This window comes from Polyodon spathula, chromosome 6 (assembly GCF_017654505.1).
Source record: "Polyodon spathula isolate WHYD16114869_AA chromosome 6, ASM1765450v1, whole genome shotgun sequence".
Lineage (NCBI taxonomy): Eukaryota > Metazoa > Chordata > Actinopteri > Acipenseriformes > Polyodontidae > Polyodon > Polyodon spathula.
The window spans coordinates 54,166,519-54,238,607 of NC_054539.1; the positions used below are offsets into that span (position 1 = coordinate 54,166,519).

The 72,089-nt window shown below is 37.8% G+C and overlaps 1 protein-coding gene across 1 annotated transcript; it reads right to left on the bottom strand.

Moving 5' to 3' along the window:
* Positions 1-34,847: 34,847 nt before the first annotated feature.
* Positions 34,848-48,080, bottom strand: LOC121317339 (leucine-rich repeat and fibronectin type-III domain-containing protein 2-like). The gene is made up of 2 exons (XM_041253171.1): positions 46,691-48,080; positions 34,848-38,568 (listed from the first exon to the last, which is right to left on the bottom strand). The coding sequence occupies exons 1-2, from the start codon at positions 48,064-48,066 to the stop codon at positions 37,656-37,658; spliced, it is 2,289 nt and encodes a 762-aa protein (XP_041109105.1). The 5' UTR covers positions 48,067-48,080; the 3' UTR covers positions 34,848-37,655.
* Between the last annotated feature and the right edge of the window lie 24,009 nt (positions 48,081-72,089).

The window sequence follows — 72,089 nt, forward strand, 5'->3', positions numbered from 1 at the left end:
GTAAAAACACCAATACATCCATAGAATATGGTAGACAATTAATGGCTGAATACATACATTTAATTCAATACTGTCTTCAATCTTACTTCAGTCTTGTACTTTGGAAATTCCATTCTCATCTCACTCCTGAAACCCATAAAGCATCACACATTCAGCCACAAAGTTGTAATTCAGTAATAAGGGCATGGTTTGTGCTGGAAATTGTCACTTCTTGGTGCGTTGTTAGCCACGAGGCGCAGCCAAGTGCCTGCATTCAACAAAGTGCTTTTATTTATAAACATTTAAAAAACGAAATTAGAAATTTATATAATTTCTAAAGATTTATTAACATGTTGAGGTATAACCTTCCATAACAGGACTAAAAATAATATTAAAAGTATCTTAAAATTAAAAGTAACTAAAAAAGTAAAACTTTTTTTTTTGTTCCAGTAAATGCTTTTTTTTTTTGATAGACTTTGAATAACTATACAAACCTTGCTTTAGATGTGTTTCAGTTCATATTTCTGATTTTAAATAATTATCAAAAAACCTTGCTTAGTTGTATATCTGTGAGGTGCCTTCCTACCTGCATATTCTACGTAACGTTGTTGCTAGGCAATTCACTCCCATTGGCTCTAGCATATAGCAAAGAGCACAAAAGTTAAGGTGCTTTTTTTGATGAAGATTATAATTAAGTAATTAAAGTCAAATTGTATATTTTTTTTAGAAAAAGTAAGTTATTTAAATATTTAAAAGCCTAATTTGTTTGTTTTGTGTTCGTTTTCATTGAGACTTTATCTCGGACGATAGCGTTACATTTTTTGTAACTGTAAAGATAATGAGTGCACAGTAGAAAAGGAGGAGAGAGTGAAGAAAGGCAAGAGTCAGATGCTTAAGACATCGCATGCAGAAATGTAAATACTGTCAAAATATAAATATCCACAGTTAAATAATTAATGAAGAGTCCATTTCACAAAACGCCAGCTGATACCAACTAAAAGGAGGAAAATAAAATGTAATATCTGGTAACTGGATCCTACCAAAGTTACAGAAAATGACTGGTACCAAATGCCAAAACACCTCTTGTTTAAAATAGCAAACTCATTCGTAGTGCAAATAAATATAAACTGGAAGTTATAAAAAGACACCTTGATGTCTTCAGTATCTTCCATGACAGCAGGTATTTTGACAGGCATTTTCTTTGATTTTGCGTGGTGCTGTGATCCGTGGTTAAGCACAGGTACAGTGCTTTGCCTTGGTTCCTAAGTAGTTCCTAATTGTGACATTGTGCTGGATATTGTAACGGCTTGGAACACTTAAGGACCAATCACCGTGCAGCATTCTAATACTCCGTTTTATAAACTCTGATTATGTATTCTCTATCGAGATTGATATTTTATCAGATTATCCCATGGAAGACAGCATGCTATATTACCTTACTGTTCTCTTCAGCTTTTACAAAGCAATTCCATCCAAATAATTCAACTGTCAAATTTACTAACAAAAATGGGAAAAGATTTTCTTTTTTTGCCTTTAAAGCACTTTTCCTTTTTCTTTGCCATGTCATTATAAATTGACAACACATCTTTCACATGTCAGGTCTGGCAGCAAATGTTTGCAGACACCTACATTACAGGAGCAACTTCCTCAGGCATTAACTTGTAAATGTTATAATACCTAGTTACACCAGACAGCAGGACTAACCACATAACCGACATAGTAGTGACATCACAATTAAGGTTTGAACCAATACATATGATAATCCATTGCAGTCAGCTTGTCCTTCTGTTTCAGTCCCTGTTTATGCTGCTGTTTGATCAGTGAAATATGCTGACAATGTTACAGTGTCCCAATGCTTAATATCTTCTGAACTTTTTTTTGTATTAGTTGGTGCTACCTCGTTTCTCCCTAGAATCCCAAGCTTGGGCCACTTCTATAGAGGGCACATTCACTTTGTGTGTATGTGTGTTTGAGAGAGCCCATTCTTAATACAGTACAAATCTAAAAGATAAATAGATTAGTCTCTGCATTAAGAATTTTATAAATCTCTACTGGCCCTCTGGATAGTTTCTGAGGCATCTGTATATCCAAAAACCTACAGGTATTGGATCATCAAGAAACGTGTGGTTGCTTGCTTGTTAAAAATATTTTCAGTCTTTTACAAGAGATTTTATTCTGCTGGATTCCACTCAAAGTGACAGAATTTCCCAAATGACTCTTTATTGAGTCTTCTTGAAACCAGAATCAATATGAGTAAGGATGCTGGGGAACAACTATTGATTAACTGTCTCTTTCAATGAGTCCTGAACAAAGCGTGCGAGAGAGAGAGAGAGAGAGAGAGAGAAGGATCGAAGTTATTGCAACATCTTGCAGCTTTTGGGGGGGGGAGGCTGTTCAAAAGTATGTAATTGATAACTGCAGCTTTAATGAACAAATCGGTGTTTAGCATTTACTTAGGCATGTTCAAGCCGTCATTATGCCTATTTCGTTATTAAGTAATCATGCTAATTTATTTTTGAAATTGTTGGTTTACAAAATTAAGTTAATATATTTACAAGCGGTGCTTCTTGCGACTTTCTTTTGTTTGCGTGGGAATTTAAAAGGAAATCAGTGTTAATTGTCAATGTATCAGGAGTTAATTTGCACCTGGAAAATGAAGGTTTTACTTAACACAAGTATATAACTCATCTTGAAAAAGTATTTAAGTTCTTTGATGTTAAAAAAAATTAAAATAGAATAAACAAACTGCAGAATGGATTTGTTGGAAGTTGCCGTGGTAGCAGCACATTGAATTTTTAGAGCTTGAGTGCACACCTGAGAATTGCAAGTCCCCAGCTGCAACGCTGATGATACAGAGAGGGTGTATAGGACCAGTGTCAATTTCTTAGATTTACCAGATGACAATATAAAAACTTGACCTTGAATTGCCTACAAAAAGGGGTCATGGATGACTTAATGAAGAGGGTTAATGATTATATCAGTATCCCCTTAATCAGAAGCAGCTACAAAATATTAAAAGGGAGTTTTATGACTTTGTTGGATTTCCCAGAGTAATGGGAGCCTTCGATTTCACACACATTGCACTCAAATCACGACTGCACCATGTGCATGTGAACAAGAAGGGTTCCAACATTCATTAAACATTCAGGTGATTTGTAATGCGTTCTATAACATCGAGAATGTATGTACAAATTTCCCTGGCTCCTGTCATTGTGGCAAAAAAAAAAAAAAGGCTGGCGAATTTCATTCAGAGACCCAATACACCGGATAGCATGTTAGTAGGTCAGTATTGTAAGACTACCTAGATGATTTAATATTTGTAGTTATGAAAACATTTTAGCCTTTTCTATACGATTGAGATTTATTCACTTAACTATCTGTAACCTTACGGAATGCTTGTTATATTGCTAAAATGATATAGCGTTATTTGCACCAAGTGTAATGTTACTGCCAAAAAATTACACTATGTAACACAATTTTTGTTCCTGGGTAGTAAGTGTTATTTCCTAATTGCTTATGCCTCAAAAATATCAAAAATGGCTATTCCCCACAAACTTTGCTTTTGTGACCAGGACAGTGATATTTCAAAATTAGTATTCATTAGTATTCTATAACCAAATGTAAGCTGCAGACATTATGGCATCTAAATGGTAATCACATTTTATCACTTGAATAATAAGTTAACCAACAGTGTTTTTTTTTCCTCATATGGGTATATAGGTATATTTAATTGCTTGTAGAAACATTTGCATCATTTTTTAAACAAGAAGAAACCCTAATCCACATTTCTAGCAATTGTTTAATTCTGTATATATTGTAGTGTATCAGGTGTTTATCTAATTAAAGGAAGTAATGTAATTTTATTTGTAGAACCAAATATGCCACTTGTTTACAGTAACAGAACTCTTCTACTCTTACATTTTTTTAATGATTACACTATGCAACACAATTTTTGTTCCTGGGTAGTCGGTGTTATTTCTTAATTGCTTATGCCTCAAAAGTATAGAAAATGGCTATTATTCCCCACAAACTTTGCTTTTGTGACCAGGACAGTGATATTTCAAAATATCACTATTTCCAATGGGAAAACGGGCAAATGTGTGTCTTTTCATTCACATAAAGTCAGAAAAAAACAACATATGAAACCAAATTAACATGTATTTATACTAAAGTAATATAAAAATGACTACAAAAGATTTAGAAGTGAGTAGTTTTTCGAGATATACGATTATACTGTATTTACTCATTATATATTTTAAATCACTCGTGCTGACAGACCCATTTATATCCTGTGCACCAATATTTATACACCAACATTAACACTCAACATGCAACGTAAAATATACAAATACACACAGGAGCAGGGCACATTGCCACATTGTCAGTGGCTAAAGATCTGGAACACATGTTTATTTTGACTAATCAAGCCAATAATTGGTTCAATTAAGTAATTGAGAGCTTGGTTGAAATGAAAACCAAAAGACCCTGTAGCTCTCCAGGACCAGAGTTGGAGACCCCTGCGTTTGTGCAATAGCGAAAGATTGCCTTTCTCCCATCTAACCCATTCTCCCTGCTTAGCCCAGGACACTGCCTTGCTTTTACACTTAAGTAAATATCAACGTCTTCCTTTCAGCTGGAGCTGCTTTGTGCTGTCTCGGAGGAGCCAAACAAAGAAAAACTTTGTCTTCTCTGTTGTACTTGCTCAATGATATCACTGATACAAAGGACAACCTTTGCATCTTCCACTTCCTTTGCTAGCCACTTTTTTCTCATTTCTCACTGTGGGTGCTAACTCCCTCATACACTCATCATGCAATATTGTCAATGTCATGGCCAGCCAAACCTTAGCACACTTGAATTAATCAGTTAGAGCTGAGACTCGGCTGCATTTTCCCTTTACCGTAGATTTCTACTCTGCTGAGGCATCGTGGACCTAATGTATGAACTAATCAAGGCTTCCAATCTCTGACAAGGAAACCTCACCCAAAGTTAGCGGCCACAGCAACCTTGGAAGAAGACCGAACTGAAAGAACCAGACTTTAACCCTGTGCGGTCCTATGTCGGACCAGGTCTAACATTACAATTTTCCCTTTCCAGTCCAATCAAAAAGACGTAAAGCACAGGTCTCTATTCTTTTTTCTCCGTAAAAAGCGGAGAAAACCTCTCAATGGCCGAGTGAGACTGATAGGAGTCGAATGAAACCAAAAAGAAAAAAGGGCGTATCTCAGCGCAATGTGAAAATAAATTGGACCTGATGCACCTGATAAGCGCTGAATAAATGGACTGCAAAGGGTCAAGCTTGCCCGGTAAAGAGAACTTATGTTGATCGTCTTTCAGCACTTGCAATGCCTACTGTATCATCTCTCGTCATCCCTGGTGTACCACATCCCAAACTCTCTAAGGGGTTTTATGACACTGTTGGAATGGCCTTCACTTGGCGGGCTTGAGCAGCATACCTGCCCATATGATGTTATCTGCTAGTTTGCAAAATAACAGATTGGTGCCGCCTATGATTGTAGTCATGGTTGTCATGTAGTACATGTACTGTATGCTCCAATTGGTGGCAGGCACATGCTATTAGCCAGCTGATGTCCTCCCACTACCCATGTCAAGACCCTAATAAGAATACTATCAGAGCATAGTCTTGCAGTGGAAATGTAATCAACTCGTGTGCCAGACTAACCCGCAGGGATCTGTTACAGTCCGGAACATTACTGGAGTAGATGACTTTTAACAGAATAACTTGAAACAAACGTATTAAGACAAATGTACTTTTCTATTTAAGTTACTGTTTGCTTAAAGTCAATTCGTTGGTGGTGGGGGTGGTATTTAGAATATATTAACAAAAGGTCTACATTTAATAAAACTTCCCACTTTATGGATGGGAAAAAAGTAGAAGCAACTTAGTCTCAAGGATACAGTATTTTGACCATGCTTGGATTTCAATTTCAAAGACAAGCTATCTAACTAATGGATACTCCTTTACATTTTTTTTATGCCCTAGAATGTACAGTTGTAGTCAAAAGTTTGGTCATGCTGATAGTTGTTACATTTAGAAAAAGTCTGGTGAGGCGTACAAAGAAAAGAACACCATACCTACTGTCAAACATGGAGGTGGTAATATACTTCTATGGGGCTGTTTTTCCTCTACAGGAAACTTAGTTCCAGTGCATGGTAAAATGGATTCCATAGTATACCAAAAGATGTTGGCCAATCACCTAAAACCTTCTGCTATAACACTTTTTTTGGAATGGCCTAGTCAAAGGCACGATCTAAATCAGATTGAGAATCTTTTGGCATGAGTTGAAGAAGGCTGTGCACAAGAGAAGTCCTCTGAATTTGAATGAACTGGAACAATTTTGCATTGAAGGATGGTAAAAAATCACTAAAGAATCATGCCAAAAGCTCATTGACAAATATCTTAATTGTTTAAAAGATTTTATTATTGCTAAAGGTGCCTCAACTAGCTATTAATTTAATTTTCCTTGTCAGAGTATGAATACTTTTAAATTCACATTTTTTGAGTTTTGCTTAAAAAATGCTGTAATAAATAATTGTAGACATCAATTTCTTGTAACTTTTTTTTTCCTCATCCACAAAAGCAAAACATGAGCCAAAATATTTTTCCTATAATTTGTTTCTGAGAAATTTATGTAAATATTATAAATTTCCACTTGGGTATGTAAACTTTTGACTACAACTGTATGTGTTGAATCCTGATTGTCAATGAAGTGAGTGGCTATCTGTGACAAAGTGGTTAATGGTGGGCAGGTGATCAAAGAACAGACAAACAATAATCGATGTGCAAAGGTTTGTTTTATTTGGTTTCTGTCCAATGCCTGATGGCAAAACAACAATAAACAATAAAGCTGGTAAGTAATACAGCGGCATGTACTGCTTACTTTATAATCCCTGGGTTGGTCCCGAAATAATAGACCTGTTTATTGAATCCCCACATTAAACACAAAACACATACACAAGTCCATTAGTGCATGAATTAGTGATTGCGGCATAAATACAGTTTATGGTGATACAAGTGCAGTGCTGTTCCAGAATTGTACTGGCCTCTGGCGACAGCTCCAGAATGTGTTAGCTGTCTAATAATAACAAACAACAATTTAGACAAGACAAACACTGATGATACATATATTAACAAAACAGGTCCTTCTGGGTTCTTTTACAACCATAATGAAGGAACAGATTACGTTGCTTCGACCCCTACTTACACTGTCACTCATGGCCCCTTGGTAAACGATTGCAGCTGCTCCTCCAATCTGCGGCTGCCACATCATTTCCCTTCTGGTTGATGAATTAGTGTACTGAAGCTCCACTCCTTTTCTAAATTACCAACTTCGTTTTAACCCTCGGAACAAAGTGTCAGACCAAGTAGTCCAGGGTACTCTCTTCCCATTACTTAGCGATCTCATAGGTCGGGAGGGAGATTTACCACCAAGAATCATTGTCTTTCTGTCACACTATCACTTGGTTTCAACACCGTAAATTAAAGCTTGCAGTTTTTTCAGGAGGACATTTATAATATTATTAATACAAGTGCCTACTACATTCATTGGTCAATCTACAAGTCAATTACTGGTAAGTTCCCATCAACCTATAAGGTACATAAACCTACTTTGCAAACTCAGTTCTCCTGTGCTTGTGACTTACCACCTCCTCCCCAACCGCCACCACCTCACTCAACCTTGTCTGCCTAATATTTTTGTGTCAATGTCTTTGGAAATCTGTAAGATTTTGTATTATAATAATGGTGGTTATTTAACATAAGATTGTCCTGACTGAGATATTGATCAAGCATTTTTTTGGTAGTGTGGATAGGATATTACTCACCTCCAATTCACTTGCACTCCAACAAACAAACTGTAATTACCTGACAAGTTTTATGATTGAGCACCTCTATTCACAGTGACTCAAGCTACTAATAATCAACTGCTTTTGCCACATTTCAAATTTGAAACTCAAGCAGCCCAAGTGTAAAAAATGTATCAAGTACTCAAATAACTCAATAGTTATGGTTTAAAATATTAAATACGTACAAACTGTGCACAACAGTACTGTAGTTATTGTATAGCTACTGCACATACAAGTGTATAAAGTACATAGGACACCATCTATTGTATAGCTACTAAAAAAATAAATGGCACTTCAAGAATGACTGTTGTGTTCGAATTTGAAGCATCCTCATGTTTGTAGAGAGCCATCAATTCAAGCATGTTGACATTCATTAAGATTTCAGTAGAAAATGAACTGTACTTATATTTGCTGGGGAAGCATGGCTAAACATGTTGACAATTTACAAAATATATGTGGTTATCATGTGGTTACTGTGCTAGCATCTGTGTGTAATGCAAAATACTATATTACCGCAATGGATAAATGATACAACTGTCTTGTCTAATAATTGTAATTCAACTATTTTGCTTCTACCCTCTGCTTCTAATTTTGCTTCTGAGAAAACAAAGCATGTCATTTTTGAGACGAGAGCTCAATAATGACATGTATGTTTGCAGCCTTCAGCCTTCCTGAAGCACAGAACTGGCTTTGGAACATCCCCTGAGGCTATAGTCACTGTATCTTTCTAATTAGGAGCCACATTTTTCGCATGTCTGGAGAACAACTTATCCAATTTTCATGAAACTTGGTATTAACATTATTTAGTTTAAGTTATTGTGAGATCAGTTTCTGGAGATTTAGGGGTTTGTCTGTCACTTCGTACAGTCCATAGCTTTGTTACATATATTTTCATATATCTGTAGAATTGCTTTGTCAAAGTGTGGTCAAATGTTTAATTGATAATTTGTATTCTCTACTATTCTGTACATACTGTTGATGTATGTCCTGGTCATCAGATCAGTTTCATATTTTCCTGCCATGGTGGGGATGCGTGTTACTGACAATTTTTTTTTTAAATGGTGCAAAGAACACTGTTACACACAGATCTTGATGAGAAGAAAAATCTTCAACTGTACAACTCTACATTGATCTGACGCAAAGACAAAGTTGTATTATGTACCTGTAACCAGTCATAGAAGTACTTCTAAGTCACAAGGTATACACAGTCAAAGGCAAACCTCTAAATTTTTACAAGTGTAGCGGGGTGGAGGATTGCCGAGATCTCTGTTGAGATACCACAATAAGAAAGAGCCAGGTTCCTCTGCTGGAGTCTCATCAATATCTGTGCTTATATATTCAATAGAGTACTATTGTACTGATGTGCTCATTTTCCATATGTGCTGTATGTTGAGCATGTTTATAATGACATATTGTCAGTTTCCTATTGCAATTAATATAAAAAGCAACTATGCGAGAAGTAGGTTAATGTGTTTTGGAATAATTTTGATATGCTGTAATTTCCAAATGGTTAGATATCCCTAATGCATGTCCATTGATTAAATTAATATGAATCTGAACTTCAATAAGTAGATAATTACTTATCAATTACATACTTATGTATGCCACACAAAATAGTGTCACCATTATTTTTTTTTTATAAAACTGACTGATAAAGAAAGTAATCAATCTAGATTCAAATTTACATACTACTTCAACTGTTAAACTATTCGAAACTTGTGGTTTCCAAAGCCCATTGAGTTATAGTCGTATTATGCAAAGTTGAGTACAGTATATTGTTTTATTAATATTTAATTGAAGTATATTTGTAAAAGTGTCTACCTATAAGTCATTAAAGAAATCTGTTTTGTCTGTAGGATTCCCCCCCCCCCCCCCCCCCCCAAGTTAAATTAGTAAAAAAAAGAAAAAAACTAACAAAAAACAAAAATCGAATCTAAATCAAGAATGGCTGGCAGATTTTGATTCTTTCATGACATTCAGATTTACTCCCACTCATTTTTTTCCATTTAAAGAGAATTGATGGATTATAATGTACATCTATATTTCTGCACTACTGAGGAAAAGGCTGTTTTTCCTCTGAATTATGTGTCTGTCGATCTTCATAACTCTGCAGCATCTGGGGCTCTGCTGGGGCCTCATCTCAGTCGGTAGGAGCATAATTTATAATACATCTGTAAAGCCTAGTCAGGCACGAAAAAGGTAATTGCCCATTGCTCACAAAGACACTGCAGCTACAAGCTAGCTTAGAGTCTTGTTCAGGTTCAGGGTGGAAGCAAATCACCTGTAATGACAGGTTGCAGCAAAACAGTGACCATCAGTCTTTCTTTCTGTCTGTCTGTCTGTCTGTTTGTATGTATGTCTCAGAATCTGTCAGTCTAACATTAGGTTACTTACTGTAACCATGGTTCCCTGAAAGAGAAGATGACTTATGGGATATGCCTGCCTTAGGTAAGTATTCACTGATCATTTTATATCAGACCTGCTGATAGGCACCTTCCTGGGGTGACATCCTTGGTCCCGTCTACCAAGGGATTAAACAGTCAACACACGGAAGTTACTTTCTCTTTTGCGTCAAACCCATGAGGGTGACTGATGCATCCTTGCTGGTTGGTAGTTGTCTAAAGTTCCCTTTCAATTCGAAGACAACCACCAACATATATATATGAGAAAGTATATCAGAGCATCTGTGAGGGAGAAGGGAGATGAGGGATGCATCAGAACTGCATAACCCAAGGGTTAAAGGTGCGAGCGTGCAACCTCAAGGACCCTCGTGCCTAGTGAAGGCAGGGAAGGATCTACCAGCCCAGCTAGCCACAGTACAAATGTCAGTCAATGAAACTCCTCTAAAGAGAGCCCATGACATAGCCACACCTCTGGTAGAGTGTGCGGTCACCTCCCAGATGGGGATAGTCTGGTATTAGTATACGCATTTGAGACTGTGTCCCCCAATCCAGTGGAACAGTCACTGGTTAGAGAGGGCCTGACCTCGGGTCCTTTCACCATTACAAATGAAGAGCTGGTCAGACTGATGCAGCGCTCTTGTCCTATCCAGATAATCTCTGTGCCTTTATAGGGCAGAGGGAATTCAATCTCCAGTCTGTCTCCTCCACAAAAGGAAGGGGGTGGAAAAAGTCTAGTTCCACTGAATGATTCAAGTGAGAAGCCAGAATCACCATAAAGAGAAAAGCAGGGTTTGTGCGCAACGATACCGTTTACCTTGTCCCAAATACGCAAGCGGGAACTGTGCACTGACAGAGCCTGTAGCTCACTAACCTGCTTAGCGGAGTTGATGGCTAATAGAAAGGATGCACAGGGCATGCACCAATGCTGAAAATACTTCCATTTATAGGCATACAACGCTACTGTGGAGGAGGTTCTAGCATTCTGTAGTGTATTGACAACTGCGTCTGAGATCCCTAAGGTGGACAGATGGTCCCATTCAGGGCTAGACCCACAAGTTGGAGTCTGCCCAGTTCTGGGTGCCAGAGGGTGCCTTTATCTGACTGTGGAGATCCTTGCATAGCGGGATCTCCCAGGGCTGGCCCTGCAGCAGCTGGCAGAGGTCTGAAAAACAGAATCTCCTGGGCCATCTGGGGTCCACCAGGAGAACTGTCACCTTGTCTCTCCTGACCTTCTCAAAGAAGGCAGGGAGCAACGGTATTGACGGGAAAACATTCAAAAACGCTTTGGCCCACTCTTGAGCTACGGAGTCCACATCTAGTGTACTTATGATGTGAATTCTATGAATAAAATCCCAGGATTTATTGAAATGAATACAGTGAATGAGGAGGTTATGGCTGCCGTTGTTGCGTACTGTGGTCACTGCAGCTTTGTCTTACACTTGCTTTGTAAAGTATCTTAAAGAGTAAGTAGCAAGGTTCCAAGAAATACAACGTCTTACATCCCCATGTGTTGCTACAACTGCTTAAATGATGTACCTGTCATTTTTCTTTTTAACATCCTGACAACTTTTTACATTTATCATTTTAAACTCTGTTTCAAAGCTCTTTTCAAAATGGCCACTCTAGTGCACTGAAATTGCCCACATTGTCAAACAGGTATCACAGCAATAACAATCCTACAGAACAGATCACTTGTTGTTAGGTTTTGAAAAGAGCTTTGAAACAGAGTTTAAAGTTATCAGTGTAAAAAGTTGTCAGGATGTTAACAATGAAAAGAGAAATTACGGTCCAGGTATGTTATTTAAACAGTTGAAGCAACGCATGGGAATGTATAATGCTATACATTTTTTTGGGAAAGCCTACTCTTTTAAGATCTCTGTGTGTGAAGATGTATGGATACAGAATTATGATACTTGAAGCTTCTGGATATTTAAAGAACTGCTCTGTTAAATGTATTGATCATACACTGCCACTTTAAAGGCACAAAAACACAGGGAAGGATAATAAGATGGTTTCCTGCACAGTAGCTTGCGATTTAATAGGATGGGCGTGGGCTGCACTGCATCATCACAATGTTCAGCTGGAACTGAATGTGCAATCTAGCTGGAGATGCAAAAATACCAAAGGATTGATTTGCAACCAAGGGCAAAATGTAAATTGTAATCTGTTTTTCTATTGTCAGACTGAAAGGAATAGTTTAAAAAGGATAATGCTCATTGCTTTTCCATCTTGATAATGCCAATGCATGTACAGTAGAAATATAAATGGAGCTGAAACTCTAACACTGCTTATGTTAATACAATGTTGGGTGACATACAGCAGTGTAGCATTTAAACACAGCCAGAAAACCATACAGCCTGTAGTGCTTGTGATGTTGTCTGGCATCGTGTTTGTTGTTCAGACTGCACTGGTGTTGGAATGCCTCTGTAATGGCAGCACAGCCAACTGCCAAGCCAGAAATGAGCACTGTGAGAGGATCAGGCTGTCACTGTGACTAAGTGGGGCCGTGGCATATTTCAGCCTGCAATCCAGTTCACATTTGCGGTTTTACGCCTTTGCACATTTACATAAGTGACTGAGAAGTAGGCCTAAAATGTGGTGAATTGCTTTTTTTTTAATGGAACGATAGCCTACACTCAGAATGGAAGAGCTACCGGGATATACAGTAATCCTTCATTTGTAGTAGATGTTTCTTATTAGTATAAAGTGCCTATAGTAAATATTCACCCCCCTTGGACGTTTTCACAGTTTGTTGTGTTACAACCTGAAATCATAATGCATTTAAATGGGATTTCCTCTTTGATTTATACAACCTACTCAACACTTAGAGAAGGCAGGATCATTTTTATTATGAAACAACAGTTAATGAAAAAAATAAAACCTGAAATGTTAGATAAGTAATCACCCGCCCCCCCTCCTGAGTCAGTACTTGGTAGAACCACCTTTGGCAGCAATTACAGCTGTGAGTCTTTTGGGGTAAGTCCCTACCAGGTTTGCACATCTAGATCATCTAAATTGTTCATGTTCTGTCAAGTTGGACGGGGATTGTTGGTGGACAGCAATCTTTAAGTGTTGTCACAGATTCTCAATCAGATTCAAGTCTGGGCTTTTACTGGGCCACTCTAGGACATTCACTTTCTTGTTTAAGCCACTCCAGTGTCATTTTGGCTGTGTGCTTGTGGTCATTGTCCTGCTGAAAAGTGAATCTCTATCCCAGTCTTAGGTCTTTTGCAGACTGAAGCAGGTTTTCCTCATGGATTTGTCTGTATTTAGCTCCATCCATTTTGCCCTCTACCCTGACAAGCTTCCCAGTCCCTGCCGAAGAAAATCATCCCTATAGCATGATGCTGTCACCACCATGCTTAACAGTAGGGATGGTGTTACCTGGGTGATGTGCTGTGTTGGGTTTGTGCCAGACATAAAGCTTTTCAGCTTTTGTTTCATCGGGCCACAGGATCTTTTGCCACATCTTTACAGTCTCTCACATGCCCTTTTGCAAATTCCAAGCAGGATTTTACATGGGCTTTTTTCAGAAATGGCTTCCTCCTTGTCACTCTTCCATACAGGTCAGATTTGTGGAGTACCTCAGCTATTGTTGACACATGGACTGTTGTCCTCTTGATGGCTTCTCTGACCAATGCCCTTCTTACCTGGCTGCTCAGTTTGGGAGGACGGCCTGCTCTAAGCAGATTCTGGGTGGTGCCGTATACCTTCCACTTCTTAATGATCGACTTGACTGTGCTCCAAGGGATATTCAATGCCTTTGAAATCTTTTTATATCCCTCCCCAGATCTGTGTCTTTCCACAACTTTATCCCAGAGTTGTTTTGAAAGCTCCTTGGTCTTCATGGTAGTATATTTACTTTGAATGCACGACCAACTGTGGGACCTTACAGAGACAGGTGCATTTAATATGTAATCATGTGAACTTTTATTGTACACAGATGGACTCCATTTAACTTATTGTGTGAATTCTGAAGGCAATCGGCTGCACCTGAGATTATTTAGGAGTGTCATAGCAAAGGGGGTGAATACTTATCTAGTGAAGACTTTTCAGGTTTTTATTTTTAATTGATTTTTTTTTACCCCCCCCCCCATTTTTTCACACATTGAAAGTGCTGAGTAGGTTGTGTAAATCAAAGGGAAAAAAAATCCAATTTAAATGCATCAAGATTTCAGGTTGTAACACATCAAACTGTGAAAACATCCAAGTGGGGTGAATAGTTCCTATAGGCACTGTATATATTTTCAATGTAGCACAGTAGCAATGTCAGGGTATGTGTGTGTGAATCACATTATTCTCTGATGATCACAGAGGTATTTAGAAAGTAAAAAACAGCAACTTGCTAGTGTTCACAGGTATAAATATGTATTTTTATAATGGATATTTCATTCAGATTTAAACTGTCTAATAGGTTGTACATACAATGACTGACATTCACAAGACAAAGTCAGAACTGACCACCTAATACGACTGCTCCCTCCTAAGTGAAGACACAGCGTTAAATAGTAATTAATTAATTATTCAAAAATCAGTTACACCTGGAATAATTAAAAAAAAAAAAAACCTCAATTAACACTCATTCCATTTACAATAATCATTCATATATTTTACATTACACATTTCTTTTCATTTATACGTTTTTGTTTACAAACAAAATCGTTAAACTATTCTGTTGTTTACTTGTTATTATTTTTGTTTACTTGTTATTATTATCATTGTCATTACTATTTTCTAATCCCTAACTATTAGCAGTAAAAATTGAATATTTGGATCACCCCTTCTATTGGAAGATTGCCCAACATATGGCTATACAGAAACTTCAAAAACTTCTAAATACAGCAATACACCATCATATATCACATACACTTTGCTCAACAAAATGCACGATACATAAGAAACTATTGTTCTATCGCCCGTAGAATAACAGTAACAATAATAATCACAATAACAGGCATTGAAGTATTAGTGACAATACAAATTGTTACACTTTCAAATTCTAAGCAAGTTATAGCTGACTAATGCCATTAATTAATTAATAATAAAAAAAAAAAACTTACATTTTATTTTTACTTCAAATATTACAAATAGTACAAACAGCACATTACTATCGATTACCATGACATTTGTCCTTGCCAAACTTGATCCAATCTTTAAGGGCGATTGTTATTATTTTGGGCATTGTGGAACAGCCGTGGATACTGACTGAAGTAAACTGAAGCCTCATTCAAGACTGAACTTGAATACTGGAAGCAGTTTTGTTAGACAGGTATGTTTACGGACATTTAAAACAAAGTTGGCTGTATTAATGTTTATATATGGTACTTGTATTGATTTGGTTATTATCAAACAAACAAAAAAAGCCTTGCATGTTTTTTGCCCCTCCCCAAATGTAAAACAAAAAAATCTCTGACATCATAGAAAATCTGCGTTTTTTCCTTGTTGTTGCCACAGCAAATGGATTCCAAGGATCTTTGCTACTGATCTACTTAGCTACAAAATCAAATTGGTAATGTGATATGAAAAATATGGCCCTAAATCTGCTTTGTGTTCATATATATGTAAAGGTCGACACTGGTCGTGGATTTCAGGTCCTGGGCTACATTAAATTGGTGGCCTAAATCTAGGCTGGCCCTAGGCTACGTTTTCTTTTCTATTTTTTTTTTATAAGGTGACAGTCCTGCTTTTGGAACACTCGTCCCAGTCTCCCCAGAACCTTTCTTGGAACGTTCATTTCGGCTTGTTTTTCCCCAGAACATAGCTGTGCCATTACAGGATACTGTATTTTCATGCAGGCTGCTGTGTTACTACCATATTTAACTTATTACAGTACAGTGACACTTGATGTGACTAAAGGGAAGGTTGAATGACCACTAGCATTAAAAAGGGGCTGCACAGTGCTGTGCAAATCTGGAGAACGTTCATATTTGCAAACAATTCCAGGGCATTGCAGGTGGGCTTATCCACTGGCTGTTGCTAAAATGAACTGGTGGCACTCCTCATCTGAACCGTCACTCCCGTTGCCTGAAGAGCTCAGACTACTCTAGTCTGGCAATAACGGCTCATACATTGTATTGTGTTGGAATTATTCTCTTCATCCATGATGTTTGTATGTCTGCATGCAAACAACTTTAATTCTTATGTAACTATAGGTGACAATTGTGGAAATCAACGCTTTCATGTCATATCACCATTAACAAGTTAACATGTTCCTTTCCATTTTAAGTGATGCATGTCAGCTTACTGCAATCACAGAAACTTAAAGGGTTTGCCTACCTGGAATACTATTTGCCACACTTAATAATTACTTCAAAAGGAAATTCCTTACTGCAATCAGGACAACTTCTAAACGAAACTCAGAAAGGCTGATTAGTAGGCTTGATTTATTGGACACTATCAAAAAATAGAATATTTAACACATTTTGTTACCTTTAATAGTAGAAAGTGGCTGAAATAAATCCTAGTATCTACTAATCATGGCACAGTAATGATCCAAGCAGAAGCTGCAATAGAAAAAAAAAAATACCATGTCATATTAAATGGTAAGAAATTAAATATTTTGAAAAAAAAAGGAGATTGTATATAGTAACCATTTAATAAATAGAAATATTGAGATATGTAATGCTTTCATACAGGAAGGTCTGGGTTGGCAGATTGGACACTGGAGCATAGAGATAGAGACAGAGATAGAGCAGGATGGAAAGTGGAAATCAAAGACAGAAGATGCAGTTTCTTAGGCAGAAAAGGGATTAGATTTGCAGCAGTATTCAGCAATAAAATAGAATCTCGGAATTGTATATTTTGGAATTGCTACTGTGTAATGTAATAACTATACTTGTTATGAAGAAATGAAATTACAAAGACAATAAGATAATTTATTCACAAAAAAGTAAAAGATTGCACTCTGAATATCACCATGAGTCTCTGCATTCACGTTTGATTTGATATTAGATCAAATATTGCCAAAGTGAAAATAAAAACCAACGACCTTCTCTGTAGCTTGGATGTTATTCACAATATTTCCATACTGTCCCAGTTTAAGGATCGGATCATATATACAGTATGAATCCTCACACCTCTGTCAGGTGTCTGATAGCAGCACAGTCATGTCAGTTGTATTAATGATTAATTATTTAATTACACTCCTGAATCAAGCAAATCAAGAAAACTCCCCCGCTGCGCTCAACCGTTCGACGGCCCAGGTCACACAGGCAGACCATCTCAGAGCAAGCAACCCCCTTCAGCCAGCGAAACTGAACAGGAACATTCTTACATTTTCAATTAAATAAAAGTATTCATTAAACCATTGTGGATACTTTATCCTCATTCAATACCAAACTCAACAATTTGGATAAACGGGTGTCCAACATCGAGCAAAAGAAGGAAGATTCCTCAATTTCACTATTTTCTTCCATTCCTGCCATAAACACAGCAGCTGCAGTATCTAACATCACTTTTGGTTATATACTAACCTCAGTCTCAGAGCCTCCGGTCTACAACCTTACATGTGCAAGAGCATATGCCTCCGTCACCTCAACCACTGCCAATATCACCACAGATCCGATGCAGCATAATCGAAGGTAAAGACGTTAATCTGGTTTCTGTATTAACACTAGCCATGTGGGTCAGTTTGACCCATTTTCCATTTAAAATGTTAATTACTCTTCTGTTGTAAATTGTATATGTGTCCATTTTTTACTTTTCCTAAATATATTAATTAAATATCCTGACGGCGTTTGAATCTCAAAAATGATAAAGTTATAAACAGTTCTACCTAGAACTGCCACTTGGGTCAATGTGACCCATGCATTACGACATATGTCTTTTTTTTAATATAACATTAAATATTCTATTTTTTTTTGTAAATACAGCAAACAAGACATGCCGCCTCCTCCTCCTCCTAGCACACTTTTTTTTTTTTTTTAAATTCAAGCCTTTCTTTGTTTGTAGACTGAATACAAGACAAAGATTGCTATAATTGTTGATTTGTCAAAATGCCAACTCAGTGGATTTGTCAAAATGCCAACTCAGTGAAAGCCTAGTTGCTTATTTTTCAATGCACTGGGAGACACTAATCCTTTGTTTGGTTCCAGAAATGCAACTCGGAATAGATCAGAAAGAAATATTTAATCTTGATAGTAGTAATTTTGATTGGAATATGATATACTGCATTCAGATGCACACAGTAAATTGAAATGACAATAACATCCTATGTGATCAATATGAAACGTGTGTTATATATTCTTTTTTTACACATGTTTACACATCAGTGTTCAATGGAACTGCGTCTGTGTTTACAACACAGCTCCTGGATGCGTATGCTTTTACATAGAGTACAATGCAGCCATCATACCGGAAGTAGTGTTATATTTTATTTTTATGTAGTATTAGAAACAATGATTTCAGTTTTATAGTTTTGGGTGTACATATACCCGTTTACACCTGTACATGGGTATATGTACATGCCTGTTTTCTTCTACTGTTTGTAGTCGTGCTGTATATGTGCTGGAGTGAGACGTTGTTGTAAGTGATTCAGCAGCTGATGCATAGTACACACACCCTAGTCTTGTATCTTGCAAAGGGCTTTGTGATGATGGTCCACTATTAAAGGCGCTATATAAAAATTATTATTATTATTGTTATTATTATTATTATTAATAAATACATTTGTTTTAACAGTTTTGTATGTAAATATGCCTGTTTACACATTAGTTTCTTTTGAAATGTTTATTTTAGTATAGTTTAAAAAAATAAATAAAAAAATGTAAAAATAAAGTGGTTTTGCCTTAATCTTTAAATCAAGAAAACATGAATACAATATGCCAACTTCTGATTTGGCTTGTCCAACGCAAATGTAGTGTGTATCCTAGCAATGCGCTAATCTACTGTACTAGCACTAAAAGAAATGCACTTTCACACACAAGGTTTTTATGCAAACCTGCAACAGGAGAACTGGGTTCTAATTTGGTGCATCGATTCACCAATCAAAGCTCAGGAAACGTAAGGCCAGATGATCAGTAATCGATGCATCAATTAATTGTTGCACCCCTAATATTTTCAAATTGAAACAAACTTCTGGATAATCCAGATAAAGTATTCATCAACTATTTACTTGAGTATATACGTAACAAATGATTCCCTCCTACTTTCAAAGCAAAAATCTCCATTCTGCTACTCAAGAGCCCAAGAGAGTAAAATCTCTTATTCAAAAAGAGATTAACCCTTTGCGGTCCTGTGTCAGACCAGGTTCGACATAACAATTTTCCCTTTCCAGTCCGATGTCGGAGCCTGTCCAGCATTATCAAAATGCCTAAAGCACAGATCTCTAGTCGTTTTTTCTCCAGAAAAAGCCAAGAAAACATTTCAATGTTGGAGTGAGACCGATAGGAGCTGAATGAAGCCGAAAAAAGGGCGTGTCTAATAGCCCCATGCACTACAGAGATAAGATGGACATAAACAAAGGAAATGCTTCTGCATCCAGCACTCAAAGAATAACTCAGACATTTGCAGAGCTTTTTGGTGTTATATTAATAAAATTATGACTCGGATCGCATTATTGAGGAGTTTGGTGATAAAACAAGTGATCAAGAGAGGATTTATCAGTATGCATGTCTATAAAGAGGTATGTGAAAAATACAGTGGACAAGGGGTGGGGCTTGGCTGGATATGCAGTATGATTTAATGCCTTTTAAACCTGTTTTACTCTGAAAGAAAATTACTTTAAACAGTGCATGTAAAATAAACAGCACGTGTGAAAATAAATTGGACCTGACGTGCCTGACAAGCGCTGAATAAATGGACCGCAAAAGGTTAAAAAAGGATTTATAGTTGGCCCGTTTGCATCTCCCATTTCCTGTATTCGGGATAAACTCCACTGGCATTGCCACATGGAAAATATCAGGAAAAAAGCATCTTATCATTTGACCTGTCAGCACTGTTGGGATCAAGCACCAGAAACATCAACTCACTCATTCCTCACGATCAGTTCTCTCTACAATACATTACCATATTGGTGCAATTCACTCAAGTAAATTGGCAGATTGTGGCTCTTGATTAGCAAAAGCAGATATATCAGACATGTTTAAAGTAATGCCAATTCATCATTCTCTTCGCCACCTGCTCGGAATATGCTCGGAAGAAAATTTGTGTTTTTCAACGCAGTTAACTTTTGGCTGCCGCAGCACCCCAAAAATATTTAATACTCTCTCAGAGGCTTTATGCTGGATACTTCTCAATTCATATCATGTGCAATTTCTCCTCCACCTACTTAATGGTTTTCTCTTGATATCTCCGTCCTCAGTTCTGCCAACAGAAGTGATCACCAGTCTTAAAGTTTATTTTCAGAGATCAGTAAAACTATCAGAAAATGCACACTACTCTCTGTGACGGGGAACTGCCCCGTCTATATGAATGTGTTTGGAACTGGCAGGGAGGGGGTTAAATTCCTCCCTGCCAGGAAAACATGTGAGAATGTGGCTGGAGCTCCAATTGAATGATTAATAATTATTGATTAATTGGGCTCCAGCCACAGGAAATAAAAGCCAGGGGAAAGGTGCTGGCTAGGGAGGTGTTTTTCTGCTTGGGAGTTTGTTTTGTATTAAAGTTTTTGTTTGGAAGAAAAGAGTGTCTTGTTTTAAAAGACTTGGAACCTGACCATTTATTTTGTAAGTTTACTTTGATTATTTGTGTTTGAACTTCTTTTTGTTGACTCTTGTGCTTATTTATTTGATTATTTTGTTTAAATAAATAATTTTATTTTTGCCTTTACATTGTCTCTGAGCCTCAGCCCTCTGTCATCCTGTCACACTTTCGTTGCTGGGTCATTTTAATTTTACTGTTCGCATTATCCCTCGAGGTCAAACATTTCTATTTCCATTTACTCGTACTTTCATCAACAGCAAAAAAATTGGACTACTACATCAATATTTCATCAGAAGCCAGGAAAGACATTAAAGTGTGGTTTGCTCTCATTCAGCATTGTAACAGTCTGTCCATGTTCTATGAGGATTTCATTTCAGCACCGCATGATCTGGCTTTATTTACGGATGCTTCATTCAAGGGATTCGGGGGTCTTTTTAAACAGTCAATGGTTTTCTTGTGCATGGCCACTAGAAATTGAAAAGCTATCACTACATCTAAAATCCACAACTCTTCTCGAAATGCACCCAATAATCATGTCAGCACATCTACGGGGTCATCTTCGGTCAAAGTCTACAGTCTACAAATCTATATTAGCAATAAATCCGTTCCAGTTCACTTCTTATCATACAATTACTGAGGCCATTAATTTGGATTTCAGTATCAAATAATTTTCTAATCCAAGGGCACCATCTACTGGGCATTTATAATAATGCAGCTGACCACTTTCTCATTTACAGATTTACAGATTTGACAGTCTGGTCTCTACAGCTCTGCCAACTCCAGCAGAGACACTCCAGTTCAACCGGCTAATTTTTGACTGAACCCAATTATCAGCGAACTTATCAATATAGCACAAGCATACATGGCTGCAGCACTTGCTCCTTCCACCAGATCTTCTTATTCCACTGGGTGGACCACCTATTTGACTTTCCGCTCTCAAAGCAGGATTAAGCCGACATCATTCAACCATGACTGGATTATACCTTTTACAGTACACACAAAGGACTCTTTACATCTTGCATCAGCTATAATCAACCACATCAGCAGCAAGAGCAAAGATTATCCAGCATCTAATTAAAAATATGGGGCACTGGACCAGTTGATCAGCAATTGAATCATACGTACGTTCTTCCCCATCTGAGATATCTTCCACACATCAGTCTATTTCTAGAATGTCTGGAGTGGGGGCGACCCTTCCGTCTGGGCCACCAAAGGTTTTCCCCCTAAAGTTTTTATCCTTTCCACTGAGAGGAGGGTCTTCACATTCAGTAGGGAGCCAGTTTCTAACCTTCTTTGTTATGTTAAATGTTTTCTTTCATGTTCTTTCTTAAATGTATGCATTGGTGGTTCTTTTGTTTTTCTGCACATATAGGAGTCTTTAGCAGGGATCCGGGGGTCTATTCTTTGGGGGGTTAGTGATCTCACTTTCTCCAACCCTTGGTTAAGCTTCACTGCCTTTACCTCCACAGGAGGTTCTCCATGAGTCAGAGGAGACCATCCAGCCAAACCAATCCTTTTAGCATCTCATGATCTATCACTACCCTTGCTATTTGAGGGGCTAAACTTATTCTTGCTCTCCCTTCGTAGCACAAGGCTCTCTTCTCGTTTCAGGTTCTCTGGGGGTGCGTCTCAGTACCAGCTTTGGAAGTCTATAATTCACCTCATTGAGGGCAGCTCTCAAAGCTGTTTTCATCTTCTTCTGTTTTTTGTTTTCTTCCTTCCTTTCAGGTTCTCAAGCCTCTATGTATGTGCTGGGGATATCCCCTGTATGCGTGGTCTCCCAAACAGCGGGGTCCCCCTTCTATGTTATACGTGCAGGGGAGCTCCCCTGTGTGCACATGTTTTATGTGCAGGGGATCTCCCCTGTGTGTCTGGTCCCCCAAACAGCAGGGTCCCCTTCTATACTCAGCATCAAAAGAAATGCATCACTTAAATTTGAGCATCAAAAGAAACTTAACACTTATATTTCAATAAAATTCACTAGATGTGATTGAAAAATGACAAACTCTGTTTAAGAGCAGGTGCTGTGACTTTATGGTGGTGATTACAACTGACATCACGAAGATGCTGCAAAATGATCTGTCGATCTTGGGCAGGTGTTGTGACTCTTGGTCTCCCAGTTTGTGGCCTGTCATTGACAGAGTGTGTCTGGTTATACCATCTCGCCAGGTTTGTAATTGCAGGCTGTGAGCACCCAAGATGGCGAGCCACAGTACTCTGCTCTAGTCTAGCCTCCAACATGCCGATTGCACGAAGGAACTGCTATCTTGACAGACGTGGCATATTGTTTTTTTTTTCTGTGATTTTCTTTATTGCTTTTTTTCAAGCTTGCAATTTCAACAGCTGAAATCACTCCATATCTGAAATGCAATTTCCAAATAAAATAATACGTGTTATGTATTTTCGAAGCATTTGTAAATGCTGCTACTGCTGGAATTCCTGCAGTTTATGACTTGGCCTACAAAAGATAAAAGCAGATCTTTGAAATTCCCCATTGATTTAGCAGAGTGCAGGATAATACTAGCAAGCATAGGGTGATTTATTTGACCTGTATTAGCCTGAAGGAGAACAAAAAAAAAAACTGTAGAACAAATAAAAAAAAGTTCAAACAGCTGTATGGTACTTTTAAATAATCGTAGAACAGATTTAAGCAGTATAGTTTGTATTAATTGGATGTTTGAGTCCTATATGTTTTTTTTTTTATTAAATGTGTTTTTTGGTTGGCTGAACCTGCGCTCAATTTATCCATGGCCGCAGGGAGGTGGGTATTTCACTGCTGTGAATCCAGTTAACGTTCTTGATGAACAAAAGTTAGTAACTTCTGAGTGTTTCTTAGCTGTTTATTTATTTATTTTTGTTTTGCTGCCTTTAACATGTAACATGCATGAAATACTCAGCTGTTTAACTCAGCTGAGCATAACTATAAGTTACTCCAATAAATCCAATGTATACATGGGTACGACAATTTGTTTGTAAAAAAAAAAAAAACCCAAAAAACTTTTTATAAAAGCGTCAGGCAAATAAATTTATTATTATTATTATTATTATTATTATTATTATTATTATTATTATTATAGCAGATTTTTAAAACACATTTATACAGGATTAATGGCTAGAAAACAAATACACAACTTCACTTTTTAAATAAATGTTACCATAGAGTTTTCAGCAGGCTCCTGTCATTAGTAAAAACAAATAACATACAAGTCATAAGCATTCTTTTAAAACAGTGGCGTCATAGTTCATCACTTTTGTTGATATTGTATCTGTTTTTGTCTTGTTTTAAACCTGTCTATATTAGAGATTTTTTTTTCACTGAATTGACTGATTGCATCGAAGGATTTAAGGGTGAATGTGTGATCACCGATTTTCATTATTCTAGGGGATTATGTTTGTGTATCGCTTCGACATTCTGACAGTGTTACAAAATTCGGTTTGGTAAAATGTTTACCACTACGCTGAAATACATGCAGTTTTTTGGAGCCCAGCACCACTAGCACAGACCTTACCCCACTTTTTGCATGCAGGTAATTGACAAGTAATTACTTAACAATACTTTTTTGCACCTACGTATGTAAAAGTGTGTGACAGAAAAAGAATGAATCTTAATTATAAATCTCCCTCCCGACCTGTGATGGCGCTGTGTAAAGGAAAATGTGCCCCGGACTGGATGGTCTGACTATTCATTCCAGGGAAAGGTGGAAGTCGGCCGTCTAGAATGGGGGCGGAGTCACAGTACACTGAGTCATCACCCCAGATGGGAGGCGATGTGACAATCGCGGATCGTGGCAATCGCAACTCGCTAACCAAGGGGGCATGGCTGAAGGTACAAAAGGAAATGTGGCCGAGCAAACTGCTCCTTTGTTGTGGTTGCAAGGGGACCACAGAAGGAGTGTAATAAAAGAACCGTGAGTGTTTAGTGTTTATTTTGTTGTTTATAATTGCACTTGTTTGTTCTTGTTAGATGGCTAATACATAGCGGGAGCTGTCTCTAAAGGCCAGCACCTATCTGACAGCACTGCACTACTGTTCACTAATAAATTGTATTTCACCACTTGCGCGTTAGCACGGACTCTGGTCTTGTGATCGTATTTGTGTTGTGTGTGTGTGTTTATACTGTGTTTATTATTTTGGGACTGTAACCAGTGGTTTAAACAGTGCAATACACATTGCTGTGTATTTGTGTATTGCCTGGGATTATTATTTGTGGTCGCCAATACAACCTGGATTACAATTAAAAAAAAGAATTGTTTGGATGGTGAACTTTGTTGTTTGTCATCTGTTTACACATTACATCACCTCTACACCTGCACACTGCAAGCCACATTCCCACATTTTGTCAAAATTAAAATAAAATGCCCTTATGTACACTTATGGAACACATACCATATAAAATGATCGAAATCCAATTGTACCTCAGGCTCTCAAGCAGCTGGTTCTTGGTTTTCCGCCATGTTTGAGTTGAAATGCTCATTGATCGTGCCCACAATCATCTAGGCTGCCTGAGCTACACATTTGCACATTTTCTTGAGTGAGAAACTATTCGAGAGCGAGCAGAGAAAAGATTTGTAAGCATAGAAAGAGAACTGAGCATGTGCAGAATAGCACTATAAATCTGAGAGTGCATAGAACAGAACTGTAAGCAGGTTTTTTTCACTCATATTTTTGACAGTAATCTCATTCCATAAATGAGAGGCTTTACATGTAAATGCAAACAAAGATACCATGTCCACGTTTATTTCATGAGACAGAAATGTCTCTAGGGAAAGCAAACACTAAAAGTAAATTAACCCATTGAGAGGTTAAGCGACTGGTAGCAATGCAGATCTGGTCTGCTTCACTTACTGGAATGAGAAACTCCCAAAAGAAACTAGAAGTTATGTCATATTTGGTAAAAAAAAAAAAAAAAAAAAAAAATAATTAAAAAACAAGAGTCTTCAAAACTATTCAGAAGTACTTTCCCAAGTATTTAAAAAAATAAAAACTCTGAGTAAAGGAACTCAGAACTCTGAGCAAATATCATAAAAAGACGAGTAGAAAACTGTCGAAATATCTTCTACTTACTGTTTAAATCTAAAGGTTTTTTATTTATTAAAACAACAACCTATACACTTATAACTGATCAATTTATACTGTAAGAAGTATAATATTTTAATTTGTTGGCATTTGTTGTACTAGTATGGTAATGTTTAAAGCTTATGACAATTAGCCGCTGTTGTCAGAAAACAAAATGAAACTGAAAAACTTAAAACAAAGACAAACATTAACACTAAACATCTTGCTGTCTCAGTGACAAAACTAGCTTGTCTTGTCAGAACAAGAAAGTCATTTATATATATTTTACTGTCTGGAAATACTAAATCTTACTGTGGGTTAGCTGTGGTATCAGGGGTATTGAGTTTTTGAAGTGTTTTTTTTTTTTTTTTTAACCCAATACCATTGCTCAATACCATTCGAGTCCAACATGACTTGCCCCTACTACTTCATATAATTGAAAAGATTGTGTGCTCTGCAGCATGGAGTGTGGGATATGCCTGGTTCATGTGATGCCAAGTGTCTTTGTGAAGATGAGAGTGGGGCTTATTGCTGGAGTAAAGGAGAATACAACCTGAGAGGCGTTTCTGTGAATGGAACCAAGAGATCTGATGACAATGAGATATGGATTTCCACAATGGGCATTCCTTTTGCGAAACAGTTGTGTAGTTTCTTTGATTGCATGATGTTAATTAACAGATCTATATGGTGTTCATATAGTTTTCAAAAACAAAATGATGTCTCAATCCTAAGATTCTAGGTGATGCAAACCTTTTGGCCATAGATGTACACATATCTAATACAGAGCAGATTTGGGTTTTACAAATAGAAAGACAATAGTTACAGACTTGAGCATCTGTCTAAATGACAAGGTAGTATCCTCATCTTATTAAACCTAAGGTAAAATTGAAAACACAACAGTTATTAGTACTCTGTGGTAAACTCTTGCTTAATGGGTATGAAAAAAAAAGAAAAGCTATTGGATTTCTTTACTCTTAAGTGTAGGCTGGAGTTCAACATTTGTGACATCATACAGCCCCTTTTTGAACCATCAATATCAATCAATCAATTATTTATTTATATATTTCCTTTCATACAAAAAGTATATCAAAGCGCTGTAAAAAAAAAAAAAAAAAAAAAACAGAAGGAAATTCATGTGTAAAGAGCTTAGAATTCAGTTTAAAAAGCTAATATAAAAAACAAGAAAATTGAAATATAATACATTTGTATAAAGATTAAAGAGAAACACAGTTTCAAATTCAGTTTCAAAAAGCTAATCTAAACAAGTTTTCAATTTTGACTTAGTCATCAACTGATGTAGCACTTCTGATAAGAGGAGGCAGTGCATTCCATAATCTGGAAGCACAGTGATTGAGAGCTCTCTCTCCCTTCTTTTTTGTGTACACTTGTGGGAGGCACAGAAGGCCTGCATTAGCTAATCTTAAATCACAAAAAGGTATGTATGTGACTACAACCTTTTACTTTGCTAGACATGCCCATGCCATTAGCTTGTGCTGTTACAGTTCAGCAGTGTCATGCTTTCCCCTGCCAATCTATAATGTAAAGTTGCAGCAGCATCTGACTCAAGTTTACATTGGCTTGCACTGCTGGTCATACCACCTGTTGAGCTGCAGGAGAATAGATACTGTAGGTCTGTCCATTTTTGTTGTTTCTTTTTACCATGTTGGGTTGGCAACAGTGATGCTCCAAACAAACTGTTGAACTCAGTTCTTTTTTTTCTAATGTTTTACAAAATGTTGTTTTATTGTTCTTATTATTTGATTGGAAAGGTGCTTCAAAAATGGTTGCGGTTGGTGCAGTTTTAAAACAAAGTTTGTAATTAACCATTATGTATCCTCCATGCCCAGCATTATCACAGCTTGCTGCCATGTACTCAAACATTTCTCTATAGGAGCCTTAATAACGAATATTAAAGAACACTGCCACAGTTGTTGAACTCAGCAGAGGCTCCATACACTTTAGTTACAGGCAAAAAGCATAGATTTTTCACATAGACCAGGCTGTACTGTAATCTCTGTTTATTTACATTACATTAGCAATTTGCAAATGCAATCACAGTTCCCTCTCCATTAGAGGCTGCTGAAGACCCCTCCTCTTGCCCTCAATTCACATGTTGGTAAGCTGTTTAATATCAGCCCAAGCCATGCCTCTTATAGCAGTCACACAATGTTATTTTGCAAAGTCTGTCATCACTTGTTAGGCTTCAGCCTCCTCAGTGATGGGGTGACCTAAGCTTCTGAACTAAAAACTGAAAATAATCATTAAAGCACAAGCACAGAAAGAGCCATGACTGCTGGTGATATTGATGTGTGTGTGTGAAGGTTTGCATGTGACAGACAGTAACTATGGTGAATATATGAGATGTACAATAATAATAGAAACAGACATATAGTACGCAAATATTAATCAGTAAAATATACTGTCTTATATAATTTCTTTGCATCAGCAGATGTTATACAATTTAAACTGTTTTAGACTTTTACAATATGTCAAGGAAGTGGTGAAATTCACATTTTATTTCTGATTTTTTTTTATAGTTAGTTTTTGTAGTCAACCACTGGGGGATCCTTGTAGTACAAAGGATTCATTATTCCAGTTACTGGTGATGAGGTTTTGGGCTGAGTGTTAGAGATTATCATGTTTTTTTTTTTTTTTTTTGTGTGTGAACATTGGGAGTGTTTGGAACCTTTAACCGTTTCAAATTCCTGAGAACCAGACACCAAGACACCGAACACATACATTTGTAAGTGAAGACTGCACACATTGAAATTGGTGTAAAAATACTTAACGTGTTAACTAAATTAATTAGTTTTATAATAAATTTTCTTTTTTGAAGTAGTTTTTGTAAAGAATTTATCAAAAACAATCAGCCCTGTTACTGTTAGTCGACAAAAAGAAAAATGGGTTTTATATTTATATATGTGTCAGTAATTGCTTTCCGACCGGGAGTAATTATTATATATATATATATATATCTATATATATATATATATATATATATATATATATATATATATATATATATATATAGAGAGAGAGAGAGAGAGAGAGAGAGAGAGAGAGAGAGAGAGAGAGAGAGAGAATTCAATTTTCTAGGTTGTTTTTTTTTCCCTTTGGTTTTTGTAATATTTTAAATTCAGTATACAACTATAAACTCAGGACAGTACTGTTTTGACAAAATACAATAGTCAACAGAACTGACATTACTTAGTAATATAGTGTTTTGTGCAATACTGCATGGTTTTCTGTCTTTTTTCATTAGGGTAGACAGCAAGATTCAGTACAGTAATATTCATAAATGAAAAACAACAAGCCAGTGGTATACAAAAATAGCATGAAATGTATGGATTAATAATTCAAGCCGTTGTAATGCAATATCTGTATACCCTGTAAAGCAGCTTTGCTAACATACTTTATTAAACCCAAGCTCACAACAAACTCTTCAATTTGTCACCAGTAAAGCTATATTGTAATTCTGAAAAAAAAAAAAAATGTAATTTGATGAATGTGACCGTAAAGACCTAAATACACTGGATATCGATATATTATATACCGATTATTATATTATATATATATATATATATATATATATATATATATATATATATATATATATATATATATATATATAATGTGATGTATTCTGACCTTTTCAGCCGGAGTCCGTGTTGTTCTTTCAAACAGGTGTCTGTCTCTTTAATTATTACACGATACAATGGACGTGCTGTTTAAACACCGTGGCGTACGTTTATTAGCAAACTGATGTTTCAAACAAACAAAAACACAAAACAAAACCTAGCCCTTCTTTAGGCGCTAACTAAACTGGTTAATAGTAGTTCTATCTAATGCAGGGCAGGGTAAGCCTGTTCCCCTGTTTAAATTAATTCCATAAATCACCTAATCCAAATCACATTCAAGCACTTCTTTGTCAGAACCCATACCTTTGTTTCGTTAACAGAAAACTCTTTCTTTGTCCGACACACCTTTCCACTGTTCAGTTTCTTTCTCTCTCTCTCTCTCCACTTCAACCCTCTCTCTTGAACACACCAACTGAAACCTTTTTAACCCCAACTTGATCACTCGCATCTGATCAGCATTTGCCCATTAACTATACAATTAAGCAATTGTTACATTTGTCATCATACAATGTGTTTGGCTATCCCCAGGGTCCTAAAGCCTCCAAATTGACGTTTGGTACATACACATTATCACAATATATATATATATATATATATATATATATATATATAATAGATAATATATATATATATATATAGGCTATATAATATACTATAATTACGTGTCCGACGTACCTCCAAAAGTTTTTTTCCATCTGCACAGAACTGCATGGATTGTTTCCCCTAAAAACAGCATATTTGTTTCTATTCATGTTTTATACAAATCCATTGACATTTGTGTGGTCTTTTTATGACCCCAGGTTCTACCAAAGCTACTGCATTGCACTTACTGCATTTCATATTAACATACTTTTAGTTTTTACTCATGTTAGTAAACACATGGCATTTCTTTGAGAATTTATCTTCATTCTGCCCTACGCTCATTTACAAGGCACATTTAAGATCAATGATTTATTTGCTGTGTCCCACATAAAATTATTAATTTTGATGCTATAATACATGTTGATGCTAAAGCCTTTGTGGACAATTAACTAGAAACATCTGGTAGTGTTCTTTAGTAGAGAACATATTGCTATGAGACTTGCTGAGCTCACTCTTTTTAGAAAAGCTTAAATAGTATTAATGGATGTAATGAAAAACAGAAACAATATAAGATTTGGAAACCAAATACAATTAATACATATACAAAATATTTAATTCTGTACACCCTATGTGCTGTACCTTTTAAGGGTCATTTATATAAGTTATTTTTTTTTTTTTTTTTTAAATGTGAGAGTAGCTGAAAATAGTTCATAAGACAAGCAAAAGGTTTTACAGCAGTTATAGTGACCCCAGTGCTCCTTTAGCACCAATTTTAGTTTTTAAAGAAAAAATATGTCAACCAACATGCACTATAGGTCATGGCCTGATTGTAAGCAGCCAGTCCAGCAACCCTTCCCTTAAAAGTAACTTTCGGGGATTAGACAAGAATGCCCTGGCTCTCCAAAATAATTTTTCCTGGAAGGATTCAATTAAGCAGTTGATAGAGGTAAGGCTAAGGCAGGCTTTTCTGTGTCCTCAAAAAACCTAGTGTACTAAAAATACCTAAAGAAAGCTTCTTCACCAAAAGAAAACTCTTACTGTTTATAAAAAAGTATAGGCACAGTTGGACAAGCAATTTGAAAAAGTATACTGTTTAATCTGAAATATGGGACTGAACTATGGGAACGATTACCCCGACAAGCCGCTATCATTGGTGTTGCCACAGTATGTACCGATATGACAGCAGACGAGACCACACAATATATCGTGCACACATACATACAGGACCATTCAAATACACAATTGGCTCCATAACTAGGTGCCGAGTTTTCAAATTAATGTACAGATAACGCCACAGTTTTATTGAATACGGACTGTATTGTATCACGTGGAAATACTATATAGGTTTCTTTAAAGGCCAGCTAATCTGACATAGCTGTATGTTTTTAAAGCAAAATTTTAAAAAGGCTGTGTATATAGTAGTGCTGTGACAAAGTCTACTGTGGTAGCACACTATCTGATTTGTAAATGTAACGAGTTCATTCATCTGCAAAGTAACCATCAATCAAGCATTTTTATATACACAGTACAATACACAGAAATGCATTATGTTATTCATTCTACTCACTCATTTGAACATCATGATTAAGCCCAGTTTGTAAGGTTTTGAGTGTTTCCAGAATGGATTTTTTTGTTTTTTTGTAAAAATAATAATTAATTCTAAATACCCTCCTAAAATGTTAATTGTAGCCTACTATGATTTTTCAATAAATGAACAGTCTCTGTAAAATTAGCAACAACAACATTCAGAAAACTGGACAGCTGCATAAAAATGGCCAGAAATTACAATTAACAGAACTGTTTGTCCTGCCTCAGCTAACTTATGATTGGACTGCTGCAGAGAAAATACAGGTCTTTAATTGGTTGATCGTATCACCGGTCTGGCTTTAGGAAAATGTTAGCATGCCTTTCACAGCAAAAGTGCCCTGACGGTGATTGGCTCTCCAAACTGCAGCTGCTCACCCCTACACCCGTAATACGCAGCAACCTATGGAATAGCCAAATAAAGAAATGGGCCACAAGATGGGTGTATGACGTATTTATACAATTAATTTACAGACGTGTAGCAACACACAGCAAAGATAACAGGTAGACCCCCCCCTCCCCTCTTCATCCTTCTCTCAATCTTCATTTCCATACTTTGATGGTACATGTTGGATGCTGATATGCCTGCGGAGCAATGAAGAACACATATGTATATGAAACACACTACCGCTGTCCATCATGTCAATACAGTGATGAAACACAAAACTGATCTGCCCATCCGGTGTGTGCGGATGAGGGGGTTGGGGTTTTGTACTATTGTACGTTTGTACTATTGTACCCAACTCCCAAGTGGACTGTTACTGCGACACTATTTTTGCCAGCGGTGTGCAATTATTGGAACTAGCGCATCGCAATTATCGCACAGATATTGATATATTCAGACGAATTTTAGGGCTTTCGCCCAATTCAAATTTGATTGCGCTATGTGCAAATTGAATGTCCACCTAGAATACATTTGCATCACCTGTTTCTAATTACCAATGCATTACCATATGCTAGTAGGACCGTATTAAAGGAACAGAAGGAAAGCAGTGTGCTGGACAGAGGTGAGTGCATGTTTCCACATTTGTCTGTTGGGCATGGGAATACACTATAAACGTCACTATATGAACATGTTATATATGTTATTATGGAAACAAAAAAAGAGGCTTATTGCTTGTATGTTTTTACCGCAAATTGACTATGGTGATGCAGTATATAGGTTTGCATCACCATCAACTTTAGATAGGCTGGACTCGCTATATCATGATCAAGAAGGGCTCAAGATTTAATACTCATCATTGTATATTATACGATTTGGTAGGCTGGACTTCTTTGGCTTTACGCAGGTTGAAGCACTGGTATATTCTGGTATATAAGGCTATTCAATGTAAATTATATTAATATACGTATTTAAATGAATACCTTACAACTTCCCATAGTAATCATAGATGTATTGCATCCTATTTAATGTGTCATTCTGAAATTATGTTTTGAATTCAAATATCCCCTACTTTTAATGATGCATATAGGCCACAGATGTGTATACTGTACTAGTACATACCATCAGACATCATAGATATATAATTTCGACCCATACGCTTCCCCCAAGCTCTCCCGTGAGGCGACAGTGGTCATGTGACCTACATAGCAAGTAGCAAGGCTGAGCTCTGCGGCTCCTTTATTAGATATACTTCTGTACACATTTACAGTGTGCTATACTTGATGAGACAACTAACTGTTCAGTAAAACATTTAGTAAGTATTCTGAGTTGGCTATAATTTCCACAGATAGATGCAATACTCTTTCGGTGTGTTCCGTTTCTTCTGCAGTTATGTGAAATCACCAAATAATGCACTGGAAAAGCAAGAGCACAGCACGGACAGTACCTGTATTCATCATGATGGATTTTTTTTTTTAACTGAGAATTTCCGCTCAAGAAAATAAGTAAATGGCAAGACAACCAAACACGTTTGTAAAGGTGCAATGTGAAATCAATAGAATAATGGTCCACGTGTAGCACTAAACAAACAAACTTGAATTCATTAACAAATAAATTCAAGTTTGAATGAATTTTCCTGGTCTGAAACGAACCAAATCTATACTGAAAAAAAAAAGTTCATTTGCAAGATGTGAATATATTCACTTTGACATTCATGAAACTATTGCTGGTTAAAATTACGACAGCCTAGAGAGGTTTTATGAATATTCAACCTCCTTTAAAAACTAAGTAGCTTCAAAATACATATTTATTTATAGTTTTTTTTTTAACCATTTTATCATTCAGAGTTGTTCTCATTGCAAATACTCAAATCTTTTTTTTTTTTTTTTTTTTTTAATCTTTTAATAAGTCTGTGCCATTATTGAGTCCCAGAAGCTGCCATTCGTTTCTAGTTGCCCACCACAGACATAAGCATCATCTGCTAGATGAGCCAAAGTGACTTTGCCATCTAGTGAGCCAAAGTGACTTTGTTGAAGAGCCAGTGCCATCTAGTAACAGATGTATACCCATTTGTGTAAATATGGGTAACACTTTATATAAGTTGCGCTGATATATATATGCATATTATATATAATATACTATATATATATATTATATATATCAGATAATATATATATATATATATATATATATATATATATATTTATTATATGTTTAAGAACTATGTTATAAAGTGTTAATACATCATTGTAGATGGTTTATAGCCATGAAATAGCCATATATAGAATTACATTTTTATAACACAGTTTTTAGCCACCTACTGTACTTTGGGATGTTTAAACATAATTCCTTTTATAGCTATTGCATGGTTATAATCAATTTACAATGCATTAGAACACTCTCTAAAGTAGTTATTACACATATATTATACAGTTATACAACATTAAGAAGCAGCACCTTAATATAAAGTGTTACCAACATGTGTCTATGGCAACCAACTAGATCTGAAGAGCAGCTTCTGAACTGACGTTGAAGCACCTTAACACAGATTACAGTGTTGTATAATAATTGTCATTGTATTTTTGAAAACTTTATAAACCTATTGTAATTACTCAGAAACCTAGGTGGCAAAAAGCTAGTGGGCCCCTGTGAAAGGCCAGCGTTGTGGTGCAGCCTTTAATGGCTGTAAAATAGCAGGCAGAGGCAAAAAGGGGCAGGTTAAGCACTTGTGCGTGTTTATTTACAGAAAGAAACAACAAAAACTGTTAATTAAGTAAGTGGGTCTTTAAATATTTCACAACTACATACAATAGAGCCCAGGCAGTGCAAGTGTATAATCAAGTGGTATACTTACTAACAAAGGGCACAGCTGTAGATGCTGAGCTGGTAGGTAATCATCTCTGGGTGTTCTAGAGGTAGTTACCTGCTTTCAGTCCAGGAAGATATAAAGTAGAATTGTAGTCCTTCCTTTTGGTTTGGCTTGGTTTAGCTACTGTGCTCTGCTGCTTGCCCTGCTTTCATCAACTGCTCCTTTTTCTATACCTGTGACTGGGCTTAATCGATTGTTAATTGTATTCACAAAAGGTGGTATGCAAAATTGCAGTTTATGAAACCATGTTCAGTTATTTTAAAGGGTTTCCAAATGGAAAAGCCTGTATTTAGGCATCTATACTAATTTGTGCTAAATATAAATTAAGACTTTGAAGCAAGTGAATGTTGTACTTTTCAACCCATGTTTATGCATGCCTTGTATTCTAAAGTGCTACTGATGTGTTCTTAACACAACATACACTTTAGTGACTAGGAGCAGAAAAAGATGCACAACCAAATTCATACTGTAGCAAGCAATGGCAATGTCCATGTCATTATAAAAGATTACCATAATAAAAGCATAACATAGTGTAATAAAGCCCAGTGAAAGTATGGTGAAACTCACAAAAACATTTTAAAAACAAGTAAAGCATATTGATATTGAGCAAACATGGTAAAACTGCAAAAATGCAATGCAAAAATGTTGTGTTCAATTGTATATGGGTGTATGTACTACAAGGCTGTATATGCCATGTTTCCAGAGACCAGATCTACTCCTGGCAACCCCTAACGGGAATGGGATGGATATATATTGACAGATCTTATTGCTCAAAAGAATCCTGCTTAAAAAACACAGGAACATAAATGTTACATTAGCATACTGTAGCTCCCCACAGCAGAAAATGTTTCAATGTTATGCAAGCAGACAAGCAGGCATCCAGTGGCATCTTCTTTTCTGATAGATGATGAACTAACATTTTATTTTAGGCTGGAACAGTACCTTGATTTTTTAATAAGGACAGTGCTGATGTGGATTGTGAGAGCATTTTAAATTGAAGTCTTGATAGGTGAAAATCCCTTCACTAATCTAAAGATGTAAACACATCCCACCAAGTGCAACTAAGATATGGTAAATCAAGGTAAAATACTATAATTTGGGTAAAACAAACTGTACTGCACAGATAGTTGTCACAAGCTGAGCACTGTACTGCACAAACAATTGTCATAACACTTCTCACAACACTGTCAAAAAAGGTATATGGACCACAGTACTGTATACTGCCAGTGCACTTTGGAAAGTTATGAAATAATTTGCACACACGATTTTTTTTTTTTTGTTTTGTTTTGTTTTTTAGAGAATTCTTGATGTTTATCGTTTTGGAGCAAAACAAAGTTTTAACCACAGAAACTTATTTTCTACTCCAGGTGAGAAATGTGACTGCAGAATCAAATACATGTTCATGTGACAGTAACTACTACTGTACAGTTTCTCATCACACTTACTGTGCAATATGGAATATACAGAACATTACAGCCAGTTAACCAAAATAAATAAATACATTCAAAAAAGTAAATGGAACACAATGTAACAAATGCAGAGAAACATAGAGGCTATTATTTAGGGTGTTGATTGAAGATATATGGAGCATGTCTGTGCTTCACTGAAGAAATAGAAAATTGTAAACAATAAGAACAGTCCTGTTAAGAAAAAGGGCTTAATCAGATTAACTGATAACTGACAACATGTTTACTTTCGTCAGTTTCATTGTTCTTTTTAATAGATATTTGACGAGTGTTCATTATAGTGTAGCTCTACTCCATTTGTTTTACAATGTTCTTGAAACATGACTTTGGAAGAATTTACAAGGATGTGTTTTCCAGATACTATAATTAGAGATTTTGGTTGACTCAAAATGCATTTTAAATTCATTCGAATACCTTTGGGTTTAAAGGAGTGCATCGGCTACGATCATCATTTCAAGCAAACAATAAAAAGGAGGAAAGTACCCACAACTTTAGATCAACATAAATGACCTTTAAGGGAGTAGGTAGACGTCTACAATTGGCTTTCATTCTTACAATTGAAGTATGGGAAATGCACATATCCAGACCCCAACTTGATACTTTGCAGCCACCAATGGACCTTATTCATAGGAAACCATGACTTTGAAATCCATTACAATGTAGTTTCTTTTTGCAATATTTATATACTTTTTGTATTTATACTGCGCAATCAGTTGTGAGTTCCCTCAATTCCTCGTCACTGAATCACCCCAATCTGTATCCAATTTCATTTTAGGATTTTCTTTGTTGTAATCCAAATTTACTGGTAGTCATGTGCGTTCGCTTTGTTAACCAATGCCACTCAAAACCACCCCTTGACCAAAATATGACTCCTCTGGAGATAGATTTACATCAGAATTTGTTTTGCAGGCATTTCAAAAACGTACAACCAGCACAATGTTTGGTCACCTTAGGCTTTTGGGTATCATAACACATCTTTCTTTAGGTTTCCCAAGCTGAGCACTTGATTTTGCCTGTCCAAGGCCTCCTGGAAGTTAATGCAATGTGATTAAAAATAAGTATAAAAGAACAGAGGTCAATAGGTGTCACACACTGATGGTCTTCATGCAGTACAGTTATAGGGTGCTAGTCTGTCCCACTTTTTATTTTCCCTTATTGCCTTATTTGACCAGAAGACCCAGCGACTGAGCATTAGACAGTGCTTTCCATGACCCATTCGGAACTCCCATAATTCACCTTGCTGCCTGCCAGGTCATCCGCTTCACACTGCAGCAGCATCCCGTTGACCGAGAGGCTCCTCTTAGTCCAGATGTTTGAGATCTTTTTGGGATAGCTACAGCACTGGGTGGAGACAAAGTCCCCCATGTCGAATGAGTGGCTCCGTTTGGGCTTACTCTCCAAAGGTAATGTGAGAAGGCTTCTGAGCTTGGACTCCCCATGGCCCAGCAGGGGCTCCTTGTCAGAATGCGGGGCCAGAGTGGAGTTCTTGGAATCGGTCGGAACATCCTCTCGCCTCTGACCCCTCAGATCTAGAGAGGTGAAGGCCCCCAAAAGGTGGTCTAAGTTGTGACGGGACCTGGAAACAGGTGTCCACTTGTTGGACAGGGTGCTCCTGTCACTGTGGAGGCTGTAGTCGTCACAATCTCTGCAAGAGGATGAGGACAAGCTGCTGTGCAAAGAGCCACAGTTAAACTCCTTTAGCTCGTCTCGCACAACCACTTTGGGCTTCACTTGAGACAACACCCCATTTTGGACATTATGGTCCCCGTTAGTCTGCGAGTAAGTGTTACTGACATTTGGTAACTTCCCAGAATTAACGCTGCTGCTCGCTTTATACCGGATCATCAGGATGACGATGAAGACAAGCAGGGTGGCCACGATGATCCCTCCAATGATCAGGATCATGGTTCCACCCAGGAACTGGCTGTGTAGAGACTGGCACTGTGGGTAATCTTCTCTGGTAATGAATGTGGCACACCCCACCACATTGGTGGCCGTGAGAGTGGTGGCTGTATCATCCCATATAGCCAAGACACAAAGATCATATTGAACTCCAGACACCAGATTGTTCACCAGGAAGGCTTTGCTTTCTGCCGGAATCATCCTTTAAAAAAAGACCCCCCCCCAAAAAAAAAAAAAAACAAAAAAAAAAAAAAAAAAAAAAACAGTGGTTAGAATGCATTTCAAAATCACTGTCTATTTTTCTTTTATGTGGTTTATAATAATAATAGCACACTCAATGAGTGGACATATATTAATCAGGATGCATGTTTCTCAAGGTTAGCAAGTGTTTCTTGTAGTTTCAAATCCCATTAACCTTGACTGGCATAGAACATTCTCATACAAATAAAAACAATAAGAAGCAAGTGTATAGTATATTCTGTGATTAAGATGATCAAAACTAACAAAATAATTTCATAAACCTAACCTAACTTCTATTCTTTATTTCCTGCAAGTCTCAAAATATGCATGTCTAAAACGACTTCAAACGGCAGGGTAAATCCCCTTCGCACACTAAAAAGCCATACAATTTACCAAAAAACTGAAGCTTCATTTGCATGGAAATATGTCTGGAACTCGTTCATTATGCTTACGAGACTTAAGCGGTGAAAATCGCGTTTGTGACATAACTTTGGCCAACTTTCTACTATAACTGAAAGAAAGCAGACAGTACAAAGGTTTTAATGTTTTGTTTATTTTTTAATATTTTAATATATATTTTTTTTTGATAGGACGCTATTTATTCAATGTTTCAAATTATTGCCATTTGACTCATAAAAACTGCTTTATAATGAAGCTGTTTTTATAAGCAAGGTTATAAAAAATATTAAAGCTACAACAAATACAAAAAATACCCTTTGCAATAAATACATAAATCAAATAAAAAATGACACTCTTAGCACTTACTTTCTCTTATCTTCGTGACCAGTTATCAGATAGCTGATTGCTTTAGCCTCTATTTTTCTGTACCTTAGTAATAAGATGCAATTTATTGTACACTTAAGCAGTATTACGGGTAACTTACCAAGGGGACAAGAAGTGACATTTGTACCAAAATATGTATTAAATTAGCATCGTTGTGTTATTGCTGCAGACTACTGACAACATCAGACTTCTCTAACTTACTGAGCAAGATTTGTTTTAAAAGTATGAGAAAAAAAAAAAAAAAAAACTGTTACTTCCACAAATTTGTTCAACAAATTCAACTACTGGCGAAAGCAGTGGAATTTGGATTCTCCTATTTATTATTATTATTATTATTATTATTATTATTATTATTATTATTATTATTATTATAATAACATCTTTATAAGTGGGAAATGCAGGCAAGTAGGGCAGCTTATTGTAGGTATACTACCAGTATTTTGAAAAGGTACTATACTATACATTTTGACTGGATCGTTTTTATATCATTAACCTAAATGCTGATATTTTAGTTCTGTTTGATCATTATTGTAATGACCCAGCATTTGCATCGTCACATGACTTGTTGCCTGTCCTGTTTGTTTGCATTTTTTATGTCGCTGTGTCACATCACATCATGTTTTGCTGTGCCATGCCACTAACTAGCCCACGGATGGTGCTGACTGCAACTGGTTTTAACTGGCTTTTTTTTCAGCTGTATAAATACATTGCCATCTTTAAAAAGTGACAGCTGAATTTTATGACAAAAGTGAATACATAAAACACAGTTTATGGAGTATTACATCATCTCAATAGAATAAATGGTCTGATCTTTAATGGCTGCTGGTTTTAAAAAGGAGATAAGAGCTTCAGTACTGAGAAAAGTATCTCTTTAATGTGTGATCTCTGTACAAAAAGGTTCTGAACATGGGTAGCTGAAGGAAGTAGTTACTACAAAAAATTAAATATAATTTAAAAAGAAGAAAAATGAAGATCTGAGACCTTCCCCCGACATATCTCTATTTCTTCTCTCTGTCTTCAGGTTTCTTTTTCCACCTCTCTGTCTTCCTGTTTTTTTTTTCCTCTGGTGGGTTTTCTTTTCAAGCAGACGTGTCTATAAGTCTTGTTTTGATTCGTGCCATCTATGTTTGTGCTGTTTATATTCTGACTCTGTCCACCTGCCTTTAGCCTGTCTTGTAAATCAAATCAACCTTATTTTGTGCAGAATACAATACAATATATCCTTTACTCCCACACTGTTATCTCTCTCACTCCCTGCCCTTTTCCCATTTCATCTGCTATTATGATTCTCTCCCTCCACCCCATTGACAATTTTCCTTTCATCCTTCTCCTCTCCCCTTCACTCCTTTTTATATCTCAAAACATGTTTTCCAAACTTCGCTGACATACCTTTTTGACAATTATATGTACCAAATAGTGAATATATCAATAGTAACCCTATGTTACTGTAGAAGGATATTTACCTTTTCTTACACTCTTTGGTATGTAATATACATATGTCTATGGTTACTGCAGCATTTCTTATTGCTCAAGACTAGAGATATGGTGCACTTCAGATTTTCTTTTAACCTTTATTATTTGTTTTCCACTTTTGTTCAGTCTACCCCTATTTACAAATCTTCATTGACCAACTTTTCCTAAGAATCAAAAAGCATTCCTAACTTCTGGATGTCCTTCCCATTAAGGTACTAATGGCAATTGCAAGAGGTCATTTCTTTTTGTTTTTCTTCAGAAAAAACAATGTGACATGTTGAGTGAATAGAACCACTAAATTGACTCCAAAATGTCTTGACATTTGAAAACTGGCAAAAAACCCAATGCATCTCATTTCAAAATGTGAATGTTTTGCGGACAAACTTTTCTGCTTCGAATTTGCCCTTTTTAAAATAACATTTAACAAAGATATTATGGCAGTCAAGGACAGTTAATTAAAGATCTACAGTGTTAATTGGTTATTATGCTTTAATAGGCATTTAATAATATGAATACGAAGCAGTTGTTAACAGACTCCAATCTTTTAATATGTCCCTAATAAAAGTTAATTGACATTCTTTCAAACTGAAGAAAATTAATTAACTGGCACTTGTTCACTTCAATTTAAATAAATGCTATTTTTGAATCAGGACAAATGTAGCCTACTGTACTCATGTGAACACACAGTAAATTAAAAGCAATTTGATGCTTGATGATGTGAGGAAGGTCATCTGTGTGGCTAATTCATTTCAATGTGAATGCCTCATCGGTTAGTTTTCGTGATTGTCACTGTATTTTAATGCAAAATATAGTGAAGATCCTTTTAACACAAACTGCTAGTTGTGTGCAGAATTTGGATTTGAAAAATGAGAAGTATGGGTCAATCCTGGAAGTGGTCTGGACCAAAAACCTGAGTTTTGTGTAAAAAAACTTACATCTGGATGTGCCTACATCCGGTTTGGAATCCAAATCCTGCACACCTCCACAAAATTATTCGTTAAGTGCAGTTGTTGAGCATATGTATGTAGTATTATGGAGACTAATCTACTACCCATTTCTAACAAGAGGATATAGCATGTACGTTACTTTATATTACACACTACTCACTTTATTCTTACTGCAAAAAGGGGTCTATATGAAAATCAAATCATTTAGAAAAAAGAAGTGATTGAAAAGTAGTAAACTGATTGAATCCCAAATCTTTTCTACAGACTGTCAGAAAGATGGTTATTAAAATGGATTACTACATTGAGGAGGGTCAGTTTGCGCACACAGGGCTTTTTTGCTAACGTGGCCCAAAGTCAGAGATTATTTGACCTGTCCTATCCATCTCTGTATTTTAAATTTTAAACTTAGTCATTTATCATATCAGATTTAGCTGTGTCTGTCTGTCTCACAAATGGTATAATTTAAAATAATAATTCGAAATATTTAGATCGACAAAATGGACTAGCAGATGCATATTGGATTAGGATAGTTACCTGACTGCATTACTTTACTAATTTCCTGGAAAACGATCCTCCCATCTGCTCCCTCAGGTACTCTACTGCAGTCTGTCTTTGTACTCCTTAATAAGACAGTACAGCTATGCTATTATTCAGCTTGGGCTCTTTCAATTTAATCAACTATTCCCTTTCAATTTGAAGATGACACCAACCAATACTTTTGGGATATGCCTGCCTTCGGCAGGTATTCACTGAGCATTTTATGTCAAAGCTGCCAATAGGCCCCTCCTTAGAATGATGTCCTTGGTCCTGCCTGCCGAGGGAAGAAGTAGTCATTCCACAGAGCTCACTTCCTCTTTTGCCTCTCACCTACGGTAAGGTACGCTTCTGTGCCACTAACCAGAGTGTGTTTGTGTCACAGACCGTCTTTTCTTGGCTGACTGTTGTATGAGAAAAGAACCGATTGACAACTACTCACACTAACGGATACGTACATGTGTGTGTGTGTGTGTGTGTGTGTTTGTGTATTGTTGAGTGACTCTGCCGGCTGTCGTTCGTGCAGCTTGGGCAAAAAAAAAAAAAAAAATCAGCTGTGTGTTCCTCCATCGGGGCTGTGTTTTAGTCTGCCCCGCTGTCGAGTAGACCTTGTCGGCTGCCACGACCAGCCCACCCCGGTGTTTTGAGCCTTCAAAAAAATAAATAAATAAATAACTGAGCTCTCGCCCTCCACAGCTTCAGCCTGTGTGTCTCTCCTGGTGCATGCTGCGTGCTGACCAGGTGGCTGACTACACACGGTTAGGGTAGGCACCGCTGCATTAGCTGCCCCGGTGCTTTGGTACCTATGTGCATGCTCTGCCATTGGTACTTCAGTGCCTCGAAGTGCATGGTGCATGGTGCTCAGTGCTCAGTGCACACACGCCCGCCACAGCTTTGGCCTGTGTCTCTTCCCTGGTGCATGCTGCGCATTGAACAAGTGGCTGACTACACGTGGTTGGGTAGGCACCACTGCATTAGCTGCTTCCAGTGTTTCTGTACCTCGGTGTGCATAGAACCTCCGTGGTTGGTGCGCACAGCGCTCGGTGCCTCGGTGTGCATAGTGCTTCGGTGCTTGGTACACCCAGTGCACTCAGCACCCGATGTGCATGGTGCTTAGTGTGCATACTGCTTCGGTGCCTCAATGTGCATAGCGCCTCCGTGCTCATGACACATGATGCACTCGCTGCATACAGTGCCCGGTGCATGCGCTGTGCAAGGTAGTCTGTCTGCACGGTGATCAGTGCACATGGTGCTGTGGTGCCTCAGCGCGCATAGCACCTCGGTGCACAGCACATGCAGTGCTCTGTGCACTCGGTGCACACCATACTTGGTGCACTTGGTACGCACGATACTTGGTGCACGCGATAATCAGTACACAAGGCATCTGGCACGCTCGGTGCACACGGTGCACTCGGCATGCTTTGGTGTTTTAGTACCTTGTACATACAGTGCTTAGGCACCCCCGTGCTTACAATAAGTGCAAGACGGTGTGCAGTGCCAGTATTATACCCAAGCTGGAATGTCTTGGTTCCATGCTTGTATGTCCTGGAGGTTTTCCCCCAGGGGACTCTATCATTGCAGCCTTGGTCATGGCTCCACTGGTGGGGGGCTTACTCAAGGATCCTGCATGCCTGAACCCGCAATGCAGGGTCACGGAGACGCACTTAAAGCGGACGTATGAAGCTGAAGCACAGATGACTCGTTTAGCGAATGCAGCCAGTATCCTGACTTCCTATTTGAACGGCATACTATGGGAAGCCCCGTTCCTTAATCCGATGGCTTCCAAATTATGCCTCCTTTTAGGCATGCTGCTCCAGATCTCCGGCCTTCAAGAGGAAGTCCAGGGCCAGAGCCTGGCAAGCCTGTCAGCCATGTCTGTCACAAGCGGGGATCCCCGCTGTGGATAAAACAGTGATGTTGGATGCCATGCACACCGGTTATGCAAGGGACCTCCTCCCTTTCAAGGGATCATGGTTACATCAGTGAACGACCTTCTTCAGGCTTTGCCACTCAGGCAAGAAATAAAGAAACTGCTTCTCGAACAGGCCATCCATCTCATAGGACACACCACTCAAAGAGAGGTGTTCTACTCGATACCTTCTGGTGTCAAAAAAGCACCTGAAACACCGCAATAGGTTATTGAAGGAGATTATTTTCCAGATGGTCACGCATCGCCACATCTTCCAATCTGTCCAGCCGGGCAATCGATTTACAACAGTGGACTTGAAGGACGTGTATTTTACCATTCCTATCCGTCCAGCGTAAAGGAAATATCTCCGCTTCATCTTTCAGGGGAGCATATTTCAGTTTTTCGCGCTGCCTTTCATCGTCTCCTCAACCCCCCCCCCCCCCCCCCCTTTTCGAAGTGGGTGGTTACAATTCTAGCTCCCTATCAGGGTTTTGAACTACTAGACGATCTCAGTTGCAAGAAGGAGCAGTGGCTCGCATGACAATAGTGACAGACCATCTACCGAGACTGGGTCTCACTCTCAACGAGGCCAAGAGTCAATTAATACTGTGCAGTGTACGATCTGCTTGGGTTGGATTCCCTCACCATGCGAGCCTATCTGTTGGACAATTCAATACTGATGCTATTCAAAACTGTCTGGCCCTGTTTCAACAGGGGTCCACAGTGCAGTATGGTTGTGTCAAAAACTATTGGGTCTGATGGCCGCAGCCTCATCGGATACATATGCTCCCCATTCAAGCGTGACTCAATGCCTTTCGTCTACACCCCAAGCGAGGCAAACACCATCGGCTCCATTGGCTCATGCTGAGAAGGTCTATGCTGGTGGAGACAAATCTTACACCTACACCAAGGTGTAGTGATGGGGGTGATACACAGCCATGAAGTGATGATGACAGACACATCCAATCTGGGCTGGGGTTCGGTCTGGGCAGGCAGAGAAGTCAGCGGGTCCTGGACCGGCCGCTGGACATCCCTGCACATAAACACGCTAAGTCTCCGAGCGATGCACCTTGCGCTCCAGCATTTCCTTCCTGTGCTCCAGAACAGACATGTCCTCAAATGCACAGACAACATGTCAGTAGTGGAGTATGTGAACCACCAGGGTGGGCTTCGGTCCCCGGGGTTACACCGCATAGCCTGAAGCATTCTTTAGTCTCTACAGTCTGCTTACCTTGCCGGAGTGGTGCACTGGGTGGCGGTCCTCCTCTCGAGGATCAGTCCTCACCTCTCAGAATGGTGACTCCACCCTTAGATGGTGCAGTGCATTTGGAATCGTTTCGGGGAAGCCCAGGTGACTACTCATTGCCCGCTGTGGTTCTCCCTTCAGAGTTGCGGAGGTCCACTAGATGTCGTCACCCTAGCCAATGAATGGCCCAAAGCGCTTTTGTACTCTTTCCCACCGATACCGCTGCACTCTGCCTTTCTGGAAAAGGTCAGGAGAGAGAAAGCGACAGTTCTCCTGGTGGCCCCCATATGGCCCAGCTGAATCTGGTTTTCATACCTTTGCCAGCTGCTGCAAGGCCAGCCCTGGGAGATCCCACTGCACATGGATCTCCTCGGTAAGGCGTAAAGCACCCTCTGGCACCCAGAACCCAGTGAGCTACAGGCTCTGTCTGTGCAGTTCTTATATGCACATCTGGGATAATGGAAACAGGCTATCGTTACGCACAAACCCTGCATTCTTACCCAAGATGATTACAGCTTGCCACTTGAACCAGTCATTGGAATAAGAGGCTTTGATTCAGAGGAGGATAGGAAACTGAATTCTCTCTGCACGCTGAGGGCATTGAAAGAGTACATGGAGAGGATGAAGGTGCTGCGTCAGTCTGACCAGCTCTTTGCTTGCTATGATGAAAGGACCCTAGGGCAAGCCCTCTCAATACAGCGACTGGCCCACTTGATTGTAGACAGTGTCGACTGCTTATAATGACGCCGGCCTACCCCCACCGGGGGTAGACTGGCCGCACATTCTACTAGAGGGGTGGCCACGTCATGGGTGCTCTTTCGAGGTGCATCATTGACTGACATTTGTACTGGGCTACTCCGCATGCATTCACCAGGTTCTACTGAATTAATGTGGTAGATCGTTCTATGCCTTCATTAGGCACAAGGGTCCTTGAGGGTGCCCCTTGCGCACCACCAACAATAGCTGGCAGTAGTGAGGTGTCCCTTGTACGTTGTCCGCTCACGCTCTCTCACGGCGGCTCCAGTATACCTTCACAAAAGTATTGGTTGGTGGTCGTCTTCGAATTTAAAGGGAATTTTAAGTTACTTACCGTAACCCTGGTTTCCTGAAAGAGAAGACGACAATCAAACCTTGCCAGGGTGATTTGTATTGCATCAAATTGTTTTTCAAGACAATCGACTTGCCAATTTACCTGTAAATTAAGACTTCATCATCGGAGCAATTGTATTGGAGCTGGTACATTTTAACCTTGGGCGCTGCTTTGCTGACTGACCACTTGACCAAGGCGGAGACTGATGTCACCTCTGACACAGACACCACCCTCTCCAGTGGGCTCTTGGCCTCTCCCTTGTTGGTCTTGGTTGAGCTGGTGATGTCCGAGAGCCTGGACTTGGGCTGTGAAGTTTGTCCAGTACCATTGCTGAGGTGGGGTAGCTGGATGATGGAGAGCTCAATGGAGGTGGTTGACTCCCCTGCGGCATTGGCAGCGATGCAGGTGAAGGTGCCGTAGTCCTTGGAGGTGGTGATCATGATGTCCAAAGTGCCATTGTCATAGACTACAGCCCTGGACGAGTTTCCGATCAGTCTGTCATCGGGAGCCACCCAGTGGATGACTGGTGGTGGATCTCCTATGGCTTTGCATTTGAGGCTTGCTGTCTGGCCTTCCAGCACCAGGAGCTTGTGGGTGTGCTGGGTGATCAGGGGTGGCTCACACACAAACTCCTCCTCTTTCACGTACCAGAAGTACCGGCCCTTGAGGCTTGGAGGGGAAGCGCAGGTCTCCATATCATCCTCCCGATCCAGTCTCCTGAGCCACAGAAGCTCACAATTGCAATGCAAAGGGTTCCCTCCAATGCTGAGAGTCAAGAGAGGGGCATAGGGGGTTGAAAGCACCACGTTATTCTGTGAGCGGGCAAAGATGGGATCAGGGGGCAGCTTCTGTAGCCGGTTGGAGGTCATGTCCAACCTGGCCAGCTTTTGGAGGTCAGTGAAGGTACCTTCTGCTATGTAATCAATGAGGTTGTGGTCCAAGCTGAGCTGATGCAGGTTCACCATCTTGCGGATGGATTCCCATGGGACACCCTGGAGGTTGTTGTACGAGAGGTCCAGATCCTCCAAGGTGAACAGGCAGTCCTCAAGGGCTTCATCTGAGATGTGGCTCAGCTGGTTGTTGTTGAGAATTAGGTGCTGCAGGTTGACCAGTCCCCTCAAGGCATCTGCCCCTATTTCTGTTAGCCGGTTGGTGTCCATGTGAAGGGATCGCAGGGTCTCAAGGTCAACAAAGGAGAAGGGCTGGATGGAGCTGATTGTGTTTCGGGACAACGTCAGGTCTACCAACCCTGTCATGTTGGCAAAGTCCTGCTGGGTGATTCTGATGATGTAGTTGCCACCCAAGCGGAGCTCCACAGTCCTGCGATCGATGTCCAGAGGCACAAACAGGAGGCCCTTGGAAGGACAAAGTGTGCCTAGCGACTCAGACAAGTTCTGGCAGACACAGTATTTAGGACACGCATGGACCATCATCGCTGCTGTTCCGAGAATCAGGAGGCTGCAGAGCACTTTGTCCATGGTAGATCATGCACTGGGACCTGCCATGGAGAAAAAGAAACACGAATTCTCGTCATACTTTAGTAATTTATACGTCCATAACCTTGAAAATTTAGCTTAAACTATGATATTGCAATTTACAGCATTTACACAGTTCAGCTTCAATGGGAGTTTCAGATTATAGGATGCATATTGATGCATAGTATATTGAGAAGGATATACTGCATGACGGTCTGTAGAGATCTTCCAAAACCAGTCGATGAGCATCACTTAAGTTTTAATTCCCTTAAATTTTTCATGCACAGAGGCATTCAGTTATATTCACACTAATACAGTAAAGTAAGAAAATGTATTACATTTTGTGTGGTCACGTGATGCGTCATGTGATTCACTAGACAGTGTCTTTTGATTTTCAATATTGCCTTTAACCCCTAAAGCAGTGATAGCACCGTGTAACAATTATTATTATTTTTTTGTTCCTGGGTAGTAAGTGTTATTTCCTAATTGCTTATGCCTCAGAAATATAGAAAATGGCTATTTTTCCCCACAAACTTTGCTTTTGTGACCAGGACAGTGATATTTTGAAATTTACCTATTTTCCAGAACATTAGATAGATTCAGTGCTGAGTAAACTTGGAGTTTTGAGCTTTCCATTGATGTCAGGCATGCATGCATACTTTCTACCACCCTCTCATTCAGTGCTCCACTGCTGTGAGATGCAGCAAATCGGTAGCCGTGTTCAAGTGCCTGTAACTCAAAAACGGCTTGTGGCTTTCCAATGATATCTCACGTGATGGGATGACATGTTCCTTGAATAAACTACAGTGTCCTTCAGTTGATTGGAGACAGCTGTGTGCATTGGTCATCTTATCCATTTTGCATAGCATAAACAACAGATTATATCAAACGATGGCTAGAAGTAAAGGAAAAGCAAAATGAAGTGTTGATATACACATTTTTATTCATTCATTTACTCCAGTTGTTAGTTATATGTTGTTTTATTGCTGGGGTTCTGTTGGAACCCATGTTATCAGGAAAGTTAGTTTTCTAATATGTTCTTATGAGGGTTAAGAATTACTACTTTTAAATGCTTCACATAAGTGGAAGAGAATCTATTGACTACAGGGCTTTAGGAATAGGGCCCTGCATGGTTAAACAACCACATCTTTATATTCGTGATTCATATCTTGGAAACTTATTAGGAAATTTAAATGTATTGCTTTGTGTTTGTTAAAAATGCCACCACCTCTCCAGGGAAGAAATTCAATCTCAGTCACCTGCCCAAAAGGAAGAAACGCTTCCATGGTGCCTTGCCTGGGCTGATCCTATGAACTCCACCATGTACTGCCACTTTAAGGCACCTCTTCAGCCACCTACCCAAAAGAGGAAGAAAGGGAGGAGCAGTTGTCCCCGGAGGCGAGATTGAGAAGCCCTGCTGTCTCCAGCGCCATTGGGAGAAGCCCCACTTTGGGGCCGAGTGCCCAGAGCCCAAGATGGGGGAGACCGAACAACCACAGGCTTCTGAAGGAGAGCCGCACGTCTCCAGTGACCGAGGGAGACTGCTCCCACCTCCACCACCAGAGGGAGACTACCTGTTGTTCCTGCCCCCACTGCCATAGGGAGACTACCCTCTGCTCCTGCCTCCATCGCTAGGGGACAACTTGCGTTAAAAATCTCAGCAGCCATTACATTCAGCCATCTGTGACTGGGTTCCACAAAATAATCACTTTCAGGCTCTCACCAGTCAAAACGAAAAATAAAAGGCACAGCTATGATATTCATGAGCTTGTTCCTGACTAATTAATTAATTAACTAGATAGGTAGCTACAAAACTAGCAGATGATATAAGCGAGCAATATATTTCAAAATTATTATTATTTACTACTACTGGGACAGAGGAAGAGACCCTAAAACTGATCCAGCTGCATGTGACAAACGATGTCCGCTTCACGGGGAAAAGACGCCACGAAGCTGGGCTGGGAGTGACATTTGAAACTTTTATGTAGCCTGCACACTTTTAACATTTCCGTTATATGTTTTTGCAGTAATTACTAGATTAGTTTAGAAGCCTTAGCCATTTCGTAGTGATGACGAATATAAAACCAAATATGTTACCTATTGGATTTAAAGTAAAATAGATAACTTATTATTTAAAATATTATTTAAAACAAGCAAAAACCTAAACATTAAGCTGCATTATGAAGTACGTGTTCGTAAGATATGGCAAAGTTTTTATTTCAACCAATATAGTTTAAAAATAACCATATACATGTAAAATGTTCTTAAATACCTCTTGTTCGCTCAGTAGGCCAATAGTGCAGCAAAGACGTCTCCTACTTGCCGAAATCCTTCCCACTGTTCTTTGGAACAGGAATAGTGCAAATGCTACAGCCATTCTTCCAAACAACAATCTGACAACAAAAGATTGCGTAGCTTCTTGCTCAGTCAAAGGAAAAGGTGCTGAATGATGATGCTTGTGCATCCCATTTAACTCTTTGCAGGGCTCCAGTCTAGCTGCTATTCTGTGAGCTTGATTTCTTGTAGCTTGTCAGTCCTAATCAGGCTGACCAATATAATGTGAGCACAACCTGCGATGTACGTGTTATTACAGTAGTCTCCGGCTAAGAGAACACCGACCGGGAAGCAAGTGAAGTGTTCTTATAGCCAAAGTGTTCTCTAAAATGGAGTTAGCCACCAGACACAAATTGAATCAATCAATATATAAATACATATGCATTACCTGTCATGACACATGTGTATCAACATATGCAATTAACTGAATAAGTAAAAGCAAAACAATAGGCAAGTGTATGTCAATAATAATAATAATAATAATAATAATAATAATAATAATAATAATAATAATAATAATAATTCAAGTTTTTTCAAGAGCTCAAACAATGTCCAGTTTTGTGTAGAAAGAGAAACAGCAGAGTGTTTTGCCATTTATTTACATGCCGTGCACTCGTGGAAATCAGAATACAAAATAATTCAGTGATATGACAGCGGTTATGGAAAGATTTAATAAACTAATAAGTGTCGCTCAAGTCAATCTCGCTATGACAAGTCTCTTTTTTACAAAACAGTGCTGTATCCATTGTGAATGAATCGATTTCGGTGCCAATAAGGTGTTCTTTTAAGCAAAGTTTCTGTTCCTGTAGCTGGAGCATAAAACTTTATAAAATCTTTATTATGAGCTTGGACGGCATGGGCTAATTATCTCAGAGTTAAAAATAATATATACTCAATAACATTGCATCCGTATAACACGGGCTGAAACAGTCTTCCATCTGCAGAGATGTTATATGGCTACCTTTAAGACTGTTCAATGCATCAGTGACAGTCATATAACTAATCCCCTTATTACGATAGTTGGAGAGTATACTAATCTCCTATCTCAGTTATTATGAATGAGATTTTTTATAATGAGTGTGAAATGAACCATGATTAAAACTGACCTTTAACATGAAAGCAGTGCTGAGTTGGGAAATGGCTGTAATTTATAGATTTATCTCAATCCCAGAGAGCAGACATGAAAAGCTACCTTTGTAAAAAAAATAGAATAACCTTCAGTGACAGTAGTGCAGTTAGTTTGTCCTCCAGAGCCACAGAACTGACTAGACAGCACTGGAATCAATTAGCTACTAGAAACCGGATGACCACTGATGAGTCAAATGGCCTCCTCGTTATGTATACATCGGAGATGCGTTGATAAAACCAGTGCAAATTTTGGACAATCCCAGCCGACACTTTTTGTCATGGAAGGTAGTGAGGTGGGGTACTTTTGAACACTTTATAATTTTTTTTAGGTTTTTTAAAATATTTTTCAGGAATAAATCAAAATATCATTTTGAGAATGCACTTTTATTTAGAACAAACACCTCACGAAGTAAAAGTATATGTTGAGTATAACTGCAACCATAAGTGCTGTTGTAATGTCTCCCCCTGTAAAAGTACATTAACAAACTATTAACACACATCAAAACAACACAACAACCAGCACTATTGGTGTGTCTGAATGAGATAAAATGAGTTCAAATGTATTCACATTAGGTTCAGGATTTTCAATATAATATTACAAATAATAACTGAGCTACACGTAAAAAGCGATTTTCTGACCTAACAGAAAATTAATTACAAAACATAGTACAAAAGAAAGACTCTCCAAACACTAAACGGGTGATTAAAATGTCACTGTTTTCTGACTTTCTGAAATTCAAACAAATTGAACTTGTCAAAATACGTAAAGTCATACTTACTATCCAACCTTACCTCTAATTTTCTTCAATGATTCATATATTAAATATGTACTGCATACTCCTCTCACAGTGAAAACCCCCTCAGGATGATTATTGTTACCTCCAGCTTCAGGCATTATAGCCCCCTGTCTGTAACAATAGTCTTCCTTCGGGGCAATAATTTTCCACTATGACCTATCCATTCCATATTTAATAGATAGACAGACAGATAGACAGACAGATAGATAGATCTGGTTGCAATATAAAGCATCGAAAGAGATGGTTAATAACAAAAGCAAGAAAAGTATCAACATTATGATTAAATACCAATAAAAAACAAAAACATATTTTTTTGTTTGTACTGTTAACTCTGAATCACAAAACTAAATCGTCATGTGACTCATTTAAGACTATTATCCATCATATCAGCCTAGCGTACATTAGAATACCAACCACAATATTCAATAAAATGCAAACCTCATATTAAACCTAGCATTTTAAAACATAACCACAAATTAGGGGCTTTGTTTGTTATGTGAGGTTCCCCAGTTGCAACATTGTGGCAGAATCAAGGGATGAGATGTTGCAATTTCAGGGGATCGAGATCAGGAAGCTGTGTCTGCATGGGATTGGTGGCTGGTCCACAGGTGGTGTGCCCTGGACACAGAAATAAGTAACAGGCTGCTGCTGCTGAGATGAGAATACAAGCTGGAGAGAAAAGAGCACAATAGCAACACAGCAAAGAGCAAAAGAGAAACGGGACTACAATAAAGATAAACAGTGTGCTGTGGACTTTCTTTTTTTTAATTATTTGTAAGACTGAGTAACACAACTGCTCACTTGTATTTGTACCAATGGCTTGGAAAACACCTTGCTTAACCATCCAGTGTAGAGTCCCAGCTTTAATAAACTGTGAATTTGTGAACTGCGTTATGGTCTGTGGAGTCTTACTTTCACGGTTTGTTACAATATATTGTTAAAGTATTTTTCCACAATAAAGAAAATGACACCTTGCATATAAATAAAACATTTTCTTATCATGTGGTGATTTGAGGTCTGCTGATGAGAATTAAGACTTTGGTTTGTCAAAGTAGGCTTCTCTGCACTCATTCCTTGCTATATGTCTATATTTTTTCCCAGCATTTGTGATGTCAGTTCTGTCTGTCCGTGTGTGTGTGTTTATCAAAGCCACAGTATTGTCAGTGTTTTTGCTTTGCTGTGGAGATAGGCTCCTGTAGAAATAATTTAAATGTTGCCTTGTTTTATTTTATTTTTTGGTGGCAGTGAAATTAAGATTTTTGCTGCATCGTGCAATATAATTGCATTTTAGAGCATTCATCTTTCCATTCTTTAATGATCCTAGTTTTCTGTATATGTCCCCCATTTAAAGTAATATATTTCTCACACAAAAAAAGGAGGTTGCTCTGCACACTGATGGCTGTCTGTCTGTTGTGTAACATATCCCTCTCCAGCAGTCATACTGCAGTTATGATCTGACACATTTTTTTTTAATCTGAAGAAACATTATTTCTGGTGGCTATGATAGCACCACTAGAATCTTCACATTGGGTGTTCCTGCGCCTATGAGCGCAACTAAATATTGTTTGCTATACCACCAGCTTTTTTCCGCTGTGCACATATTTCTTTTGTCAAAAAGTGAGGGGGCATGCCCTCCCCCCAGTTTTAAAAGTGGAGGGGCCATGCTCCTTCCCTGGCTTTGGTGTCTATGCTGGATGATCTGTATCGGCCTTTGCGCTCTTGTGAGCTAGATAAAACAATCGGCTGGAGGTAGTTGTCTCTTTGCGCTACAGTGATCCATACTCGTCAGGCTGGTCCATTACCTCCACAATTCAGTAGCTTGGGACATCCTTTGCCTATTGATTGACTGATTAGTCTAACAGCGGGAACAAAGGTTGTTCTGTTAATCTTCTAATTAGGTAAAGTTAAAATAACTAAAACTGGGTTTTGTGTGTATATATATTTTTTATTTAGTCTGTTGTATTGATCCAAAACCAATGTGTTCCAGTTCCCATTGACTCATGTCTTAAATTGGAGGAGCAAAGCATGAAAATGACAGCTCAGAGCATCTTCCTTTTCAACAGTTTTCATTCTGCATGATTGCTTCATGCTATGAATTGATAGTGTTAAAATAATGACACATTTGTACACATTTGGGTCATGAATTTTCCATGAGAGACATAGTTATGTATTCATTCTGTGAGACTATCAATCTTTTTTATAACTTGAATCACCCTCTCTCCTAGGAATATGAAACTGTATTTGAGTGTCCAGTAGAACAGAAAAAAAATTACATTCAAACTTTTTAAGTCATCAATGTAGATTTCCTCTTCAATTTTGTGATGCATTCATTCTGTGTATGATTCTTAATGGCTAGTGGACACCCATGCAAAAAAAGCTACATAGACCAGAGAGAATATATTATGACAACCATGGCCCAAAGCTGTTTCAGATCTTAGTGTGAGTAAACAAAGCATAATGTATATACTATTCAAGACAATGCCCTAGCAATATCAAGGACACCACCAACAATGAGATTCTTCATTGCTTTTCCTGTTTACAAATTTAAATAAATGTCTTAGCTAAATAGAGTTAGCAGATGTCAGGCCAATGTTGGGGTTCATCTAAAACATGTTCTGTAATAATATAACTGTTGTTATATTATTCATTAATCACCCTATAGAATGGTACTCTTCTAGCTATAGCACACTTTATTACACAAAGGCTGTTACTTAATCCACCCCTTACCATAAACAAGTGCACTTTTCTGGCCACCTGCCACCTTGCAGGGATGTCTCTCTCTGCTGTGTCCCTCCCTTCCTCAAATGGTACAAGCAGTGCACGCTTTCTGGGAATGGGTCAGGTCCTGTTGTTACCCAAGATGCATTTCCACAGGGGTTGCAGTGAATAAAATGGAAAACTAAATGAAGGGTGTACATTGACCCTGAAGTACATTCTACATTTACACAATTAGCACATTATTCACTTCTCTAAAAGCTCAGGAGGGAAGGGAAGAAGCATGTACAGGTAGGTATTACTTGTACTGTGTAGGGGTTAGGGTTCAAATTGAAACACATTTGTTTTTTGCACCTCTGAGAATGGAAGTTTGCTTCAGCTCTTGAATGTTAGTCTGAACTAATGGTCTTGGAATTCTCCTCTGCTGGGCTATGAGGGAATTACCAAGATTCAGTCAGTACTCAAGTGCACTGCAGTAGAATGACGCAGTATAATGTTTCCATTGTTTTCTTGTATTCTTGTGATAAATTACAGCCTAGAGGGGATTGGATCTGTTGAATCAGGAAGGTACAGACAGCTCCCTGATAAGAGAGGGCCAACACACAAAATCACAACTCAATGTCAAATGGCACATTGGAATTGCCCTTGGCCCAGTCATCAACAATCACGGCGTGTAAAAGCTAATTTGACTATGCAGAGTGCAAAGCTTCACAGAGCATTTAGGCACAGTGCAACTTCACACCTTTTCACAGGACATAGGCTAAACTTTACAATATAGCATTAGAAACAGTGCCTATAGTAAGTATTCACCCCCTTTGGACGTTTTCACAGTTTGTTGTGTTACAACCTGAAATCTTGAGGCATTTAAATAGGATTTTTTTTTCCCTTTGATTTACACAACCTACTCAACACCTTGAAGAGGCAATCTAATTTTTATTGTGAAACAACAGTTTTTTTGATCAGTTTAAACTAAACTTTGTGGTGTTAAATTGAAGAAATACTGTATTATTTATTTATTTATTTATTTTGAGAGCTGAACTAGTAGGAATTGGTGGAAATACTTACTTCACAGTAATGCTGTTGTTGTCAATGTAACCTGTCAATCTAAATTGAATAATACTGCAACAAACTTGGCTCTATGGAGTTATATCAATGGTCTTTGCACTTTCCAGCAAAAAAAGCTTTAATTGTGTATTTTAAATTTGAGCTAAAACATTGTAACGGAGCATGTCATTGTCGCAAGATAGATGAATAGTGTGGTTTTGGGTAAATATTATCCACTTTTTCCCATAAACTATAGCAAGAGTCTACAACAAGAGCCCAGTCACTCACGCAGATCACAGAACAGCCCTGGCTTGTGCAAAACACATCCCATACCACGCCTTATATTGGGTGAACCTTGCATACTTTCTTATGTATAAGTCCCACCGTGGATAACAATAGTTACTGCAGAGATGTCCATGAAAAAATAATGTAAACCATTTAAATGTATGTCATTGACACATTTTCAGACCTCCTAACATTGAAAAAGATAAGATAAACAGTCTGATCTCCGATTGCTCCTGCCTTTAATTTGACCAGTCTATTTCGATTGACCTTTTGTTTATATTTTGAAGCCGACTGGTCTCCATCTCCTCCACGCTACTCTTGTAACCCAAAGTTTGTTGCAACCTCCAGACTCATCTTCCACTTCTACTCAATGCAGCACAGGAGCTTGCTTACCAGCGGTAGGTTTAGCCTCTCTCATCTCTCCTCTAACAACAACTCCTGAAGCTCTCGAATTGGATCAAATAACTTTCCAAAGAAGATGCATTTCAAAGATTGAACTTTTAAATCGTCTACGTCATCTTAAATTAACAATCCTGGCCGATCTAGACAGGAATTCTCTCTTCAAATTAATATGAAAAATCTACTGGAGGTATATATACATCCAATTTCTTGCATGTGCAAAGAATAGATTTATGTAGTACACAAAGTATTAATATTAAATAGTTTCTTTATGGCATTTTTTCTACAAAGACATAGTGATCTACCATCAATTTTCTGTTGTTTTATCCTTTGCTCATCTATTTTCTTCACAGCCTCTGTATGCTGCACTATGATCTCCTCCACAGTTTCTACATTTTGTTACATTTACGCTACATTCATTATACTTGTAATTTTCCCCACACTTTAATCACCTTCCTTTTCCTTTGCAATATGCAGCTATATGACCAAACTTTTGACATTTGTAACATCTTAGCAGTGGTGGATTGTATTTATTCATTCTGCAAGCCTGGAATCCAAGAATCATTTTTTCTGGTGGTTCTTCTCTTTCAAATGTTAATACCACTGTTGTAGATTCTACTTCCCCCTTTCATTTCTCCTCCCTGTTCTTTTAGCTTCCATTACTTTGTAGTCTTTTAATTCAAGTACAATTTCCTTCATTCCATGTCCAATGTTACCCCGTATATTACTCCTTTGCTTACTATTCTCTCCTGTGGAGGGTAAATTTCAATTGCTATTGTACCTAGTTTCTCCAACTATATATATATTTTTTGTATTGTGTTTTACTCGCACATCCTATGTACAACCCTCCTGTTTTTTTCACACTTCCTATTCCTTCCATAAGCCATTCAGCAACGTTCAGTGGATTTCTACTACTAAAATCCCTGCCTGTTATAGTTGATCTGACTCTTTCTGCTTATTTAATTCTTTAATACATTACTTTTGTTCTTTCTTCATTTTTCCATCAACAATGCTCGTCCTTTCCCCTTTCTGTCATCAATTGCCATAGTCTCCATTTCCTCGCCAACATCACCATCTCCCTCCATATGCCTCTGTGCCTACTTGCTGCCTTCTATGATTTTATCCCGCTAACCCAACCATCCATATAATCAGCACACACTGCTTCTCCTCTGTATATCTCTCCCACTCTGTTCAAAATTATTACCCACAACTCCCAGGGCACTCATCCGATCTCCTCTCACCTGTCTCACAAGCCAGCATAGTCTCACTCCGTTTCTGCAACTCAAGGCCGATCCCAGACCCAAACAACCGCTTCTGCAGTGCCAGGGCTCCCCCTAGTGGATCCTGCTCACACTGAGCTGCTGAAAGACATTTCAGATCTGCTTCCGCTCCATCACTCTAACACTGCCCACCGGTCAAACCTACTGTCAAGAGCTCACTTACCAGCTTCTCAATAGTCTGCCCACTCCCTCAGAATCAGAGCAGCTACAACTGCTGCAAAAGTTAACATTGACCAACATCTGATCAAAAAGCTTGGAAGATCATCTGCAGTAGATTTTTATATCAAGACTTCAGTTTCAGACCTTAAAAATGCTAAAATTCAGATGTCCATTTGTGATGAGTCAAAGGGATTTTGGTCTGTGATTCAGCCTCCCGACAGTCTCGCCTCACACCATTATATAAAGCATTTCAGGGGGTCGATGGTCCGCCGTCACCCACCCTTGGTTAACCTCTGATCAATGTCAGAGGTCGCACCTCTATTTGAGGGTGGCTCCATCCGGACCATAAGGTTAGATCCTAGGACAAACAGTTTAACCATATTTTCTCTATTTATTTTGTTATTTTCTTAGATTAAATTTTAAATTGCATTGGAGGCATATTTTCCTAGTGGCAAAAACGTTCTGCCCAGGATCCACTTTTGGGGGTTGGAGCTCCTCCATCACCCGGCCTTGGTGACCTCTGCCTGACGTTGGACAGAGGTCAAACGAGAGCGGTTCCTATTGGTCCAGAAGTTGAGATCCTGGGCCAAACTGTAAATCATCCCACTCTCCATTTTACATCTTACAATGCTGAGCTTTGATCTTTGAAATGAGCCACTGTTACAAATACCGGTAGCACATTTAACTAAAAACAAAGAATTCATAAGAATTCAGCAGAGCACATCATTGTGATGTCAATGACGCACAGCCTATTACATCAAACAAGTCCAATCTACAAACCGCAAAAATGTATTGTAAAAACATATCTGAAACAAAATTTTATTTAAAAAATACACAAACTTCAAGGTCTTGTGTTATTCTTCCACCTTCACTCATGTAAATAAACATGGCACTCTCATGAACATTTGCAGAGTATTCTCTTTATTCTGGTATATTCTTCACTTAGTGATTTCCATTCTGTTATTCCTTCGCGCAGGTCAGAAATTTCACCGTATGTTTTCTCACTTAGATGGCTTGGGTTAGTGTTGTGCAGTTGTCTTTGAGGTAGAACCACCCAGGAAACTATTGTTTTTATTATCTACATAGCAGTACTGTGTGATTGGTTAGAGGGACATGGTCTGATTACAAACTCCCTGTTTTAATAGTTTCTTTATAAGCTCTGCTGTGAAATAACACTTAAATAATCCATAGGGGTTTCCCCAACAAGATCGCTTTATAAAACATTTATTAAAATAGATGGCCACAAAAATGGACGAGGGCAATGAAATTACCTGTTTAAGCTAGTGTTTAAAAATAATAATTCAACAAGATTTAAGTGTTGAGCGCAGTATATTGTAGATGTATGCTATTCTTTTAAACAGACGCTTCCAGAATGTAGTGGACAGGCTCCCATAGTAACTTTCCAGGATGCACATTGGACTCCCTGGACCACTGAAATATGGCAAGTGGGAAATTGGACAGAAGGCATGTGCTATTTATAGGGGGCAATTTATGGAGTATCTCTCTAAACTACAGTATATTGTCAGTACATTGTCAACTTGGTTATCTGTGTCTGTGTGACAGACCTGATTGACAACAAGCTGTAACCAAAACTGGCCAGGAAATTATGTGGCAGCGGGTCTCAATTCATAATGCTTTAACTCATGAGTTATTTAGCATTCACTTTTAATTTTCTAAGGTTTGTTTTTATAAACATCTAATAGCTTCAGACACAAAAAAACATTATTTGAATACAACGATAGTTTTTTGTAAAAAACTTATTATATTTTTAAATAATAAATACAATATATAATTAAGTCCTCGACTATGATACTCCGGGTCACATCAAAATACCTTAATTAAAAAAAAAAAAAAAAAAAAAAAAAAAAAAAAAAAAAAGCTAAATTGGTATCTACCACATACACATTAAAAGTCCTCGCACTGCTACTCCGGGCTCACGTCGAACTATATTATGGCGATACTCAAAAATTTTGTCCTTTTTATGTAATTAAATAAAACAGACAAAAGGACTGAACACTGATGGGAAAATAATAATTATCTGAAACCGGAGCGCCACTCTGAAAGCAGGAATCACCCAGGACATCCACAAAACCAGGAGGCAGGTTTTCAGCAGTGCCTGGCATCTTCCCCCTGCGTTTTAACCTTGCAAAGTAACCCTCTCCTTCACACTCTCTGGATAGGTTGCCTGTCATTCTCTGGGCTTCTGCATCCCTAAACTTATGTTGCCACTGTTAACATTGCACCATTGAGGAAGCCAGTCACTCACATAGATGGTTTTATCTGTTCGTGGAACTGCCTGCCGTTGACCCCTTACGCAAAGCACATCAAGTACCAAGCCTTATCAGTAGCACGCAGACAGCTCCCCACAGCCTCCAACCACACCTTGACGTGAAGGCTGTGTAGATTGTGCCAGGGACGTGCTTTAGAATTAATTGAGTAGAACACAATGGACAGCCACAGTAGAAGGAAGTATAATGCAACACTCCTCCTTGGCAACGAGTGACATATTAACAAACTTGTGTTCTCTGTCATTCGCCGTTGTTATTTCTTAAGCTGCAATTTCGGCCCCCTGCAAGATTGTGTATATGTTTTCCATTTAGTAAAATAAAGTTGAAAAGGGTGCAGAAAAGACAGCTGCATACCGGTAGTGGTCACTTCAGAATTTCAGCTTTATAGTCTTTTCAGAAGGCTTAAGAAGGACATTAGTTACTAAACAGAAACCGTAACAGAACATAATGAAAAAAAAAAAAAAACATAATAGGCTATTAAACAGGTAAGACATTGTAAAAGTACAGGTATAAAGTACATGTATTTACTTGGAAAACTATACCCTCACAGAGACAGTGTCTCTTAGTATAGCTGCAACGTTTGGAAGTAGAAGCTCAATCAATGGCACATGAAAGGAGAATATCAGGATTTATAACAACTGATACTGTTTCACTCCTAAATCACTACTTTGAGCTAACCACACAATGTTTAAATTTCAACTATGATATTTTGGTAATTCCCTTAGAAAGCCCACTGTTTGGCCTAATAGCCATACCTACTACATACTGTAAGTCTGAGTCTTGTATTATATTTAAATGCATTTTCTGTTTGATGACCAAATGGAGCAATTGATAGGCAAAACTTTTACTCCCACGTACCACAAGAAAGTCAGCATGTTTTACTGACTTTGAAAATGTGGGTCAATCCAGTCATATCACAAGAAACTTGATTGTTCCATCACAAAGCAAAAACATTTTTAATAGAACAAAGATCAGAAAGACTTCAGACAATGTTTAGATGGACCATGGTTGTTCCGTAACAGGGTGTAATGAATTGGCCTTATTGAATTGAATGGAGAGGCAAGGGCAGTATTATTACCTCGTCAGCCTCTTTGAGGAGATCCATTACTGGGGACAGGGTCAAGATGAAGTCATCATGAATGTACCTCATTACAGGTTAACGTAAGTTCAGTGATGGGACCAAAGAATCAGTGTGAGCTTAGACAACGGGAGGTAATGTTTTATTTATTTATTTATTTATTTATTTATTTATTGCAATGTCTTAAAAAAAAAAAAAAATACAAAAATAAAATACAAATATAAATGAAAAGGAATTAGAGGCAGCAATCACAGATGATTTTAAATACTGCGCATTGCAGATGGCTGTGTTTTATGTGTTAATTGTAGCGTGTCTCTATCTATCTATCTATCTAGCTATCTATCTATCTATCTATCTACATATATATGAGAGTACACTTTGTGGAAGGTAGTTTCTTGCTCCACTAAGGCTTGTGCCCTTGTCTTGAGTGTTACAAGGAGATCATTTCCATTTAATCCTGATGCGAATAGATGGAAAACAAGCGGCTCACTCAGTATCTCCTGAAGAGCACTCCAGATGATGCTCCCACTAAACCATCAAAGCTTGAATCCAACAATCACCTGTAACTGCAAATCGACTGACCTCACATTCCTGAGGCCTCTTGTGATGTCAAAGTTAAAATGTCTCATTACTGCTTAGAAAGGATGTCTATGTGTATTCTTCCATACAGTCATTGACAAATGTATTGAGAACCTACTTTTAAGACACAATGTGCAAGTAAAACTATGCAGCGATACAACAAAATTAATGGAACGTATACTTTTGACAAGTATTTTTCATACCACAGTCAACACGGCAGGTGACACATGAGTGACACCAGGGCAACACTGAAGCGACATGAAATGAATAGAATCAAATCCTATTTTTTTTGGTATTTCTCATGCAACAACTAGGGAACTGAACAATCAACAACTTCAATGCACGTGGTCCAGCAGGGTGAATCAGTATCCAGAATGACAGAGGAAAAAATTATGCATGCCATGGAAAAATACCCAGAGCTTTATGACAAAGGTCATCACAATTATAAAGATACATATCTGAAAGGTAATATATGGGAGCTGGTTTCAAAAGAACGATAAGCCTGGTATGTATGATTTATTGCCATAAATGTTGAAATAACGCCAGAGAAGAAACTCAGAATTTCCACATCATTTTGACAAATATGTACCAGTATTGATCATAGTTTTGTCAATAGCAATTTTTAATAGCTGTACTGATCTGGTAGTTTTCAAACCTGTCGCATCGCCTCTGTGTCGCTTCTGGTGTAACTACAGACCAGTAAGACTGACTTCTATTACATGCAAACTTATGGAAACTATAATAAGATCCAAAATGGAAAATTACCTATATGGTAACAGGGTCCTGGGAGACAGTCAACATGGTTTTAGGAAAGGGAGATCGTGTCTAACTAACTTGCTTGATTTTTTTGAGGATGCAACATTGATAATGGATAATTGCAAAGCATATGACATGGTTTATTTCGATTTCCAGAAAGCTTTTGACAAAGTCACGCACAAAAGATTAATTCTCAAACTGAACGCAGTTGGGATTCAAGGAAACACATGTACATGAATTAGGGAGTGGTTAACATGTAGAAAACAGAAAGTACTGATTAGAGGAAAAACCTCAGAATGGAGTGTGGTAACCAGTGGTGTACCACAGGGATCAGTATTAGGTCCTCTGCTATTCCTAATCTACATTAATGATTTAGATTCTGGTATAGTAAGCAAACTTGTTAAATTTGCAGACAACACAAAAGTAGGAGGAGTAGCAAACACTGTTGCAGCAGCAAAGTTCATTCAAAATGATCTAGACAAGATTCAGAACTGGGCAGACACATGGCAAATGACATTTAATAGAGAAAAGTGTAAGGTACTGCACGCAGGAAATAAAAATGTACATTATAAATATCATATGGGAGATACTGAAATTGGAGAAGGAATCTATGAAAAAGACCTAGGAGTTTTTGTTGACTCAGAAATGTCTTCATCTAGACAATGTGGGGAAGCTATAAAAAAGGCTAACAAGATGCTCGGATACATTGTGAAAAGTGTTGAATTTAAATCAAGGGAAGTAATGTTAAAACTGTACAATGCACTAGTAAGACCTCATCTTGAATATTGTGTTCAGTTCTGGTCACCTCGCTATAAAAAAGATATTGCTGCTCTAGAAAGAGTGCAAAGAAGAGTGACCAGAATTATTCCGGGCTTAAAAGGCATGTCATATGCAGACAGGCTAAAAGAATTGAATCTGTTCAGTCTTGAACAAAGAAGACTACGTGGCGACCTAATTCAAGCATTCAAAATTCTAAAAGGTATTGACAGTGTCGACCCAAGGGACTTTTTCAGCCTGAAAAAAGAAACAAGGACCAGGGGTCACAAATGGAGTTTAGAAAAAGGGGCATTCAGAACAGAAAATAGGAGACACTTTTTTACACAGAGAATTGTGAGGGTCTGGAATCAACTCCCCAGTAATGTTGTTGAAGCTGACACCCTGGGATCCTTCAAGAAGCTGCTTGATGAGATTTTGGGATCAATAAGCTACTAACAACCAAATGAGCAAGATGGGCCGAATGGCCTCCTCTCGTTTGTAAACTTTCTTATGTTCTTATGTTCTTATGTATATGGTTATGCCACTGCAAAAGTACCTTGTCACCCAATGAAAAATCTCATTCCATAGGATGTGTGGCAGCCTTTAATATAAGACACACACACACATATATATATATATATATATATATATATATATATATATATATATATATATATATATATATATATATATATATATAAATACAAGCATTTAGTGAGCATTAGCCACTAATTAATATGATAAAGACCAAAATACTGGTAGTTTAACCCTTTCCAGTCCTATGTCGGACCAGGTCCAACATTACAATTTTCCCTTTCCAGTCTGATGTCAGACCCTGTCCAACATCATCAAAAAGACATGAAGCACAGGTCTCTAGTCGTTTTTCTCAGGAAAAAGCCAAGAAAACTTTTCAATGGCCAGGTAAGACCGATAGGAGCTGAATGAAGCCAAAAAAAAAGGCTTATCTGAGCAATAGAGATAACCCCTGAAAGAATATCATGGACATTTGCTGAACTTTTTGAGATGTTATAGAAATAAAATAATACCTTGGATCGAATTATGGATTAATTAAGTTTGGTGATAAAACGAGTGATCAGGAGAGGATTTATCAGTATGCACGTCTATAAAGAGGTATGTGAAAAATACAGCGAACAAGGGGTGGGGCTTGGCTGGAGATACAGTACTGAGTGTCCTTTTGCCTTGCAGTGCCTTAAACCTGTTTTACTCTGAAAAAAATATAAATAAACAGTGTGTGTAAAATAAACAGTGCGTGTGAAAATAAATTGGACCTGATGAGCCTGACAAGTGCTGAATAAGTGGACTGCAAAGGGCTAACAAACAATCTTTATCAAATAAATAAAAATAAATAGCACTTTAAAATATTTGTTCATGACAAAAGTATTGGCACCTTTACATTAAAAGTCTATACATTTAATGGATATATATATATATATATATATATATATATATATATATATATATATATATATATATATATATATATATATAGTACCAGTCAAAAGTTTGAGTACACTTGCTGGAAACTAGGTTTTTTTTCACAATTGACAATGTTTTACATTGTATATGTTTCTGTAAATACTTGAAAATGAAAACACATGTTACAATATACAAAACAAAACATAAGGAGTATCAAAGCAATGTTCAAGAAAATTGAAAATTGTCTCTAAATCTTGGATTCCTCAAAATAGCCACCCTTTGCCTTAATAACAGCCTCACAAACACGAGGCATTTGGTTAACAAGTTTCAGCAGGAAATCACCCGACATGTCTTCCCAGCTCTTCTGCAGCAATTCCCAGAGATGTAGGGCACTTGTGGGTAGCTTTGCTTTGACTCTTCTGTCCAGTTCGTCCCATACAAGTTCTATGGGATTGAGGTCTGGAGACTGGGCAGGCCAGGTCATTAGATTGAGTTGTCCTTCACTTTCCTTCTTTGCCAGATAGTTCTTGCACAACTTTGAGGTGTGTTTTGGTCTTTATCTTGCGGAAGAATGAAGGACTGCCCAACTAGCCGTAATCCTGATGGAATGGCATGCCTCTGAAGTATGCTATGATAGCCATGCTGATTGAGCTTACCATGGACTTGGTAAAGATAACCAACTCTGTCACCAACAAAGCAACCCCAGACCATGACACTGCCTCCTCCATGCTTGACAGTGGGAACCGCACATGCAGAACTCATGCGCTCACCCTCTCTGCGTCTTATAAATACTCGGTAGTTGGACCCAAATATTTCAAATTTTGACTCATCGGTCCATAAGACTGACTTCAACTCCACAAATGTCCAGTTTCTGCGTTTTTTGGCCCAGACAAGTCTCTTCCTCTTATTCTGCACTCTTAACAATGGTTTCTTTGCAGCAATTCTTCCAGTTAGGCCAGCTTCATGCAATCTTCTCTGAACAGTTGATGTTGAAACATCTGTACTTCTAGTAGCATTTAGCTGAGCTTGTATTTCAGGGGCAGTTAATCGCCAGTTTCGCAGACTTGTGACTCGAATGAACTTGTTCTATGATTCTGAGGTCACCCTTGGCCTGCCTGACCTTGTTCGGTCCTCATGAGTGCCAGTTTCTTCAAACCGTTTGATGGTCTTGCCACAGCAGTTACAGACACTTGCAAAGTTCTTGCGATTTGTCTTAAAGATTGCCCTTCATTTCTTAAAGTAATTACAGACTTTTTTCTTTGCATAACTGAGTGTATTCTGTCATTTTCTGCTCCCTTACATTCAGGAATGACAAACTTGTGCCTATGCTAAATATATTTATAGTAATCATGGACCCTCACCTGTTAACAATAATTGGTGACAAAAGGTTAATTAGGTAACATGCTAATTAACTCAGAGAACATCTAACAAAGACATGTTTATAATTAGGCCGGTGTTCTAACACCGTCTTATACACATTTCAGACTTTTAACTGACTTGGGCTTCAGACTGAAATCCCCTTGCTTTGGGTGACCATTTAATTGAAATGGACAAGATTTACATTTTCATTTACAAATTAAATTTTTGAATGTAATTCACTTATGATTATCAGTTTATATAAATACATGTATCATATAATAAAATAAAGTGTTTATAGACAAGTTTATACAGTTAAAAGCATAGATAATCATGAAAAACCTTGTTTCAAGCTGGTGTACTCAAACTTTTGAATGGTACTCTGTGTGTGTGTGTGTATATATATATATATATATATATATATATATATATATATATATATATATATATATATATATATATATATATATATACACTAATTGAAAACAATTACATATTAACTACATTAGTAGCTACATTATACAGTTAATAGCCAGAAAAAGACATCATTATTTCCAACATCTGTTGATTCATGTTTGAGAAAAACACTCACAGCAAACAGAACAGTATTAAAGAAATATGGAATACCAAAATCCACAATCAGAGCAATAATCAAGAAATACCACGGAACAAATTTAATTGAAATGCTTGAAAGAAGTGGACATCCAAAGAAAATTAAGGGTAGAGCAGAAGGGAGAATCGTCCGAGCAGCTAAATAAAATCCAAGATTAACAGCCAAGGACTTACAGAAAGATTTAGAAGTATCACAGCTGTATGCACGTAGACCTCACTGCAGACCACTTTTAAACAAAATGTATAAAACAAACCATAAAAAAATTAGCTAAGAAAAATGAACAGGAACCTAAAGCATTATTCAGCAAAATTCTTTGGCTCAATGAAACTAAAATTTAATTTTTCAAAAATGGACCCCAATATGTTTGAAGAAAAAATGGGAGTCTTCAAAAAAGAAATCCTTGTACCTACAGTTAAACATGGATGTCGTTCAATCATGATATCGGGGTGTTTTAGCAGCAGGGACCGGAGACATTCATGTGATTGAAGATCGAATTAATGCAGCCATGTATCAAAACATTCTACAAAGCACAATGATACTATCTGCTGATTGGCAGACAGTTCATCTTCCAACATGACAATGATCCAAAGCATACGGAAGTATACAATGCAAAACTGCAGTTAGAATACTGTGTTTAATTCTGGTCACCAAATTACCGAAAAGGACATTGTGGCCCTGGACAGTGTCCAACCAAGAGCAAACAGACTAATCCCAGGTCTTAGATAAATAAACTATGAAGGTTGATGGGGAACTGAATTAATTTTACTTTGGGAAAAAAAAAAAAGAGATGGTATTGATTATATATTTAACTTCTGTTTGTGATATAATATTTGTGTGCTTCATTGTGACTGCCAATATCTGTCTGTGCCCTTGGTTCTGTCCTTGGCTCAGAAACATACAGCTACACAGAGGAAATATAAAAAAAAAACCACACAGTTTAAAGCATGCTATTAAAAACTTTATATTGGATGCCATCATGATTCTAAATCCGGAGCATTTTATTCATTCTGAAATACAATTACCAGATTGATAAAAAAAAGTCCAAAAAGCCTAAATAATCACATTTTTAACTGAGTAATTGGGTCTGCGCAGCCCCCAAATATACACAGCATATGGCACTTCATTTGATATTAGAGCTATATAAAGGTTATTATAGTAGAGTATGCCTGATATATTGCCTGAGCAAACAATTCAATATTTCATTTTGACAAGCTGGTGAACCTTAGTGTGTTGACACCTTCACAATTCGTTTCACTGTTCCCCACTTCCTCTAAGATAGTGTGACTTTATTCCTGCAGACTCTTCCATTAACATTCTCTTCATAGATGGCAGAAAAAAAAGGTTACTGCCTGTAAAAGCCTTGGCTGACCTATAGTCACCTAGCATGTATTAAAACCACTGAACACATAGATTGGAACTGGTAGAAAGTTGCTGGGATTGTGATTTGCATTGCTCTTTTCTGCTGCCGTCTGTACACTTCTTTCTTGTATGTTATTTTAAGTGGACGTTAACAAGCATTGTTTCCCTTTTTCTTTAACATGATTTGATAAATGAGATATTTATTACATAAAACACCATTCCCTTCTCTGATGCTTCATTATAGAATACAAGATTCACCTTCAGTCTGTGCTGTAATATGGGCAATATTTTCAAAATGTCTTTAATTAATCAATCAGTCAATCTTTATTTTATAGTGGACCACCATCACAAAGCTCTTTACAAGATACAGTAACAAGAAGAAACTCCATAATACTTTAAATGCAAAGAAATGCATAATACATGCTACACAGTAAAATAAACAAATAAATAAAGCATAATACATTAAATACAGTGGAAAGTGCATAATACATGACATGATAGCAGCATAATACATGAAATAGTATATTAAATACAGTTAATTAACTCCTATTTTCTGAAAGGAGAAAAAAAACATCTAAATGTTACAAAATTATTTAAAAAAATAGAGGTACTTTAAGACTAGAGTAAACTATGGCTCTGTATATACTATATTTCATCAATAACTTCAAAACACTCAATCAAAACCTTGAGGTACAAGGTCATCAGTTTCATCTTCAATGTCAAAGGGCTCAATCAAAATTGTGCGGTAAATTTAAATGGAACTTCTTTGGTGTCATTGTCTGTGTATTGATTAAAACTGTATATGGTATTATTATTATTTCAGTCAGGACAAATCTTAAAATTTAAAATAAACTTTTTATTTGAATATGTATCACAGCATTTGGAATTGTTTGGTTCTGGTGCAATTTTGATGAAGCACGTTAAAATGCAAAATGAACAGCACGTGCTTTATGTTTGAGCTAGACTGCAGCATCTCTTCCATGTTGTGATTTTGGAATTCTGATAGCGCTGACCAATGAATAAAGACAGGGAGTCAGAAGGTCTTAGCAAATCAGGAACAACTGACATTCCCTTTAGAAAACAATAGCCCTAGAGATTGCCTTTGCTATGATTCTGATGAACAAAAAGCTGCTCTTTATTGACATAGTAGTATTTAAAATAATTACATTGATTGAACAATTGTGGCACATGTGACTGCATTATTATTTTACATTCATAAACATTCATCATTATTTAAGATGTATACAGGAGCTGTGATTTGAAAAATTGGCTTCATTAATTGTACTGCTGCTGTGAAAAATAAAGATTTAATGAAACTTTTTTTTTTTTTTTTAAATACATAGGTCTATACCTCATACTTTATATTTTCTGGAAGTAATTTAGTCCAGTATGTTTTAAATTTGCATATGGACTTTGCTGTCGGTCTTCTGAATATCCACATATATGTTTCCAACCTGACACATAAAGAAAAGGCATACTTAAAAATATCAAATGATCTGGAATAAACGACACAGGAATGCAATATGGATGTTATATTATTTCATTAAGAAAATGTTATTATTTTAATAGTTTAGATCAGCATTGAAGTTTATGAAGCCAGAGTGTAGTGGCAAAACAAAATACCAGAGCTCGCCTAAAAAATAACAATTATACATTGTAAACAGCTAGCCTTTACTAAATGTTTAATTAAATTAAATACCAACTGAGTCAAAATGCACATACTAGCTAATGTTTACTTGCACTTATACTAAAGCAGTTATTTAATTATAATTATAATAATAATGCATCTCCTGTTGTTTTGCACTTAGATTTCTCTTCATAAGAAATACAAAAGTTATAACCCAATGTGGACATTATTTGTTTATGATAGTTTTACAAAATGTCACTAACATCTAAACAGAGCCCATTGCTCCACATGAAACCGTTTGTAAAACAGCTGGGCATGTCACAGGGACGAGTCCTTAATCTCCATCCTTGAAAGGAAGGGTATGCCTGGCTCTATGCTTTATTCAAGAGCTGGTTTCTTACTTTTACAGAACGGTGCTTTAATTAAACTAAAGCATTAAACCCCTGATCAATAGCAGTTTAACAGAAGTGTGAAGCATGAAGAAATGGAATTAATACAACAGAGTGCCAGCTTACAAATTATAATTCTCTATAACTTTCTCAAATGCCTCTTAAAGCTCCCATACAGCAAGCCTTTCTGTGCCCTTCACATAAAGGAAAGGTCATAAGTATGGGAAACAAAGTTCTCATTTGCAAGCTTTTAATTTGTTTTCAATTTATGCATGAAATCCAACTGCATAACCCAATAATAATAAAAAAGAAACAGCAATTACTTTATGAACTCTCATGTCATTACGGAAGAAAAAAAAAATCAATACCCCCACCCTTTTTTTTCTTTTGAAGTTTTAAAATACTTCAATTTAAATGCAGATTGTGACATTTGGAAGGTGGGAGATGGGGTTGTGAAACGCCTCCTCCCTCAAACTGGTAAACATTAAATTGTATTGACTTACCCAGGGAAAATAAGTATTTCTCTTTGCATTCATAATATAGATGTGCAGGACCTAATCTACCTCAACTGCTGTTAAATTAATGGTTGCTGATCCTTTTGCTGTTGGAGCTGTAGAATGTAACTATGATCATATTGCAAACAAGAAGACCACCACCAATAAAGTGCTAAAAGACATGTAAAAGAGGTAAAAGTAAATAAAAAATATAAGAAACTAAGTCAAGTAAACAAACATGCCTACAATATGCCAATAAGTAGATCCACTTTGGAGTTCAAGTTCAAAAACACAGTTTATTTCCCTCTCTTATTGCAACAAACAAACGTTCCAAATGTGTGCTTTACACAACGTCCAAGGTTGTTTCAGCCAATTAGAGCGTGGATAGACATTCTTCTGTTAAGCTGCAACAGCACAAATCTAGCATATACCCTCAGCCATGCAGTTGAACTGATAAATCTGTAATTATAGCTATGCAGTAATGTGGCAAAGTGCCCCATCCCTGTGTGTATTTTGTGTTTAATGTTGGTGTATAGTAATTGGTACTTGGGATATAAACGGGTCTGTGTAACACCAGTGATTAAAATGTATATTTGTATTTAGGCACGAAGATTGCACAGGACTTCACGTGCATGTAAAATGTAATAATATGTGAGCATGGGGAATTGCACTTTATTAATTCACGTGTAGTTGTATCGCGACTCCAATTGAATGACTGATTAGCAATCGAGTCTCGGTACAGCTGCATAAAAGCAGCATGTTTTCACTCACTTGGGGTTGTGTGTTTGGTAAGTGGAGAACGAGATTGGAGACGGAGGTTATAATAGTAAGAATAGTTAAAATACAAGCTCACCGTGTTTTGTCTGTGTAGTCCATTTTGTTTGTTTCTTTATTTCAGTGAAAGTGTCGTATCCTGTGTTTTGTTTGTCTTGCAACCTTATATTTTCTGCTTGTTTAATTATTAAATGCTGAGCAGTACCAATCGCTCAGCTTCACCAAACTCCACCGCTCTGTTGTTTATTTCCTAGTTTCTGGTCTGACATCACCCACTGCAGCCATCTTTGTGACAAGTAACTGTATACCAACAGCTACAAATGACCTTGCATGGAATTAATTAAGCAATACAGCCTGTCGACGCGGGCTCTACTGTGTG

Excerpts from the sequence above, each read along its gene's own strand:
- LOC121317339 (XM_041253171.1), bottom strand. The coding sequence starts at position 48,066 with ATGGACAAAGTGCTCTGCAGCCTCCTGATTCTCGGAACAGCAGCGATG. Across the intron at positions 38,569-46,690 it reads GATGAAGTCTTAATTTACAG|GATGATTCCGGCAGAAAGCA; the intron begins GTAAATTGGCAA and ends CTTTTTTTAAAG.